General features: G+C 43.3%; 3 protein-coding genes across 3 annotated transcripts in view; 2 read left to right on the top strand and 1 right to left on the bottom strand.

The window, feature by feature from the left end:
* Positions 1-14,677: 14,677 nt before the first annotated feature.
* Positions 14,678-32,469, bottom strand: URB2 (URB2 ribosome biogenesis homolog; the record flags this gene model as incomplete). The annotated part of the gene is made up of 9 exons (XM_079532481.1): positions 14,678-14,875; positions 18,266-18,405; positions 19,776-19,866; positions 20,505-20,747; positions 21,674-21,784; positions 24,836-24,996; positions 26,068-29,443; positions 31,331-31,507; positions 32,344-32,469. 9 exons carry the CDS (start codon positions 32,467-32,469, stop codon positions 14,678-14,680), a joined length of 4,623 nt encoding a protein of 1,540 aa, XP_079388607.1.
* Positions 32,470-36,202: 3,733 nt separating this feature from the next.
* On the top strand, positions 36,203-49,789 carry TAF5L (TATA-box binding protein associated factor 5 like; the record flags this gene model as incomplete). The annotated part of the gene is made up of 4 exons (XM_079532429.1): positions 36,203-36,344; positions 40,982-41,086; positions 42,749-43,473; positions 48,992-49,789. The coding sequence occupies 4 exons, from the start codon at positions 36,203-36,205 to the stop codon at positions 49,787-49,789; spliced, it is 1,770 nt and encodes a 589-aa protein (XP_079388555.1).
* Positions 49,790-57,262: 7,473 nt separating this feature from the next.
* The window catches only part of ABCB10 (ATP binding cassette subfamily B member 10), a gene marked incomplete at both ends in the record, with an annotated part of 26,055 nt that continues 11,603 nt past the window's right edge, over positions 57,263-71,714 (top strand). Inside the window, 4 exons of the mRNA XM_079532489.1 lie at positions 57,263-57,605; positions 67,941-68,141; positions 68,480-68,682; positions 70,441-70,575. Coding sequence (XP_079388615.1) covers positions 57,263-57,605; positions 67,941-68,141; positions 68,480-68,682; positions 70,441-70,575 — 882 coding nt within the window. The remainder of the gene's footprint in view (positions 57,606-67,940; positions 68,142-68,479; positions 68,683-70,440; positions 70,576-71,714) is intronic.

The following is a 71,714-nucleotide window of genomic DNA, read 5'->3' as shown; positions in this document are numbered from 1 at the left end:
TCTCCCATTGGGCTGGGTACCTCTGGATACACTGTCATTCAGTGCACGCTTAAGTGACATTCATCTGGGCCTATGGTCCCTGCGTCAAATTCCTGCTGGCTTTCTGTGGATCACCACTTCTATTTTCCACCAGTCACCAAGTGGACAAGCAGCTGGCAGCGCAGTCAGACTGCTCACATCACTCCCATCTGAGCAAGCACCCCAGCAGGGAAAGGCCGTGCCACCCAGCCCTGCACCGACAGTTGTCACAGCAGAGCAAGCAGATAAGACTCTTAGTCAACTGCAAGCTGACAATCTGACTGAAAATCCTCTCCGGTCAGGTTCTCTGGCTTCAGCAATGCCACTGCTATTCAGAAGTTGTAAGGCCCTGCTCCAACACAGAGACAGAGCTCAGTCTGAATGCTGAGTGACATCTGGGCATTTGCTCCTCCAGCCCTCTCTGCCCACAAACAGCCAGGTCAGCACACACGGGGACATGGGAACTCCTCAGTGATGGGAGCCAACAGCTCCTTCTTCAGTTTTTCCCACCTCTACCCTTGACTTCCTCGATATCACACCTCTGCTGGCTTTTTGCCATTTGCCACGGCTGTGTTTCCCCAAGCCTACTGTGTCATATTTGTTTTTTCACTCTGGGCTCGATTGAATCAGAAATCCGAAAATGGAGGGGGTGGTAGTGGCAAACATGAGCACCCTGACTGGGGGGTGACATTTCCTCACAGCAGAGCAAAAATCGCATGGCACTCCTGGCCCACCCCTTGTTTGCGTGAGCTTTTTGCTGAAAGACTTCCAAGCCTGCCATTGCTGAAATCTTTTTGGCAGCCAAGTCTTAAATATAGACTCTAATCATAACTGCACATGTTGTACAATCAGCCCAAAAACTGATTAACTTTTACGTAAGCTTATGCTCAAGGGGCAACTCAAGATGTGGGAGCTGGCAGCAGTTCAGGGCCTGAGCTGGTGTCTCTGTGCTGAAGGTACCATAAAAACAGTGCGTGGCATACTTAATCGAGAACCAAATTGTACATAATAGGAAATTAAGATGGAATAGCCTTCATAAATTAGGTGGACCATCAGGCCATATTACATATACAGAATGTGGTAGAATGAACTGCTGTGAAAATGCTTATTTTACTGAACATGGACTTCATGTGTTTTATTATTCAGTAGTCCTATTTCATCAATGAAGGATTTTTCATTTCAATTTGAGAAAAATGCAGGAGGGAATAATAAACTACTTCAGCCCATGTTGTTTCTGTAGAAGAAAATGGATGAGATGGGATAAAGAGGTATTTGTCAGGGGATGTATCCAAACCCATTGCCAGGATACTCAGCCCTGTGAGTACAGCTCAAACACACTGTAGCAGGCATCCGTGACAGCGTTAACGTCGTATCTTAGAATATAAGCTCATATACAGCAAGGTCTATAGCCAAGATCCAGTAAAAAACTGCCTCTGAAATCAAACCACAAGGAAGTCTGCACCTTTGCTTGAAATGTTCAGCACTAACCTTGCTAGGGGACAAAGACCTCAACTCAGTGGCCCTTCGTTCTCTTCGGGTACTTTAATTGTGCACTGCAAGTTTCTGGTTTTCCTGAGAAAAATGAACATTATTTTCCATGCAATCTCCCATACAAAAAAATAATCTCTTTATTGGTCTGTAATCCCCAGTGGTCATATTTCACATCCCAAGCCCCCAGTGCACCTGGTGCACTGAAAGTGAACTGTAAAGCAGTCGGTGTTTGAACAGCTGCCAGGAAGTGCTCCTACTCTGGCTTTCTTTCCCAGGCAGTGGGTGCTTCATCTTTAAAATCAATCTGATGCATTGGCATCAGCCCAGCAATCGTGAGTCCATCTGCCGCCTCACTCCCTGTCTGTTTGCAGAGGCTTGCCATCAGCTGTGCAAATCCCTCTTTTCTCCCCTCCAAGGAATTTCCTTTTTTTCTTTTTTTTTTTTTTTGCCCCCCACTAGCCCACCAGGATCCCTCAAATCCCCACTTTACTTTCTGTTTCATAATCAGCTTCCAGAAAGCCACAGAAAGAAGCTTAGGAGCACAGAGAGCAATTAACACTACTTCTAATGTGGCTGGCAGGGTAAGCACAGTACAACAGGATAAGCAAGGCAGAAGGAGCTCACCTTTCCCTAAGGGGCAAGAGAGCAGATCTGACCCAATATCGGGCTCAGCACTGAGCCTGCCCCAGCCAAACTTCCAGAGAGGAACATGAGCCACCAAGTAACCCCTGGCTGAGTTCAAGTGCCTTCCTTTCATGGGGCTCTGCACCAATCCTTCCCACTCCTCCTCCCTCCCTCCCACCCCTCTTTACTGCCTCATGAATGCCTCATGAAGGGAACAGACCTCATGTATAATAGCTCAGGCTGCTCAACCTGTTAAATAGAGTCCCAGCTAGATGCAAAACTTGCCTCTCACCAGGCTGGCTCACTCTGCCTGACCGTCTCCACAATTTCCTCTGAGCAGTAGCCAGCTTCTTCCCTTCACATCACAGAGCACAGGCGACTCCCATCATGGTGGGCACTGACTGTAGGCCCCAGCAGAGTCACTCAAGGATGGTGAGGCTCCCCAGAGTCACCATGCACATCCCCTGGGTTGGAGGAGACATAAAGAGGCCTTACAGCATGCATTTTCCCCCCCCATGCTTGTGGCAAAGCTGTATTGCAGCGCTGGGGTGCTACCCTGCAGTGTTGCTGCAACCCAGAACAAAGAAGCCATTCAGCCCTGGCCACACAGCAGTTTCATGCTGCAGATGAACATCCACCACTGTTACCAGTACTGCAGCCCAGAGAAATTAAATGCAAATTGTCTCTGTTTCCAAACACAGATCCACATTTCTTCAGCCCCAGGAGCCTAACAAACACCCCCTGTGCTCCCCATTTGTTCTCTGCCTATCACCTGCTTGTCAGCTAACGCCCTGCTATGCCAGGGGATTTAGCCACAGCACAGCCTGGTGATGTGCAACAGCACACAGATAAACTTTTTAGGGGTGTAGCTACACAGATATCACATGCAACAGGAACATTTCAAAACCAGGGATCAGTCAGTTGGTCAGCAGGCAACACAGCTACACACAGGAGGCTTTCAGTTCTCAGGGGAAAGGCAATGCTGCTTCAAAGCCTAGCCATCCACAACCACCCCAAGCTGGGCAGTAGTGATATTGTTCCTCCAAATCTTGATGCAAGAAACCCTACATCTCCTGCCACAGTCCTGGGAATAAGAAGATAGAGTTGATCCAATGAAAGGCAGGCTGGAGATCAAAGAAAATTTTCCATGACATTAATCTTCAAAGGTAGGAAATAACTTCCTGAGGACACTGAGAATGCTCCATTGTTTGATACACCTAATCCTACAACAGAGGAAAACAAACAGAACAGAGAAAGAAAAATCTTTTGGACAGCACAGTTGGGTCACTAGTCATTGTGCAAAAACACTTTGACACACCGGAGGCACTCATCCCACAAGGACCTTAAACACACCCATCCCTGCACCCATGCAGAGCTCTACTACGGCCGGCAAGGGGCTAGAACTAGATGGTCTTTGAGGCCCTTTCCAACCCAAGCCATTCTATGAGTCCACGATTCTTTATGATCAGCTTGGTTTCCTGCACACAACCTGCTGACACCCTATGTAACACTCACTCTGTGGCTGGATCATAAATAGCATGGAGACAGTTTTGCAGTAATGAGGATGGGCCCCTCAGCTTTCAGTTCAGACACTTGAGTTGCTATAGCTCAAAAGACACTGTGTATCTCCTGAACTGCAGTGGCTGACTGTACACACGCTTAGCCTATCACAGAAGCGAGATCTAACATATTTGCTTAAACCATTTTCACTGAGGCTTAAGCAAATACACTTTACCTTGTATTTGGTCACAACGCACTTGCCTGTCTGAGCCCCCAGTTTGTGCCTTTAGATTCACAAATCCCAGGTTCAAGCCTAGGCATGACATTGTTGAAGGTTATGATGTTTCACCAACACCCATGATCTGCAGAGACCTGATAGTTAGTCCACAGCATGTATTACTATATTGAGGTTATCACTGTGGTATCTGGTCAGTCCTATCCACTACCAGCCACCAGGCAACTCTGAAGCACCAGCATCCAGGTCACCGGCTATGCAATTTGTGAGCAATGAGACAGATAAATATCTGATTTAGGATAGATGAACCTGCATTAAGTGAGCTTCATTTAAAGTAGCCACATGTGTGTTTTCCCTACAGTTAGGATCTTCATCATCTGTACATTAGCTAATAAGCTTGCTTACACACAGAGATGTGCTCTCCCAGCACACTGGGGGAAAACTCCATTTGCACAAGTCAGTTCCTGTAGGGAGAGCACACAGAGCTGGATAGTCCCTTGCCAAAAGAAAATGATTAAAGACACAAATCAGACAAAACCATATGGCATCAAACCATTGGGGTCCATTATTCTTCCCCTTAAGGATTGGGCAGGGTTCTTGCAGATGCTGAAAATCTTTCCATGGCCTCCAAAACATGAATTAGCACATTTGTTCACTTCTTAGCAGGAAAACCCAACCCAAGGCAGGAGGAGCAACGTGGCTTCAGACAGCTGGTACATGACAGAAAAGCAGCCAGCAGACTGAAAGCAGCAAGGCTTCAGCTTTCCACGCTGTTGCTGGAGACCCCTAGAAACTGTTAGAGGAATCAGAGAATGTGAAGGCATGTATTGGAAATGCAGTTGAAAAAGATAGTGCATTTAGAGAAGGTTGAGCTGCTGAGCAGTCATTTATACAGCCTGCCTTCCCCTCAAGCGGTGTGACGTGCCCCATTAACCACTTGGTTTAACATCTCAGAAGCCTGAAAGTTAACAACACAGTTACCAAGCCTGACCAGGGAATATCTCACACTAAGTGCTGAGCTGTAGCTTTGCTTTAGCAAATAAAGTAGCCTGCATTTCTGGAGCCCAAGGAATGCCGTACTGCAGGCAAAAAATTATTTCCATAATCACTATGCAAACAGAAGAAATGCATAAAAGGTGAAATACTGCAGACACTAGGAAACAGTGTTCAGCATATAAGATAGCCAGCCTGTCAGAGATGGTCAAGCCCAGCACTGAAAAAGAGAAGCAAGACAAGATGAAGGCTCACAAACCAAGACATCCACAAAAGCTGAGCACAAAACCATCTCATACTTCAACTGAAGAGCAGTAGAAGGCATTACCTTATGTACTGGTACAGTACATGGAGCCCACACTCAACATATCCCAGCTTGTACTGCTGTTACTAACAGCCTGCAGTTGAGTACAGCTCATGTCCAGTGCTAAATATCTTGATGGTGAAGAGCAATATGTTTCAAGGGAATTCAAGGCAAGGGGAATGGAACCACCCACTCTGTAATGCATGTTATGTAGTTTTCAAGACCCACTTTTCAAGGCTCTGGAAGCCACAACCCTAGCTAACATCTAACAGCTGCAAGGAATTAGTCTCTGTGATACTGTTCACCTGTGTTCTACATTGGCTCTAAGAGAAAAAGCAAGAAGGGGCTACTACTGAAACGCTCATTTGTTTTAATCTGTCCCATTCCTCAGTGCAACTCCCATTCCAGCCATCTCATAATAACAAAATAAACACATTCTTCAAGTCGTATAAATAGAAAATCAGGGCAGACCTTGCTTTGAACCAAGCTGCCTCGGGAATATCTACTCCTGCTGTCTCTCTGTATGCTTTCCACTTGAGCACTTTCTACTGGCTTTGAAGCAACTCTCGAAACATACCTGCATTTGGATCTCTGTATGTTCCATTTTAAGATGGTCTTGAAAGGACAGCTTCTCACCCTACTTGGATCCCAAAAAGCACAGCATTACATAAGGAGGCCTCAGTGGCTCATCTCCTTCTCATTCACTGAGCTGAAAGCTCAGTTCTTGTTACAGAGAGAAAACTACATAACAAGCTATACAACCATAAACTTAATCCTCCCATGGCACTGCTGCAAGAGAATCCATTCTTATTCCAAGGCAAGGTATTAAAGCCAACGTAAACCTGCTCTGCCACCAGAGGTGTGACTGCAGTGCTTCTAGCTGCTCTTGGGCCAGCTCTAATCAAGGGAACTGTGATGGCTGCACCTGGTGATGGAGCTACAGTAATAAAGGCCAAAGGGAAGAGTACAGCCCCAGCCAAAGCAACAATGCGACCAGGATTAAGGGCTGATTTTGGAGCTCTTGCACCTGTTGGAAGGCATCTGAGAGCTGCTGGTGCTGAATGCCTCCACCTGCAGCACAGCCATGCCAGTGAGCAGAGCAGAAGGTTCCACACAGGGCTGAGCCACACCTGGAGCAGCATCCTGGGGCTTCAGAGGAAAAAGTGCTCCTGTGAAAGCAATTGATGCTCCTCTATCAGAGGGCTGTAAGAAGCTGCTGCCAGCAGCATCAGCGGGGGCTGCTCCTATTGTAGCAGATAAACTCAGGTCACTTCTCCGTGTACTAGCTTTGTCTTCTCAATTCCTTTCACTGGCAAACTACACAGCCAGAAGTGCATAAGGGAAGAGATGAGCTCCTGTTACAACCAGGCAGGTGGTAAAGAAAGATCCTTCCATTCCCATCCTGACACAAGTACTTCTATTTTAAGCCAGTATTTTCTTTCTTCAAGATTTCAGACTAGTTTACCAAAAGAGAACAATGACAAACAGCTTCTTGGTCTGATGAAGTTCAGGTAAAGCTCTCAAAGTGTCAAATTCACATTAGTTGAATGAATTCTTAAAAAAAAAAAAAAAAAAAAAAAAAAAAAAAAAAAAACCACAATTGCTCTATTTGGCAAGCCACTTTCTGTCAGAGAAGCACAGGCGGTCTACTTGACCTTAAATTAGGAATTAAAATATATAAAGCTGTGTAGATCATCTGTGTAGTTTAATAAAATCTACATTTCAGACTGATGGCATTTATCCTGGATGACACCTGCTGTAGCATTTCATTCCTTTATTGCCTTATGGAGCTCGATAGATATTTGCACCTTACTTAAATTTGCATTTGGTGGAATATAGCTCCTAGCTATGTTTGTGTGTGTTGGTTTGGGGTTTTTTTTGGTTGCTTTTTCTTTTTCCCCCCAGTCTCCTTTACTAAGCAATTCAGTTTATAATTCCAAGACTACAGCTCATACGTATAGTAGCTGGATTCACAGTTTAAAAGTCTCTGTGAACTCAACCAATAAAATATTAATAGAATCCTTAATTAACATTATTGTTATCAGCCTTGTTGCTGTTCTGGGTGCTGATGTTTAATAGCACCCCTGAGAAGCTCCACTCAAAAAACAGAACGCATCTCCCGACTTGAAGACCTTAATGTCAAAAATTTGGCTTTGTGGAAGATATGCTGCAGGCACCCACAGGTTATTGGGCTTCCTCCAGCAGCAACTATATTAAGCTCAATATCTGTAATGTGATACAAAGGAGGTCTGGTTCAATGATCTACTAGTCCTTCCTGTTTCCAAAGTCATGAATCTAAATAAACAGGACAGGAAGAAGATAGAGGTGAAATCATTTAGCAAGCAGCAGAGAACTGCCCCATATGCAGATTGGTGAACTGAGAGCGTAGCACTCAACCCACTAAATCAGCAGGTTACATCCATACACTGTGTACTTGTGTGCACTTTGAGGGCACAACAGACAGCGTTTGGGAGATAAAGATGAAAGAGGGAAGCGGGAGTACATTTGGTTTAGATTATTTTAAAGTTTTTAACACCCGAGCCTTCCTGCCAGAATCTTTCATGACTTTTCTCCACCTCCTGAGTCCTGCAACGCATCCACTGTGAAATGATGTGCTGGATTACACCGGTTCCCATAAAAACACCTAAGACATTGTAAGTGTATGTAAATTCAAGCTTTCAAATAGGCTTTTCTTCACCTTGCAATTGCAAGCTATTTTTACGTTCCCCTTTCCTGCTGCAGGTCTCAGCCAACCACGACCTCCTTTTTTGCAATTGCCTGTGCTAGCATAAACGTAGGGTTGAGATGCAGTGACATGTAGGTTAGGGGACACAGAAGCAACAAAGGTTGCACAGATGCCAGGTGGGAGTTGCAGGGGTAGGTGGAACTGCACCTAGAATGAAATTGCTCCTCTTTTCATACTGCAGCTTTATTTACCTCTGTACCTTGTTCTTCTCATCATCCCTATTCCCTTTCAAGTCTTTGCTATTAAGACTATTAGGAAAATTATTCATTCAATTGCTTGCAGAAGCTGCGCAAAGATAAATACATTCAGCTTAATAAACCTTGTTAGCAGGAAGGAAGCGGAGAATGCCTAATTAATGTATTAATGATTATAATGCACTTTGAAGATGAGAAGTGCCATGAGCTCTAAGGGCATACTTCTGCCCTCAGAAGTCCCTAGAAATTGTGTGCAGAAGTTAATTCTAAACATTACCACTACACTACCACAGTGTGGCAGGAAAAAAGACGCACAACTGCTTCTCAGCGCCTGGGCCTACATCTTCCAGGAACTGCTTCTGTGTTGAGACAACATCACTACATATTCTTCTCTAAAAACAGGAACAGAAGAATGCTAAGAGGTACCACTTAATGCAAGTTGTCCACACTGTGTGTATATATGGCCTAGCTGTGATACCACTGTACCTACCTTGAAAGAACAGATTGAAACTTCAAGGCGTTGGAAGAAAGTTTAGCACCACCATCTCATGCCATTCACACTAACAGATTTTCCCCAGCTCTTAGTATGCTTCGTCTCCCTTCAAACAGGAGCCCTTGCTAATAAAGGAGATGTGAAAGATCTAGTGATGTTCTTACAGTAGTAGCAGTTTAGGGCAAAAGTGAAGGCAATAGAATAGCAGATGATAATCCCAGGCTATTGCACAAAAAGAACTCTTGGGTCAAAGATTTCCAGCTGGTGAAGTTTCCATGGTTCAGGAATGAAGGTATCTCTCCTCCCCAGTTTTCTCCTCACCCAGACAATGCAGCACATCTTGAGATCTGAAGAACACATGCACCCCTTGCAGCAGTACAAAGTCTGTCTTTACAGCAAGGGAAAATAAGTAGCTTAGAAAGTCTCCTAGATGTCACTGCACAACAAAATATGAGGTGCTAATAACAGGTTTCTTAGACACACATTTCCTTTGGATGCGCTACCAGGAGGCACACACTCTCAGCTCTCCCTGTTATGGACTTGGGTTATGAAAACATTAATGAGCATAATTTAAATTGTCAGTTTGAAGAAATCAGGTACTAGAAGCACACATTTGCATAGCTGTCTCCTGAAAATACTGAGCAGTCTTGACAAGTCTTAGAAAAGAAAGTAACATGCACATTAAAATGCACATTAAAAGAACAGCAAGTCTCATGCACGTCTAGTGGGAGGACAAAAGGGACGGGAATTATGCTGTCAGTCTACATGTTTTCCAACAATCACTTAGGATTCTGTGAATAAATGCAATGATGCTCTATTACTTACCTCTCTAGCTCTGAAAACCAAAACCCTTAGTTTAGCCAGCTACCCACAGAGCACCACACATCCTGCGAACCTCACAAGTCCTTCCAGGGGAAAACTTGTAGCCGTGCAAGGGCCAAAGAAATCATGGCCTAGGCACCAAGGTGACCTGCAGCAGATCCAAGAGTAAATCCAGATGAAAGCCCTGAGCAGTGAGTGCTGGGAATCCATTGCATCAATGTGAACCGTTGACAGGAACAACCAGCAGTCACTTGTGTTTGGACAGACAGCCTGTGTTCAACTTTACAAGGTTAACATCAGTAGCCGTTTGCTCAAGTGTCTTTTCTCAAGTGATAAGCATGGATGGTTACTTCCCCTGTGGGGATTATGAACTGACAGTTACTGAGTGGATGAAGAATAATAAATCATCCTCCTCCCCCCTCCCCCCTGGAGTTAATGCGCAATCTGATAAAGCTGAGGCCTTGTTTGTGCAGGCCATGTAATTCACCACAAGCATAATTGATCAAATTTGTTTTTATGGATTTGTCTGTTTGTATCACAACATGAAAATCTGATTGCTTTGTACTGTGGGCATTTACTCTTCACTTTGTTTCTTGGGGAATTAACAAAAGCTAAACCCAGCAATACTGTTCCCTGGGGTTACTGAAGGGAACTCCCACATGCTTCTGTAAAACTGGCATGAAAAACTAAACATAAACTAGTCACTTCTCGCTGCAGTACTGTTTCTTCTCCCACCCACTGTCTCTCACACCTGGTCGTGTGTAAGGACAGCGAGTGCCCACTCACAGTTCACACTGCAGCACACAACAAGGTGCCTGCAATCAAAAGAGGATTCTAGGCAAAAGCAGAGGAAATTTAAGATGCACTGACAACCAGAAGCAGCCTGGTTTTCTAAGCTGCTCTGCTTTCAGCTACCAGGAGCTTCTTTCATTCTTCTGAACTGCTGATTTCTACCCCAAATCAGATTATTTAAAAGGTTATCTCAACAACAAAGAACCTTGGAATAATGTAACTGCACTCCAAGTCTCCACTTCTTTCTTCCCTTCTTCTCCACAAAAGCAGCCGTCCAATGACCCTCAATCCTCAGGACAGTGATACTCAGTTATGTCCCTCTTTCTGCAAAGTTGCAACATAGCTCTGTGAAAGCCTGAAGAACCAACTCCACAAGAGGGCTACAGGAATAAAGCAAGGGGTTCCTGAACCTGACAGAAAACTCAGTTGCTTAATGAACTAACAAGGGACACATCCTTGACTTCTCCCTTCTTTTATTCATTGCTTGCTTTCCAAATCTACTCCACAGCTATCAGTTGAAAGATTCCTGTCCTCTGGCAGTGGGAAAGAGTTGAAAAGGCATTACAAAGATTTCTCTGCTGGCCCAGACTCTGGCATCTGCCATGAAACATCCAGCTGCAGGCAAGAGATTCACGAAATATTCCCTCTTGGAAGCAGTTGTGAGCCTAACTTCAACAGGAAGCAATCAAACCAACACCAACTGCTTTGGGGCAGAAGTTTATCTCCACCAAACTTAAAAATGCCAGACTTATGTGTCAGAATAAGGCTTTTCTGACATAAAAGCTATACCAAACAAGGATGAGGCAGCCACTGCTGACAAACTGTTGCAAGCTTGTACCCCTTGCCTTCACCCTTGGATTAGAAGTTACCTACAAAAGACAATGTGTATTTTGACATCTTCTCTCCTTACTATCTTTAGAAATAGGTAGACAAAGTCACCATCCTTCTTCAAGAATAAAGGGATGGAAGTTTAAGCACCTGGGGTGCTTAATTTATTCTTCCAAATTCTCATGAAGAACTGTTGAAGGGTTTGCTTGAGGGCTCTCCTAGACTAAAAGCTCTGAAACAGTCACAAGGACATGCTCTCTTTCACAAATTTTCCAGGCCTTAAAACTGCCAGCACTCCTCATCCTCCGTACTTTAAAAAAGTGAATATAAAATCAGTGTTACTCCTTAGCAAGTCAGGTTTCACTTCCATTCACAGCTGATGAATCTTACAGTGTAGATACATTAACACAAGCATCTTCCTTTTCAGAAGTGTTAACCATTTGCAGAACAAATCACTAATTATCCTGCAGTGGTAAAACAGGCAATAAGCAATACAATGGCACACTTATGTTTATTACTGAAAAAAGAAAATCAAGCAGTTGTTTTGCTGAAAATAATTTTTTTTAAAAATGCCATGGTTGCAAATACTGCTTAACACAAAAATGCAGTTCTCCATCTGAATGGTTAGAATCTATTTCAAGCAAAAAAGCAATTACTGTACCTCAAGGCAAGAGCCCTTATAAGTCAGTCCAACACAAAAGACTGTACAGCCCCAGTATAGCAATTATCACTGCAGGCATCCAGTGGTTCAATAATAATGACGTGAGAATTGCTCAAAGTAGTCCTTTACTTGCACTATTACGTTTTAGCCAAAAAGGAAGCTTTGGGAGGAGCCCTCTGTTTGCCAAACCACAGAGTCATGTTAAGAAGATAAATAAATCAAAGTTACTGATCCATTTCAAACTCAAAGGAAAAGTGCTCAGGACATTGTCTCCTCTCGAAAGGTAAGAAAGAAGTCATTTTTTTCTGAACCAGCAGAATAATTTCTGCCCTCCTGCACCATTTTTTGTCATTTCTATCCTATATAGCAAGATAAATTAAGCATCAAGCATTACCCTCTGATAAGCAGAAAAATCTGCTGATTTTCACAGCAGCTACATAAAAATATGGGATATATAAAACCAGCATAATCTTTGACAGTCATAGCTGTTTTTCTTGTCCGTTGTGTCTCTTATTTCACATTTGAGTTAGTTTTGGCATAGCAGAGCCATGCTCAAGTACAAATGACAAACCCGGGCCAAAATGACCGCCACCACAACCAAGGCACACACCGTGCATGTGGCACAGCCACTGGGACCTGATGTACCAGCCTGCCTACAGGAAGGATTCCTGTTAGCAAAGCAGCACTGAGAGAAGCCCTCGGAAAAGATGCACTGCATCAACAGTTAGAAATCTGTCCATGGTAACTGCAAAGACCATGCAATTAATGCTTGGCTGGAAGGAAGGATGATATCCAGTCCTTTAGTTTGCTTCTTGCAAGTCCTCCAGCTGCCTGGTGCTCAGAGCTAGCAGTCTAGGAGAAAGATGACTTTGAAACTATAGGATTTCCTGTGGTATCTTTGTATCTCTGCAGGATGGCTCCATCGTGTGACAAAAGAGGAACACTGCACCCCAACGGGAGCGTACTGTGCAACAAAGCCTGCTTTCTCAGCACGTGGTCCTATGCCAATTATTTAATTTATGCCAGCTAAAAAACCCAGAGCAGCTCTTGGACAAAGAGATGGGATTGGCAAATGAAATACTGTCTTATTTTTAACCCCTTTGTAACTCCTACACTGCAATACTGCTTTGTGTTTGAGAATTTTGATGGTCAGGCTGGAGACGGAAGAAGACTGTGGGATAAGCTGTGATCACATAGCACACTTGAAATAAAGGTTTAATTGTGGCAGGGTTTTCATTTTGCATTCATTCAAGCCCTGTGTCCTATTGATAGCAAGACTGCTATTTTCGTCACCAGTGCCCACATAAGGCAGCTACACATTTTCATTTCCAAGCCAAGATAGAATTTAGAATAATTGAAGAGTTAATATTGCTGAAATAAAACTGATACCAAGTAGTTTACCTCCTGTACAGTGATGAGTAAGATGTTATTTACTCTGTGGTCTGCACACAGGAGCTTTTAAGTTGCATGCGTGGCTTGCAACCATATGGCTACATCAAGGGAGCCCTGACACTTGCAAACCAGAGCTGCTACCTCACTTCCTTCCTCCCCCGCTTGAAACATAGTTCTCCTTTTTTTCACCGCTCTTTCCAGATCCTCTCCCACTGTCCATAACCACCCCCTTTTTACTAGCAGCCCTCCTCCCTCAGAGCCCGTTTAGCTCAGCCCAGCTCAAACACATTTCCCTTCTGAAACCACTTTACTGTCCCACAGCCCCAGGAGTTTAATGCAGCAGTAACTGCCCTTCCAACTCCTTCATCTGTCCCTCAGCCCTGCTCACGTTCTCCATTTTTGCCACACAGACCCTCCTGTGCCAGCTAAATGTCATCCTCTGGACCAGAGATAGTGCTCCTTGCATTCCCAGTAAGAAGCCTGGAGAGAAAGCCTTCAATGCTTGCAAGCACCATTCAGTAACATCCAAAATAGCAGCACGTTACCAACACTTCTAAACAAAAATGGGAAGCCCAACACCAGAGGAGCTGCTATGAAGAACATTACCAGCCTAGCCAAGTACATTCCATTCCTCCCCTGTCCACCCTATAATCTAAGGGAGATTATCATTTCTGAGTAATGAGTTCTTGTTGTATACATATGTGAAGCCTGTTTTACGAAAAAGTTCAGATTTTAGTCTGCACCATTTTCAACGTAATAAAATTCTGTAGTTTGGCTAATGAAATTTATTTGATAAATCTTCCTACAAGCTCAATTATGATTAATTTACCACAGCTTATTAGTGTCAGCTGAGTTGCAATAAGGGCTTGCTTTTATCATTGAGTGAAAGCAAAGCAACAGGGCTCAGCTTAGACCAAAGAGGTCTCAGATAGGTCTTGATATGTAGAGTTTGTCACAAGCTAATAATGCACAGTGAGGGCCACCACAGCTCAGATAACTGTTAACTGCTTTATGATAGTAAATTGACCAAAGCCCTAAGTTGTCAGTCTTTCTGATTATCAAGAGGATCACAAGGTGATTCTGATGGGAAGGAATCTCAGTAGGTCAGACAAGGCTGCTCAGGGCTGGACTCAACGCAAAACCAACCAAGTAAGAAGATACAGTAAAGAATTTTGAAAACATGTATTTCCACAGTATTTCAACAGCTATATAGCATTCACAAAGTTCTTCAGTACAAAAATGTAAAGTTACAGCATATAAAAATACGTATTCTAACTGCTTTAATTCTGCTTACCGTATTTGTGAATTATAGCCCTCGCGGGCTTTTACACCAAACTATTGCTTCCACAGAGAAGTCACATGATGTGTCAAAGCCTGAAACCTGAGATCTGCAGCCAGTCTGCAGCATTCTCCCAGCAGGTTCACATGGGGCATGCACAGGTGCAGCAGTTCTGCCACTCGTGCACAGAGTGGGGCTATTTTCCCTCCCCATGCCCCCTTACAAAGGTTGGTCACAAAAAACAGGATTTTCTGCACATTGCAAGATCACTTCATAACTGATTATGTGGCACAGGACAGAATTTATCATGCAGTGAACTTTTCCTCCCCCTGTTTTTTTGCTTTGTGGTAGTGGTTGTAATCATTGTACAGATCCTTAAAGACCTCCCTTACACCTGCTGGCAGCGATGCATTTAAGAATTTGATGTCCTGATCAATGCAAAGGTCAAGGATGTGATATATCCCCTCTGTGAGATGTTTCTTCACAGCCGGGTGCAAAGTTACCTACAAGAGGAAAAAAATGCATTAGACTTAAGGACAAAAAGGCAAGAAAACACCCTTCCCATTGTGGGTGTACATTAAGTGCTGACAACATCTTATTCAATGCATCTGACCATCTGGAATAGTCCATTAAATACAATCTGAAGGGTCATCTTATTCAATATTTTCCTGATTTTTGCAAATATGTTTTGCAGAACAAGCATGCCCTTTGCAGTAAAATGCATACGACTGCTACTATATGCACTGCTGCAGCGGCAAAGACACTGATCATCTCTGGAATCATATGAAAACTCCTCAGCAGAAAAAGTGTAATGAGAAAACCCTAAAATATTTGCTCTGGATTACATATTTCAATAGGTTCTGTACATCTTATTGGCTGTATGCTACTATATTCCAGTATCAAACAAGCACCAACTTTAGGCTACTCTATGATTCATGTTGGGTAGCCATAACTTACCAACTGGATATACTCTAGCAATTTGTATCTGAGGATTTCAAGATATAAGCTTTAATAAAAGAAGTCCTCCAAAAGCTCGCGACACATGAATTTCCTTGATCTAATATTGGAAATCAAGTACCTCATCATGCAGGAAGCTGAAGGGAGAACTGGAAATACTAGCAAGGATTCAGTGCCCTGCTTTTGACATTCCTTCTGCTTAACGCCACAGCCAGCAGAACAACGCACTACAAAGAGGACAACTCCAAAGCCCTCTGGTGCTTCAGGCAAACTGGAATTTGTCCTGTGCTCACAAATCACTTGCTAAATGCCTCGCTGCCTTCTGCAGTGCTGGCCTCTGGCATAACCACATTATTTTTGCCACAGAATTGTATCTTATCTTTGCTGAATCCTAAAATTAGCTTTATGCCTCCAGACCTAAGCCTCTGCACTCCAGGCCTAATGAAAATTACATAAAGGCTGTCATTAAAATTCAGACTTCTTTCTTCCTGAGGCAACTAATAAACTTTCCACTAATGAAGTGCACTCCTAATCACTGTGACAGGATCCTGCTCTTTCTGCCCTAAACACAAAACAGCTAATACATTTTATTAGAGCTGCCAACATAGCTGGGAAAAAAACATACAGTGGGCATTAAAGCACATATGTCTTTCTTTTGATCTATGACCCTGAAGAGTCTGCACATCCAAAATTTTGACAGCTGATCTACTAGGAGGTTTGTAAAGGATGTTACTTCAGTGTGTGATAAAGAGAAATAACAGAACAGTTGTGCACTGCAGCTCCCAGTGAATGCATTGGATTTATCTTTTCCTTCCTAGAGCTGAGGAGGACAGGGAAACCCACAGATACTGGCACTGTAGATGAGACGTGCCACTTGGGACAAGCAGGTACCCCAGAGTTTACATCCTTCACATCATTAGGCTGTACCCATGGCTTATTTGGACCATTCTTGCTTTGCAGTGCAGTTTCCTATAAACACCCTCCAATGATGCTGTGGGAAGCAGAAGCAAAGATTTAAACAGATGCCACTACTAACTGGCAGTTAATTACGCTTGTAAGTGTTTTATGGTCTATATAGTTAGCACAAGCAATTTGTCAAGCATTACAGAGCACCTGATGTGAGACATTAAGAGCATGAAGAGGCTTTTCCCTGTTGCTGACTCAAGCAAGAGTTCATACACAAAAAGGGAAAAGCATGGTCAACAGTGTGTAAGTGGCTATTGATGCCAACCACTCTAGCAAGGAAACATTTTAGGTTATAGCAAAACAATTCACTAGGGTATTTATTTCCTGGTATAAAGGAAGCACTGAGGGAACTACTACACAACTACATTGGGAAAAAGTGTTTGGGCCAGTAGCTATTGTAAGTTTTAGCTTGCACATTTTTAAAAGGGTTCAAGTCAGTGTGCAGATACCCACATAAGAACTTAAATTTAATATGTTTTTCTCATTTACCTTTCATAGACCACTCAAGGTCTTCAGACATAGGCTAAAAGCCACTCAAATAGACTTTGATGAGATAAACAGTTAAAGTATTTTTTTCCCTCCCTCTGCAGAGCAACATAAAATATATCTATGCATTTCTTCAAGACTAGCATGCTGAGTCCGCCCTTTCCTCTGATATCCATCAATTCTCACCAGTTTAATGGTGAAACAAATCATCACCTACTTGTTCTGTCAGAGACTGAAAAGACTCCTTTGTCACAGCTTCCTGTAGTTCACTACACAAATTCACTTTTCCACATCCATAGGTTCCATGCATATATTCCAATCTGCAGCTTCAACTATCATCCACCACTTCTCATTCATCAGCGAAAGGATTTACACAAAACTTTCCTAGAAGTCTCACAAGACTGTACTCAAGCTTCTAACTTGAAAGGTCATTTGATAGTTCAAGCCAGGCTTCACTCTGAGTAAAGGCTCTACATCCAGCGGTGAACAAAATTCAGTGAAGCTCAGAGCTAGTTCAATAGAACAGAACTAGTCTTAATTCATCCCTAGTTTTTTCACAGAGTGGCTTAGGTTGGAAGGGAATTTAAAGATCATCTGGTTCCAGTCCCCAGAAATCTTCTAATAGATCAGGCTGTCCAGGACCCAATACAATCTAACCTTGAATGCCTCCAGGAATGGGGCATCCACAGCTTCTCTGGGCAGCCTGTGCCCGTGCCTCAGCACCCTATAAGTGAAAAATTTACCCCAACATCTAATCTAAACCTCCCCTTTTATTTAAAGCCATTCTCCCTTCTCCTACGACTACCCGCCCACATAAAAAGTTGGTTGCCCTCCTGTTTATAAGCTCCCCGTTGAGGGACTGTGCACAAAAATGGCATCTCTCGTGCAGGTCCTCTGACCATAAATTTTTTTATGGCAAAACTGGCTTTCAAAAGAATGTGAGGTTCAGATGAGGTATCAGGTTTTAGTGGAGGTTCAGATCAGCTACTAGGAAAAAGTTCTTTATCATGGTAGGTGGAGGGGGGTAAAACACTGGAACAGCTTTCCTAACGAAATGGTTGATGCCCCATGCCTGTCAGTGTTCAAATGGCATTTGGATAATGCCCTTAGTAATATGCTTTGTTTTTTTTTATGAGTCCTGAAGTGGTCATAGCATCAGATAGTCTTCTTACCACAGAAAAAAATGTAATAAAATTAATCTGTGTATTTTTCTCCATGTCCAGACTAGAGCCACAAATAATTAGCAGGTACTGACAATGCATGTAGCATTCAAATCCTGGTGAAATCTAAATTCATTACGTTGGAGAGAATAGCAATCTGAATGTAGGTCTTGTGAGAAGCTAGACCCCACCCTTTTATAAAGTTGTTAGGAGTTGGGTAAGAAAGATCCTCAGGAACTCTTGCTCAAAATAAGTCTGGATCAGAACTGTATCCATACAAGGCATATGCCAATACCATGGCACTTTCAAAACAGAACATGTTACCTTCTGCAATTCTGTCACATACTGAGCCACAATGAAAGCAGAAAACAAAGTGAATTCCTCTGTTTTTGCAGCAATGTGACTATACATCCGTTCCACAAGGTGTGCACATTTCAGTATAACTTCAAATTCATCTGTGTTGCCTAAAAAAGAAAGCAAGTTGCAATCTGTTATTCAAGTGTAAAAAATGCCTTAAAAAAAACAAACTCACGCACAAAGCCAACGCCAGCTTATTCATTTTATCTTTTTTTGAAAAGCCACAGCTCAGAGGTCCCCCCACACCCTCACAACACGCCACATACATCTCTTCCAATGGCAGATTTGTAAGAGCACACTAATTCTAACTCCACACACACTGCAATATAAGAGGTATCTGTCAGATATGCTGAAGAGTTGAAAGCAGCAGCTATCGTCCCTGCCATGATTCAAACCCAGCAAACACCAGGGAAAATAAGGAGATTAGGAAGCGATATTCTCTACCTGGTAGAAAATCAGAAGACATCTCTTAGAAATAGCACAGTAAGAAAGCTCTCTGATGACATTTATTAGGTGAAATATAAGAGCAGAAGCCACAGCACTAGAGATATTAAAGTGAGACTGGAGAGATCACCTGAGAGTTCACTCTTTCAGTAGGCAGTGAATGAGAAGAACCAATACAAACAAGGAAGAAGGGAAATCTACACATCATGCATATATATGAGTATTAACACACAGACACAAATAGTTGTGGGCAACACACATCAGCTGAGATAAAACCGAACATGGAACAACTTATAGGACATCAGTAGAGAGCTGTGACATGGTAAGTTGCCAGCCATCAAGTCAATTTGCTTCAAAGCATTACCATGATTAATGACAGGGTATTTGTGTTCTGGCCAGCACAAAAATACAGGACTGTGAACATCCTTCACTAAGTTACTTTGACACTCATGCTTTACGGTCAATGTGAATTCTTCAACAATTTCCAGTAAAGTGTCTATATTTTATTTAATTTTAAGATACTCAGCCCCAGTAACTTGAATGTCTTGGCTGCACGCTTAACTTAAACTGCTAAATATTCAGGTCCATAGTAAACAGTTTCAGCCTCAAGAAGCTACATTCAGCAGGACCAGTTCAGGACTCTTATTCAGGTGTGCTAGTATGTATCAGCTGAGTTCACAGCCCCCTTCCTATAAAGTGTTTGTATCACTTAATAGGAAGAGTAGAAATTGGGTAAAGCAAGTCTTACTGCACGCTGATCACCTGCCAGACAGCGAGGAACACCTTATTCCCCCAAAAGTACTGCCTGGATGCAGCTTCACAGGAGCTCCATTTATCTTTACATGTGCAGTACACTATAAAACTAATCCTCAAATTTACATAAAGGACAGACAGGGCTAATGGTTTCAATGCCATGAGTAGGTTTAGAGGACTTTTCATCTGTTGCCAGACTGCCCTGTCCTGCATCTCCTCTCGCAGCATATACACAATTATAGTGTACATATACAGTATGAAAGAAGAAGAGATATGACACCTCTGTCCCCTCTCTGACGTCCTTCAACCATGACAGAAGCAACCAGACGATGAAAACTGTTCAGAAACGATGGTGCAGCTTTCAACATCACCTGCAAAGACATGAAGTAAAAACACCTGAGATTATGTGGTAAAGTGTGTGGCAAGGACAGATGTGTATAACATTCCATAGTAAGAGGGAAATTAATTCCTGAGAAGGAAACTATGTGGCTTATACAGATATCAGGAGCAAAGACTATCTTCACATTCTTCATCAGTAGACTCCAGCAGATGAGAATCCTAGAGCAGGTCTACACTCATGAGCATATTCAAATATAAATAATGAGCAAACATCACATTAGAGTTACTCCATCTCTCGTAAAGCAACATTTGAATTTGTACTCCCATATGTAGGGAATTTGCACTTGCTGGTGGAGAAGCTGTGTAGTCATACTCAGAGAATGCAGGGTTCAGGAACACTGAAAAGAGTCTGGATAGGCAGCTTTTACCACAGGCTTTTAGCAAAGGCACATTACCTTGCTGGAAAAGCAATCTGCTGCTGACAGCTCACAAAGCAAGCATAAGACAGCAGAGTAGTAATTGAAGTGATGTGATTTTGAGGTTCTTACATGAAAAGTGGTACAAAGCACTTTCACTCAAGCAGGACAAATAATATCAAGACAACTCTTAAAAGTTTCTCATCATCAGCTTCTGCTTTTTCCTTCCTTCTCCCACCACCTCAGAGATATACCTTTGGGTGACACTGCACAATAGAAAACAGCACTTCATGGACTCCCAGAAAGACATTCTCATAGTCCTCTATCTTCAGATGATCCAGAGGGACTGTTAGGAGGATGCTGAATGCCAACGCCACATGGTGCGGATTCAAGAGAACCCTTTCTCCTTGCCTTAGTAGAGCTGCTGCAGTCTTTAGAATAGGTACAACTATGTTGGAAGTCAATGACTGGTCCTGACAGGCCTCTTTGGTTTGCAGCTACACAAGAAACAGAGAAAGAATGTGTCAGCCACCTTTCATAAGCATTCAAAAAGCAGAGAACCACAGTACTTTGACTTGAGTCATTAGAACTAGACTGGTGCAAGCTAGATTGCAGAGAGACTCCTTCATTTTCAGCGATTTTGCTGTAACTGCATCCTGAACAGAGGATGCATGTGATGTTTTTCAGGTGAGCACTGCTATAATGTGGAATTGTAACTATTTCCCAGCCTCCTGATAAAGTGGACTACTCTACACTACAGTAGCCAGCATTTCTTTACACTTCCTCACATGAGTGCATTGATCCAGTTCTCTCTTCCGCAAGCATGCAGAGGAAGAGCAGAAATTGCACATTCTGTTTCCCAGCACTGTAGAGCCAGCATCTGACAAATAGTGGTCCAGATAGAGACACATAATCACCATAGAAGAAAAAATACCTATATAACTAGGTTTGGATGCTGCACAGTCAAGGACATAAAGCCTGAATTTTATTACTGTCAGTTAAGTTTCCTATTCTAAAATCAGTGAATTTTTTAATATAAGCATATTCATTCTTTTGTCTGTTTGTTTTGCTGCTGTTAGCTTTTTCTGTGACATACAGCTGATGGTTTCCTCCTCCTTTATACAGGAAGGAGAAGGACAGGAGATCCAGAGTCTCTCTCTGCAGCCTAACAAGCATCTTCCAAGCTCCAGATTACACACTGCAGTCCCAGGAAAATTATTAAAAATAAGAAGTGGATGACTTACACACAGGAGGAGGTTTACCAGACAGCAGTGAGAAAAGATTTACACAAGACAGTACCAGCGAATGTGGTATGAATACCTTTTTGTTCCAGTATTCCTTTGTGCATGTTACAGATTCAATTACTACGGACTCCAACAAATAAAAGGGATAGGTAATGAAGTTACAATAAATAGATACTTACGGCTAAAGCTGTGATTATCTGTGGGCTGGCAAACCAGAAAGCTTTCTCTTTGTCTCCACTTAATGGGCAGCTCAGCAACAATTTGATTAGTGTAATAGCTGACAATACTTCCTGCAGAAAGCAGATTGACAATCAGTCATGGTACAAGGTGCACTGGTTCCTTTCAAGCACAAAAGAGCTCTTTCAAGGGCTGTGACAGTTTTGAGCATCACCAGAGCCTTGACACATGAAAGTCCTTCCACGAGCACAGCCCTCTGGAAATAGCAAAATAATTACCAGCTCAATGAAATTCAGTGTGCTGAGCAGCACAAGCCCAAATGTACAGCCTACTACATTTAGAATCAACTTACTGTATGAAAAGGTTGAAGTGATTTTTAAGAAAGGAAAGTCTTTCTTAGCAGCCACTACATAGCAGAAGGAAGCCAGAGGAGTATAGGGACACTGGTATACTAAGATATACTAAGAATGCTGCATTTCACAGCAAGACTTTTGTTTGTGTAAAAAAAAGAAATCTGGTTTTGACAAACCAAATAAAGAAACACACTACAAACCAAAATGGTCTTATCACTGTATATCAACCTTGGAGCACTTACATATGTATTCCAGTGCTTATATGCACTCAGGTGGGTAGACTCACATGCATATACAGGAATTCCAGATGTACTTTCAAACAGCCATCAAGAATTGAAGTGGCATATTCATGTCTACTTCTGAGAAAAAAGACAATCAGATAACTCCTAAGTTTAATTCAAGTCTTCATCTCAAATCACTGAGCTTTCTATGGAGGGTGCAGCTGGCTTTTTAGCCTGAAGTATTCCATGTGTTACCACTGCTGCTTAAGCTTTTGTGGAGAAAGGCACAGTAAAAAGCTACTGAGTAGTATTTTTTGAGTAGTAATATTACTATTACAAAGCAAAAGTCATTTTAGAGACAAATACCAAAGGCATGAGTGCAGCCTCTGTTTTATTCAAAACTACTATCATTTTAAAAAATAATGTATTTAAACCTGTTAAGGAGAGTCACAGACAAGCAGTAGTTAACCTCACGGACTGCTAAATGCCTGTTCTAGAAGACCTCTAATCAGCAAGTAAAAGAAAAGATTCAGCATGGCAGAAATCTTCAGCATCACAGATGTGATTTCTGTTGACAATACATGGAATTAAGGCTACTGAGTCTTTAAAGTGGAACCACACTTAGCAAGGAAAAAAATAACAAGTAGGGATTCTACAAGTATACTGATCAGAAGAGTCAGTCCAAGGAGAGCATACCCTCTCTGATAAATGACAAGGGAGAATTTGTTACAACAGACATGGAGAAGGCTGAGGGACTCAACGAGTTCTTTGCCTCAGTCACTCCTGGCAGTCAGGCTACCCAAATTTCTTGTGTCCCTGAACTTCTAGGCAGCAGCTGGAGGAGAAAAATCCTTCCTAATGTAAGCAAAGAGCAAGTTCAAGACCACCTGTTGAGGCTGAACGTGAACAAGTCCATATGAGTCTGGATGACATGCATCCCAAAGTCCTGAAGGAGTTGGCTGATATGGACACCAAGTCACTCTCCGTCATATTTGGGAGTCATGGTTGCCAGGTGAAGTCCCCAGTGACTGGACAAAAGGAAATATCATTCCCATTTTTAAGAAAGGGAGAAAAGAAGACCCAGGAAACTACTGGCTGGTGAACCTCATGTCTGTGTCTGGGAAAATCATGGAGCAGATCCTCCTAGAAGAGAGATAATGGCATACACAAGATGAAGAGGTGATCCAAGACAGCCAGCATAGCTTCACAAAGGGAGATCATACCTGATCAATCTAGTAGTCTCCTTTAATGAAATTATGGTAGTAGCAGACAAAGGAAGGGCACCTGATATCATCTGGCTTTGACGTCATCCTGCACCTTCTCTCTAAATTGTAGAGATATAGATTTGAAGGCTGTACTACTCAATGGATAAAGATTGGATTGTTGCAGCCAGAATCTTGTGGTCAACAGCTCTATGTCTAGCTGGAGGCCAGTCACAAGTGGTGCCCTCCATGAGTCCATCTTGGGACAAGTGTTCTTCAACACACAAGTGTTCTTTATCAATGATAGAGACAGTGGGATTGAGTGTACTCTCGACACCAAGCTGAGTGGTGCAGTTGACACAACAGAACTAAGGGATGCCATCCAGAGGGACCTGGACAAACCTGAGAAGCGGGCCTATGTGAATCTAATGAGATTCAACAGGGTGAAGTGCAAGGTATTGCACTTGGGTTGAAGCAATCCCAGATACGTGTACAGACTGGGAGAAGAATTCATAGACAGCAGCCCTGCAGAGAAGAACTTGGTGGATGGAAAGTTTGTCATAAGCCAACAGTGTGCAGCCCAGACAGTATCCTGGGCTGCATCCAGAGTGGCCAGAAGAGAGAGGGAGGGGATTATCCCCTTCTACTCTGCCCTCATGAGGCCCCATCAAGAGTACAGGGCCCCGGATACAAGAAAGATATGAGCTGTAGGAAGGTCCAGAGAAGGGCCATGAAGATTATCAGAGGGCTGGAACACCCCTCCTATGTAGAAAGGTTGAGAAAACTGAGCTTGTTCAGTTTAGAGAAAAGAAGGCTCTGGGGAGACCACATTGCAATCTTCCAGTACTTCAGGGGAGCTTATAAACAGGAGAAACATCAACTTTTTACATGGACGGATAATGACAGGACAAGGGAATGGTTTTAAACTAAAAGAGGAGAGATTTAGGTAAGATGATAGGGGGGAAATGTGAAGTACTAGAACAGGATGCCCAGAGAAGCTGTGGATGCCCCATCCCTAGAGGCATTCAAGGCCAGGTTGGATGGGGCTTTGGGCAGCCTGAGCTGGTGGGTGGCAGCCCTGCCCATGAAGTGGGTTGGAACTAGAAGATCTTTAAAGACCCTTCCAATCCAAAGTATTCTATAGTTCTATGAAAATGGTCAGAAAGTTTTTCCAGTAAGTTTCCATGAACACTCCATCTCTCTCAGTTCACGTCCATAACATACCTCAACACAGTTACCAAACTCTTTAACCACACAAATTAATTTGACCAAACCATAAAGCAGAAAGAGGAAAAAATATTTAAGCAGACGCCATTCAGTTAACACATTTTTTCAAGTTATAGAAAACTGAAGAAAGAACTTGACAATAAACTGAGCTCATTCCTTACTTTAGCCTTCTGTTGCCAAGTGTTCCTCATTTCAAGTCCCTGCAGCAAAAGCCTCATTATGGCATAAAATTCTTCAGCAGAGCAGTTTCCCAGTAGCTGTACAACCACCTCTGTCAGCTCCACCTCTATACTTTGAATCACCTGAATTGTGATCGCAGGACCTGCACATTGAACAAGCAAGTTTCAGTTTCTAAGACAGAGACTTCCACAGGTAGAAACAAGGTGAATCAAAACTTCAAACAGCAATGTGGGTACTTTTTCAACCCATTTATAACGGGCCCCAAGTATTCCCTTTATCCCCACCACCACCACTATTGCAATGAATTGCTGTTCTCAAGTATTCACTACCGTAGAGTTTACAGAGCAGTCACCATACTGATAAAAAGCTCTCAGAAACATGGAAATGCTACAATAAAGCTTGTGCAGAAGCCAAGAAAATGGGCTACACAAGCTGTCAGGCTGTACTACAAGCGTTGGGCAAAAAGCCATCATAAGTCAAGGGCGTTAAGCTGAGAAAGTTCAGATCTCTACTGATCACCAGTCATACTCTTCACTTGCTCAATTATTACTACATAGACAGTCCTGAGTTTACATCTTAGACTACTGTGAAGGCTTGCTTCTCAGTTCTATAAGTATCCACTGGATTTGTGTCAATGACAAAAAAGTCTTCCTTAACAGGAATCTATATTTCAATTTATGTAATACCTTATCTATTCATTAAAAAAATGAGAGAAAAAAAAGCTTTTTACAGTGATTAATCATCTCCTCAGGTTAAAGCACTTCAGCAATCTAACACTAGGAAAGCTAGGCACAGATTGAGGAGAAGTCAGCAGAAAAGTTATAATGATAGACATCTCCTGATAGTTCCTAGTCCTAACATGAAATCCCCGCCCTCACAGTGCCCTGCACTCAACTCCACAACATTTTCAAATAAGCTATACTCCCTTTCGGTGCAATATGCAATAAAGAACTAAAAGATGAATAAGCCATAGGTGTTTACAATTTCTAGAAGATCCTTATCAGATCAGACGGCTGTTGTGGTCCAGGTACTACAACATGGCCTTCCTGATAATTTTTCTATTAAGCATTTTTAAAAAAGGATAGCCTACTGCTTTAACTCACGTAAACAGGTACAGAATTTTTTAACAGCTGTATATTTTACATAAGCAGCTTTAAACTTGCTTCTGTCATGCAAAATTAGTGATGGAAGCGAAGAAAGGGAGATTTCATACCAGTGAGAAGCTTTTGGATAGCAAAAACAACAGTGACTGCATTTTCTTTTCCAGGATACAGCTCTGGCACTGAGCAGAAGACTGCTAAAAACCGCAAGGCAGACTGAAGGAACTGCAGATGACCTCCTGCAGAGGGCAGCTCTCTCAGTATCTGAGAGTAAAACTTTTGGTACAGTTTAACACGAGATTGCTCCAAAAATGCACAGGACTCCTCAGGATTCTTTTGCCAGCCCTTTCTGACAGCATGGCTCAAATCTGCCTTGAGAAGAGTCATGACAGATGGCATAAACGCTACAGGCAAATGGTGGTTTGGGGTGTTACTCTGAAGACCATGCTCAATAGCTTTTCCCATCTGCTGAACTACTGGCTCCAACAAAGCAGACAGTATGTCTGTAGATTGCAGCTTCTTTTCTGGTTGCTGCTGAAGACAGAGCGTGAGGACGTGACACAGTGTGGTGAATGACAAGAGCAGTAATTGCTCAGCTGCGGGATTCCAGTTTTTCCTGCATTTGCTTTTCACTGCACCAACATCTGGCTTGCAGCTTGAGAGGAAAGAGACAAACTTTTCCAAGTTAAGCCTCACACTTTGCCTTCTTTCAACAATCATCTGAAGAAAGTGTTCCAAAGAGGCTTGGACTTCCTGGAGATATTCTGTCCAAACAGGAACAGTCAAAGTATCAGTAAAGGATTTACTAGCTGTAAGCTGGGACGTTAAGATGACCTCAAGAATATCACTGGCATGAAAAACTTTAAAAACAGAGCTGGCATTCTTGCCAGCTTGCAGACATCTGAGGAGATGGAAGCAGGTACTTAAAAACTTCAGCGATAACAGCTTGCTGCAGGAGGCACTAGTCCTGGTATTGGCTATCAGGGACAGCAACAATAAAAAACACCGGATACAGTCAGAGGGAAGAAGACTGTCTAATTTCAGAAGAGAAGTAATTTCCAGCAAAGTCAGACAGCTTTCTACTTGACTTTCCTTCAGGATGACAGGGGAACTATTTTTTGCTAACAGTAATATACACTGGGCAACCTTCTCCAGAGTTTTCCAAGATAAACTGGGCTCATCTTTTGGTTGTTTGTTTTCTGACTGTGCGTCAGTCGTTTTGCAAGGACCCAGGATTTCTTCATGCCAAGAGATATCATTTGCAGACAGCTGCAGAAGTGGCAGATCTACCGAATCCTGAGCAGCAGAGGGCAGCACCTTCGCGAACTGATGAAGAAGGCTGGTCAGAAAAGCACAATGTAGAACCTTCATCTCAGGGAGAAAGGAACTGCGCATCAAACTGAGGCAGATCTTTCCAATGCTGATGGAAGGCTCCTGGTCTGTGGCAGTTTCCTGTGATCTGGTCAATACTAACGTCTCCAAAAGCACATCTGCAATGTCCTGTACATTTTTCAGGGAAATATATGGCAACAGGATAGTCAGGTTGGAGATGACGAGGTGACAGTGTGCCGTGGGGTAGGTGAGATCATTTATTGCGCAGATATCTCCATCCCATGGTTCAGATTCTCCTCTGCTCATGCTAGCTCTCCCAGACTCTATGATGAAAGCTGCAGCTTGCTGAAGGGCCTGTACGTCAGCTTGAGTCTGCATTAGAATCATCTTCATTTTCTGAAGTGCAAGCAGTTCTAAGCAGTATTTACTAGTGGAGGTAAAACTACTTGCAAGTTCCATGACTCTCTCCCAACACTGCTCCTCCACACCAGGAATGAAAGTCGAAATGTCCCAGGGCTTTGCAGCAGAGGCAGTAGTAGCACCACCAGTTTCAGCTGATGGAGACACATATTTACAGCAGCTAATACTAAACAAAGTGTCTACCTCAACCCAAGTGTAAACAAGGAGAAGAGCAGAGTCACTGGCCTTTCTTAGCCAAAGGTCTGACTTCTCTTCCTCTCTCCTAGGAGCCTTCAGCAGCTCTATCAGCGGACAAATTACTTCTTGTTGCATCTTGACCAGCAGATTCTGCATACGAAGAACCACAGGGGAAGGAGTGACATCATCTAAACTCCTCATGTTGAACAGAAAAGCGTGCAGCACTGAGCTCAATGACATCAGTTTCAAGGCCATGTCAACAGATCTTTCAACTGCAGGAATAAGGAGCTGGCATTTCTCCACTAAGAGACACACAATGTCCAGAATCTGGTTGGGTGGCAGCTCAAGGAGGCACTCGCGAAGTTTCACTGTCAATCCAGCAGACAAGACAGGCAGCCTCAGCTCATCGACAGCTGGCCAGCAAATGACTGTCAGAACCTCCTCAAAAAGCCGTGGGAACTGCCGCAGCTTGGAGTATGTCTGAAACATGGTGTTGATCAGAGCCTCCTGGGGCTTCTTTGCACGTTGCTCAGACACCTTTGCATCAACCCAAGCAGAGGCCACTAAATCAAGCAGGTCGGGCTCTATTATAAGGTGGTTTAATGACAGTAAAACTTTGAGGCACCTGAACCAAGCTGGGATGGAAGCCTGGGAGTGACTCAACAACATCTGCGCCAGCTTGCAGTAAAACCCAAACTGTACCTCCTTGTGCCGTATGCGGTCACTGGCAATGTTATAGATATCATTGTTAAGCACCAAGTTCAGAAGCTGTTCCAAAGCAAGGAGCTCTGTGCTCCAGTCTGCAGGGGAAAGCGTGACCTGTCCCACACTCTGCTGTAGGCCAGAGAGCCTGAGACAGTCAAAAAGCCTGGTAAGCATGTGGAAGCACACAAGGTGGTTTTCTGCCTTGCAGTATGAGTCCAGAAAGAGTTTATACAGCAGGGACACTGCACTAGCCACAACTGGTCCATGAATGGCAGGTTCACAAAAGCCACTCCTCAACTTGGTCTGCACAGTGTTTACTGGAAGCAAGAGATTTTTCAAAGCTCCTTTCTTCTTCTCCTGAGGTTCCCGTTCTGGCAGCAACTCCTCTTTGTAGGAGGAGAAGAGCTCAGGCTGGAATAATCCAGCCTGCAACAATGTCTCTACTTGATTTCGGATTTCCCTGCTCAAATACTGACGCACGTGGTTGTCATCTGACTGTGTCCAGCTCCGTGTGGTCAGCAAGTGCCTCAGTAGCAGACAGGGCTGGAACAAGTGGCTTGTCACCTGCCCAAACACACGGTTTGGGTTGGTTTGCTGCCTCTGGATCAGGAGGTACTGTACAAAGGTAAGGTGGAGGATGCTGAACAACTGGGAGCCCACAGCATCTTCTGAAGCCAGCTGCTGACATGCCAGCTCAGAGAGCTTGCTGAGGAGGTCAACTAAGAGCTCACTCTTTGCTGTGTAAATGATGGAGAGTGAAGGAGTAGAAAGGATGCCACTGGAGCAACTCAGCACCGAGCCAAGGTTTTGCTGGTTTTTTTGAGAGCAGGCCTCCGATAATCTTTCATTTATGACCTGAATGTTCAAAGAAAAAGAAAAAAAAAAACAATCAATTTTGTACACAAAGACAAAGCTCATCATAACGAACCAACAACTTCTTCCGTGAGCTCTGGAAGCAAGAAAAAAGGAACAGGGACTTGCCAACAGCTGCTACTGGGCCTCTCATAGAGGTCTCAGACTAGAAGCTCATCTAGCCAGAACTGTGAGCTTTGTTTGCAACACAGGAACCCCTCATTTAGTACAGATGTTACCAGAAACAGCATACACTATGCTATACACTATTTCATCCTAATAGTAATCCTGCAGAAAGAGAGGGGAGAGAAAATTTCCTCTCTTCTTGCTAAGTCCCCCAAATTATGTTCCAAACAAACAAACAAAAAAGCATAAATAACACACTTTCTTTGGTTCAAGAAGTCTACCACAAGCAAAAATGTCTATGACTAAATATCATCATTGCATTGCAATAGAAGCCAAAACTTCCAGTGCTAATACCTGGAAACTAAAGCAGTGTCTTCTCTTTTCTTTAAGAGATACGCAATTCCAAATAACTTTACTTAAGTTTACTTACACAAGTTTAACTTGAACTTCCATTTCCCTTTCTTTTCTTAAACTTTGTGTTGATCTCCCCATTTTCTCCTTTGTTCCCCTTTATATCTGCTCGCTTTTGTGACCTCCAAATAGTTTTAATAGCATCCTGGCCTACAGTTCTTAACCAATCTTCAGTCAGACATCTTCACATTCGGTACATGGTTAAATCAGTACACTTTCTCCACTCCCCCTCTCATTCAAACAATTTTCTGTACTTCACAACTCAATTCCAGCAGGTAACGACTGCTTTCCCATGCTTCCTTCCAACTAGTGTACAACTGAAGAGGTCATTTTTTCAGCCACTTTGACTGTCTCCAACAGCCATCCACGAGTTCTATCATTTTTGTAACCAGGATGCTGAAATAATAAGTTAGACTTTCTGGTTCAATTCTGAACTTAGTTAAATTGTAACTGAAGTCTCCTCCATAGATTTTCATCTGAGGCTAAAATAACAAAGTGATTAAGTTCAATAGTGATTTGATGCCACCACTAAATCGGTTTAATGCAATTCACAGTGAGCAAACTAAAAATTAATTTGGGAAAACTGTGAGACAAACAGCACGGCATAATAATTTGCATCCAGATTCACGTATCTAGCAGGCAAGGTTCCTCCAGTGAAGAGAAACTGGGGAGAACTGGGCCAGAAACACAACACAGGTGAGACAGACACCAAAGAATGCTGGTTAAAGCTCCTGCAGGCATACATAGATCTCCCAGAGATGCACCAACAGGGACATGACAGCACTGCAAGCTGGTCTATTGGGGTGAGAGAGGGCCCTAAGCTCCCAGTGGAAGGGGAAATCATAAGGACAACTCATTCAGATTCATCATGAAAAGCTGCAAGATCTGAGACTGGGTCCGCTGAACAGCACAGAGCAGTGCATAAGTACTCATGCCAATTGCACAGAGGAGCCCCTCATTTAGGGGAAAATCACTCTTAAGACTCCTAGGCAAAATGGTAATATAAACATTAAATAACATACAAGAAAACCATACAGAAACAAACCTTTACTTACCTGAATTAAATACTTAATTCAGTTCCCACTCAGACAGTTTGAAGACGTGAAAGACAGAGGAGCAGATTAACTTGGAGGTTATTATTAGAATCCCCTGCCTTTTTCAGTCTTAGTTCCACACAAATACAAACCATATTGCAGAACAGAAATAGAAGAGTTTTTAATAGAGGTCCTAAAAAACATCAGGTTAATTATTATTTATTTCATGTAACACTCTATCCCGTGAGGAAAGGTCACATATTGTAGGAGACACGCATTGCTATTCAGTACATTACAAAATACCCATCATTTTCATTACCTGTGCAATTGAAAAGCTGAGAGTGATCGTCTTCCCACTCTTCAAAAGATTCTGTAGCCTTCTACTACGGATAACATTGTCTAGATATGCCCAAAGCTTCTCAACAACTTCATCCTCCAATTCAAGTTTCTTATTGTAGTATGAAACCAATGTATGGCTTACCCAATCAAGTAATACCTGTTTACAAATGGAGAAAAAAAAAAATCACAAATATGAAAATATGACAAAACTAGTATCTAATCACAATTACAGCATTCAGTCCCTGAGAAGAGCTCTATGTCCAAGCAGAAAGAGTTCGAATGGGCAGAAAAGTCTATTTTTGAAGGTTTCAGACACCACCTAAATCCTAGGACATTTAATTCTAAATCCAGTGCTGGCCCTGTGCTCATGGGACAGTTAACACTCTGAAGTCCTTTCATCGGCTTCTTCAACTGAGACAACAATGCTAATGGGTGACACTAAGGAACAAAGGTAATCTTTTAAATCACAGACTTGCAAACACAGATAATACATGGGGTAACTTTAATATCCTCTTCATGGCCGGTTTAAATTTACTACATCAAAACTGAAGCCTAGGAATTTGGATCTACAAATTGGAAGAGGCTGAAGACTACTGATTTAAAATGCTGATTTCAAAATGTGGTGTAGGGCTACACCATAATTTATAAGGAATCAAAATAAAAAGAATTCAAGCTGCTCTCAGGCGGTGCAAAGCGCAGTTCCCACCGAGCTTCTGCCCTGGAAGGGCAGCACGAGGCAGCCCTCACACAAGGGAAACCAGAACTTCAGGCCAAGGGGAAAAAAAATTAAGGAGAGGGCAAGTCTCTGCACATGGGACACGTAGAGCTAGGCCCGCACCACCACTCAGGAGCACTCTAAGCAGCGAGCTCTGGGTTTAGTGACTCATACAACCACAGAATCACCGAAGTTGTAAAGACCTTCAAGATCAGCTCCGTCCCCATCACCGCTGGGGACGCTGGTTCTGCCCGCGTTTGCTACCAAACCACGCTTACTTGCTCCTTGTTGGGGAGAAAGCACTGGTGGGAAACCCACGCGAAGCGAGCGAGCTTCAGTTTGTCCTCCCATGGGGTCCTAGCGCTCTTCAGCTTCAGGTGAACCCCGGAGTAGATGGCCGCCATGAGGACACCTCACGGGCCCCGAGGCTGAACGGAGAAGAAACGCGGCCGGGCGAAACGTCCGGCGGAGATAAGAGCGGCGACCTCGCAACCCCAGTCCCCCAACCCCCGCCCGGCACTCGCCACACCGCACGCCGCCGGCCGGCCGACCCACACCGCTTCCGGCCCTCCAGGCCCCGCTAGCCGAGCGCCGAGCGCGGGGAGGCGGCACGGGGCGGTTGGCTCCCATTGGCGGCCGGAGGGCGCCTGCGCGCGGGCCTCCCCGGCCCCGCTCGCCCCCGCCCCGCCGCGGCGTGTGTCAGGCAGCCATGGAGAGGCCGCCGCCGGCCGCCGGCCCGCAGGCAACCCCGGCCGCTGCGCCCGCGGCGCACAGCGGAGGCGGCAGCGGCGGCGCCCCCGCCCAGTGCGGCTGGGCGCACTGACAGCGCTCCCGGCCCCGCCGGCCGGCTCCCGCCTCCCGCCGCCTCCGCCTGCGATGCTCAGTGAGTGGCGGCCCGCGCCGCGCCGGGGGGAGGGGGGGGGAGCGAGCGAGCGAGCGGGCGGGCGGGCGGGCCGGGAGCGGAGCGGAGCGGCGCCGCCCGGCGGCGGGAGCGAGCGTGGGGAGGCCGCCTCGTGGCGGAGGCCCCGCAGGCCCCGGGGAGGCCGCGGGGTGACCCTCGGGCGCGGACGGGGCTGCGGCGGGAGAGCGCTGGGGGCCGGCACAAGAGGAGGGGCGGGCGCCGGGGGTGAATGTGGGGACTGGGGATCGTGCCGTGGGGGCGGGGAGGGGAGTGAAAGCAGCTCTGTGGGGCTGGCGGTGTGAGCCCGCGGGCAGGGAGGGAGCCGGACCTGCACCCCGCGCGGGGGGCGCGCTTCGCATCCCGGCTGTCTGCTTTCTGCCCGCAGCGCCCTGCCCACGGCCACCTGTGGGGCCGCGGTTTTCCTACCTCAAGTGGGCCTTTATCTTGTTTCTTTTGAAACTTTTGTGAATCTTGGATGAGTTGAATACTTCAGAGTTTGTGGGAGGTGTTTTGGATCCTTGGTGCCTCATCCCCGGGCAGGACGGAGGGCAGAGCAGCAGTAGTCCTCCAGCTTCTCTCCATCCATGCTGTGATACTAAAGGGCTGCGGAATCTGCCTAAACCTGCACCTGGGTGGGAGGAAGTGAATTCTCCCGACCCAGTGCTCAACGCACAGCCAACTTCCAGCTCTTCTAAGAAAGAGGAACCTACGATGTATTCTCTGGGTTCTGTGTTCTGATTCCTCAAAGAGCAGCAGCTCAGTGTCTCTTTTGTGTGCTCGCACTGGTGACTGTGCAAAAGAGGCTGCACTGTAGCTGTGTAGGCTCCTGAGGTGATCGTTCTCTTTCCTTGTGTATTTTGTTTATCAGTCAAAATAATTAATGGCACTAGTATTTATCGTTCTTGGGGTGTTTGGGTGTAGCAAGGCAGCTGAGACTAATGAAAGAGTGCTCCAGGTTTCCTGCAAGCACGGAAGCAACATAGGGTTGATGTGTGCACGTCCTGAAGATCCTCTTCAGCTCTGAGAGCCAGGCGAGGACATGATGCGAAGGTCCAGGGGGGACAAATGTGTCCTTTTTGCCCTTCAGTTCTGCATCATTGACCTGTTGTGAATGTGCTCAATTTGAGCCCAGCTCAAGGCATTTTGGCAGCCCTTTCTTACGTTTGTTTTATGATAAACCCTGTTTTTTAGGGCTTGGAGAAGAATATTTATAGGAATGTTGTTTTTCTTTTCTTGCATTGTCAATCCGTTTTTCATTATGAAGCTTTCCCTGCTTGTGGCATTGCTTTTTCTGGTGCTAAGGGTGAGGGATGATGGCAAAGTAAGAGGCCTGAGATTGGTGCCAAAAGGGGTTTCCTGGGGAAGACTTCTGTCCTGCTGCACTGTCACCTGAAAGTAAGAAAGACCCAGTCTTTCTTGAACTGAGGAGCCTCACCCGGCAGAGCAGTGGGGGAGGATCATCTCCCTCAACCTGCTGACCACACTCTTTATAATGCATCCCAGGATCCCATTGGCCTTCTTGGCCATAAGGGCTCTCTGGTGGCTCATGGCCAACCTGCTGTCCACCGGCAGATCCTTCCCTGCAGAGCAGATCTCCAGCAGCTCAGCCCCTAACTATACTGATGAGTGTGATTATTCCTCTTGAGGTGCAAGACCCTGCACTTGCCCTTCTTTAACCTCATCAGGTTCTTCCCTTCCCATATCTCCAGCCTGTCTGGATCTCATTGAATGGCAGTACAGCATTCTGGTGCGTCAGCCACTCCTCCCAGCTTCATATCATCAGTGGACTTGCTGAGGGTGCATTTGTAGCAATGTAAATCAAGGTGATTTATTTAATTGAAGGTTAAAAGGAAATTTGTTTTTGGCATGGAATAAGTTGTAGTTGATTTTAATAGATCTATCTGAGAATGCTTTCAAAACTTACAGGTGTCAGTGCCCCTTCCCCACCATCAGCTGTTACTTCACCTTTGAGAGCAAATGGAAATCCCTTTAAAGTTTTCTCCCTAGCATTAGGGCTTGCAGTTCCACTATGCAGTTCCACTATGCAGTTCCACTATGCAGTTCCACTATGCAGTTCCACTATGCAGTTCCACTATGCAGTTCCACTATGTAGTTCCACTATGTGTTTGAAGTGACTTATGATAAAACCTTGCATCTCTGTCTACTTGGGACTTCTCAGGTAGCTCATTGCTCTGACAGCTGGGATAAGCACAGACGTGTGTGGATACTGAGAAGGCTGGGCTATGGCCTGCTTTTTGAGTTGGCATTTTGTTAGGAACACAGTTCTTGGAACAGGGAAGAAAGGTCGTATGTGCCTGACTCTCTGCAAAGCTGCGTTTCATCAGATTTAGCTGCTCCGTGGCTATTGTCTAAAGGTTGGTGGCAGCTGGTAACCACTCAGATAGAAGTGAGCTGTTCCATTCCCCTTCTTGAGGCTTTTGTTAAAAGCCGGAGGTTGAAAGTGAGCATCAGTCTCCTTTTGGGTTTGAGATACAACCAGGTAGTGCTTGTGAGGATGGCTTTCAAAATTTACTTAGGGGAAACTTCGGAGGATCTCTTTTTAATTTGTCTAATGTAATAAGTCTACGTGGATGGGAGCAGGTGTAAAAGGCTTTGGCTTTTTCTTTTTTTCTTTATTTTTTTTTCTGGAAATGTACCTGATTGAGGCACCAGAACGCTGGCCCTGACCTGTAAATTCAGGCTATAAGCTGTTGCTTCTTTGATTTCCCCAAATAAGTGAAACAGGTAGGCTATTTAAAGCATGACTATTCTGAAATTCCCACCTTTTTTATATTAATTTCTTATTCCCCTGGCTCTTCTGGTGTCATTTTGTTGGTTGTTTAAGCAGAAGAATCAGCACACAACTGAAGTTACTGTAAAAAGCAAGGAGGAGAAACCTTTCCTTTTTGTGAGTTACTTTAACAAAATCAAATACTTTGACTGATCACTGCAGCTTCAGTGTGCACTCCTCAATGGTATTGTGGATTTCCTAGTGAAATCAGTAGAATTAAGCAGCAAAATGTCTTCAGGGAGCTGATTCAAAGCATGAAGGTTATGCCTTGGTACTGTGACAGGTGCCCACAAGCTTTATTCCATGCTTCAGTAATGGAGCTGTTTAACTTCAGCAATGAAAATGCCATTTGTTCCCTATCACTTGCAGTACAGCTATGGTGCGTGTTGGTCTCAGCAGATGCCTCCACAGTAACAGTCCATCATCTTTCTTTTCTTTCCAGGTCATGAAACGCGTACGCACAGAACAGATTCAGATGGCAGTGTCCTGCTACCTCAAGCGCCGTCAGTATGTGGACTCAGAAGGTCCCCTAAAACAAGGGCTGAGGCTGTGTCAGACTGCTGAAGAGATGGCAGCTAATCTCACAGGTAATCCTGCTATTTTCCGTGAGTGCTTCTTGCCAGCACGCATGATCGTGCATCTTGGTAAAGCTAAATGAATTCACCTGTATGTATGGAGAGCTTCCCTTTCAAAGGAAATTTGCCAGTATGAAGCTGGAGTGAGTTAAGTGATTTCAGAGAATGAAACTATAGTTAGAAGCGTAAAAAATTGAGATGCGTGGGCCGTGGAGCATTGGGCTTGGATAGTAAATACATGCCTTGGATTACCTTGGATAGGTAAATACATGCACTGTATCTTAGAAAACATGAAGTGTGGTGAGTAGTGGTACTTTGATACCAAACTTAGAAGAGCCTGCAGGAGGGATTAAGTAGGAGTAGGAAAATCTATTGTACCTTTGTGCTCCAGGAGGGCTATGTCATGTAAAATGGAAGTGATACAGGCTGGTTTTTTCTCTCTGGCCTTGTCGTATTTCAAATTGTGAAAGCTCCTATATGTGTCACTTGGGGGGGGGGGGGGGGGGGGTGGTGGAGAGGGGAAAGAAACCCTTCAGTTGATGAGGCACAGAAATAAACTGTCTCCTTTTTCTTAAAGGCTTTTGGATTCTGTTATGCTATTTGCTGTTCCCAGTCTTTTCTGTGACCAGGCAGACTATTTATATTTTTATCTTTTTTAAATGTTATTTTTTTTATGTTAAAATAAACTGGCTAGTATTTGTGTGGCTACAAATGTTAAAAAGATGCAGGTTGTAAACACTTTATTTACATTTAAAAGTAATGAAAGATACAAGGTTGAACTTGGGGTGAAAGCACAAGTAGAAGAGTGGGTCTTTTTTAGTTGATCTGTTTAGGATGTAATGGTATTCCCAGCTGAGAGTGGCAAGGATATGATTTACTTGTGATACAGCTTAATATGACAAAACATTGGTTGTTGTATAAGTCTGTGCTTGTACCTGGGTAAAGATGGATGTCAAAATGGCTCTTTCCACCTCTTGACTATTTTGCTGTATTTATTTTAGTCCTAAGATGAGCGATGTATGGGTAAATGTGTAGGCTGACTCTTGTAGGAGCCTGAAGGAAATCGGGTAATGCTTTGTTATTAAAATGGACTTGCACCTTCTCAGTATTTTTCATTTCCTTGCTGTTTTTAAAGTTGGCAGATGCTTGCTGCAACTCTCTGAAGTAATGCTGGAAGGATGGGGAAGAAATGAAACCAAAGTGAAATGCAAATTGGTTTTGGTTGGTTTTGATGAGATGTTTTAGGGAAAAGAAGAGTAGAAAGGTCGGTTGGAATGGGATTAGAAGTTGGAACTAATTGATACTGGGAGGGTGCAGAGTATCTGAAGGACAAACAGAGCTGAATTGGACTGCAAGTCCTTGCATTCCCACATGGCATCATGCAAAAAGACCTCAGTAAAGCATGACTGTTTGTGATTGATTTTTTTTGTCTCTTTACTAATCTTTCACCAAATATTATTACTAAGTTTCTTATTAGTTTGTATCTTCTTGCCAGTGCAAGGGTTTTGTGGCTAATGATTCAGAACTTAGTCATCAATTTTCGTTAGAACTGAAAATGGTCTGCTATCGTGTATTCTGCTGCTTACTATTTCTCCATGTCAAACATGCTGGTAGTAAGCTATCAGTGAATATGCTGCAGTTCTGCAAATGACTGTGTTGAAAGAGAAAATCCTAGCATGTATTTATCCTGACAAAACAAGCTCAAAATACTTCTGCTACAGTCATTTTAGTTTTGTAAGCTGAGTAAAAGCTGGCCAGGTTCTGATGCTAGCACAGCTTTATTTCAGAGAAAGCAATAAAATATTTTTTTCTGGAGATGATTTTGTTTTGTCCTTAACAAAACTCACCTTACTTTTTCTGTTCAGCTCCTCCCTTTGTTTGCATTGTAAATTAGCTGGTCTCTAGAAATGGGAGAGTTGCCTACTGCTGTCTTCAATTCTGATTTCTCCTTTCAGAGTGAAGTGTCCACTGGTTTTGGTTTTAAATAGTTTTGTTTCTCTGTTTTGCCTTGATGATTCTTTTTGTCATCCTCCAGAGCCTCTTCAGCCTTTCTCCATACTTGCTATAGTTACACAGTTCTGGTTTTTGCACTAAAATACAGCTCAGAGCTTCCTTTTGACTGTTTCGTATTTCTTAATGAACTAGAAGAGTGTTTGAGGGATAGAAAAAGCAACTGATGAACAGGTTTCTCCAATATTGTCCACAGTATCCTATCAATACTTAAGACTGTCAGAATTAATGTAAAATTGTACTTAATTGCACTTTCATCGAAGGAGAACCAGTTGCTATGAAACGGCCCTGCATTTGTTCCTTCTTAGCAGAAACAGGAGGCCAGAAGGGTGCTGTTGGTGTCCCTGAAACAGGAATGGGTTCCTTGGAATTTGCTGGCGGGTTGCTTAACTGGCTGCAATTACAGGAAGTGAAGGCAGGGAGCAGATGTTTCCAATAGCTGCACTTAAGGCCACTAGGGAAAGTGGAGAAGAAAATAGCGTAGATCTCTTAATGTGTTTTTCTTCCACCGGGAGAAAAAAATACCTGAATATCTGCTTTTTTGGGAGCTGTTGAGCTCTTGATCCCTTTCAGCAGTGTTAACTGGGCAAGAGTTTGGAGAAGGAAAAAGATTAGAACTTGCTGTCACTGGCTGCTAGGTTAGGGCTTGTTTGCTGTGTGCTTGGTAGGATCAAGCTCTAGCATCTTTATTGAGTGAAGTGCAGAGCCTGATGGTCATCCAGTCAGCCTGCTCTAGAATAGGCAGCTGAAGATCAGTTTCTCCTTTCTAAAGCAGGAAGGGCATCTTAATTTTGGAATTATGTTACTTACAGAAAGAAAGTTAAGTAGGTGATGTGGAGGGAGCGCTTCATTAAGCTGAGGACAGACACTGTGCTTTGTGGCACAAGCTGGATGGAAAGTCATGCCCCTTCCTGCTGAAACAAGGCCACTGAAGCTCTGCAGAGCTGACTCTTATGCAGTGCCACAGATTTACATTTGAAAGAAAGACCCTATTTCTATTTTTCTGGTGTCCTTTGCTTTTGCCACAAGTGGCATGGGTGACACTGAAAACTGTTGCTGATTGTTTCTGAATTGTTGTGTGAGTTTATTTCCTCATGATTAATATTGATTATATTAAATTATGAGCCCAAATAGAGGATATTTTTTAATTTAGGCTTTAATACCAATAAGTAGCGTTACATAAATGTTTTGCTTTGTTTTTGAAGTTGTTTTCTTTATAAACTGATGCTCTGAGTTTTGATGCAAAGCTCTAAGCCTGGAATTCTTATCAACATGGAGCCTGTGAAGCAACCAGGCTGTAGAAAGTACAGTGTATGTGTATCTTTTAACAGCTTGTATTTGTTTGTTTTGAGACTGACTTGCTAGAAGATAGGCTATTGGTACTGGAGTCTTTAGTTGTGTTTCCCCTGGGAAGAAGACAAGCACTGCTTAACTCTCTGTTGCTGAAGATGAATTCAGCTTTCCCTGCAGTAAATGCATCTTCTGTATTTCTCTAAGAGCCAGGGATACAGAGTGGGGGGAGGAATAGTGACAGGCTGTGTGCATACCATGAGCTGATCTCTTTCTAATTAGACGCATTGAGATGAGCTGCAGGCTGGCCTCTCTCTCGAGCACGTGAAAATTTGATGATGTTGTTTATAGACTTCCAAGGCTATCTGTGCCTCTGCGTGAGCCAAATGCTTGAGCAAAAAAAGTGATCGATCAAGGACAGGAAGGAAAAGAGACAGGAATGAAAGGGACTGGGAGGCGGAAAGGCCAAAAGAAGTTGAAGTTGAAAGGGAAAATAATGAGAATAAATATTATGGAGGGCAAAACAGTTATGAATGTTTATTTAAAAAAAAAAATAAAGAGGAAAACAAAGCTCTTGGACTTGTCCTGCTCTTGCAAGAACAGAAGAATTAAATACATCAGTTAAAATTTAGGAATGCAGATTTTGTTTCTAATTACCAGTATTTTTATTTGCCTAGGTTATATAGGCGAATGTCTATAAAACTGCACAAAGCCTCAAGGCAGGTTCTAGGGTATTAGCAGAAGAGGAAGGGTTTTCTGCCAGAGAAATAAGTCATTTCCTTTCTAGATGGAAGAGAACCACATTTACAAGAGCTGATGCTGATTCCAAAATCAGTTTAATACCCTCTGAGATGACCTTGATGCCCTGTGGTAGGGTTACTGCAGGCCTCGTGTCTTGATGGGTGCTGGCTTTAGCAGATGGAGAGACTTTGTTTTGGAGAAAGTTAGAAATTGCTTTCCTCTTTCTGAGTGCAAAGTTGTAAAACCATCCAGTGTCTTGTAAACCTCTAAAGGGATCTGTGACAACATTACACTGTTTCTTCTGAACTCAACGTATCTGAAAGCTTAAAAATGTATTTGGGGTGAGGGAGAGCAAGCAGAAGAGTTGCTAAGCTTTTTTTAAATTAAAAAAAAATCAGTTTAGTTTTTCATTCATGATCTGTCTCAGTTGTGTAACTCTTTAGATTAAATTTAATAAATGCCTTGTTTTGGTGCTTAAGACAGTGTCCTCCCTGGACAGTATGAAGCAAAAATGTCACCCCGGTGGCTGGATTACCTTGGATCTTATGAGAAGTTTTATTTCCAGGCACAACTCCTTAAATCCTAATTTTATTTATTTTACTTCACAGTCCAATCTGAATCTGGTTGTGCCAACGTTGTGTCTGCAGCTCCCTGCCTGCCGGAGCCACAGCAATATGAAGTACAATTTGGACGACTACGCAATTTTCTCACAGGTAAATATCAGGAAGCGAGGAAGAGGAAGCCAGCTGGATCTGTGCCATTTCAACAAATAAATAACAGTATAACAAAATTCAAGATCATGACATACAGTGTGGTTAATTAGTACAGGAATGGGAGAGGCATGGTGTGGACTAGAGAAAGTCTTAGGACTTCAAGTCATGTTTCTGTCTGAATCTTTTGATTCCAAGCTATGAGATTTCAGTTACTACAACTGTATATATATATACATATATATATATATATATATATTTTTTTTTTTTAACCTGATGGCTGAGTAGCTTTGTCTGCTAGCTGTCTGTTGAACTTATCTTGTTAATATAGATTTGACCTCTGTATCTGTAGATCTTCTGAAAAGCATTGTATGTATACAAGGCAAAAAGGAAGATGGCAATGCTTTATATGAATGGCAGATTACTGCACTAGTTTCTGTCCCCTAGCCTAGGAATTTTGAATTTTGTTCATAATTGATTTCTTTTTCAATTGTCAAGGCTACTAAAAGATAATTTATATCCTTTCATTTACCTGTACGGACTTAAAAACTGCAAATACATGATGGGAAAAATATGCTATAGTGGGGTGCATAGGGCATCCATAATTCCAGGTTCATATTTCTCCTAGAGTCCCAAAGGTGGGGAGATTTAAAAGAAAAAAAAACAACAACAACAAAAAGCCAAAAAACGGATAAGGTCTTTTATAACAGTGCCTTGAAGATGGAGGTTGCCACGCTTCCCACTTTGTGACATATCTACGTTTCTCCAGTGAGCCTTGATCCCATTGTGCAGTGTTGGTTGATATTACTGGTAGTGATTGAAGGGGAAGTTAGAAAGGGTGGTACACAGTGGGAGATGCATTTGGGCCTCCAGTAAGTCACTGTTGTGCCCTGTGTGGGATTATGATACCCGGTGGCAGTGCTCTGCTCCTCACAGCTCCCTGCAGCTGGTGGGAGGGGCACAGCTCCACGAAGCTGCTGCACAGATCAGTCTCTGCAAGGTACAGCATAGCCTAATCGGGAGCTGTTTGCACAGTGCACTAGGAATTACTGCTGAGATTTGCCTTGTCAGGGTGAGAGACAGAAAGCATGCACACGAGCTGGCACAGAAATGGAACGAGCCCAGAATATTGCAGTACATTCTGACAACTGTAGCTTGGGATAAATCAAATCAGTTCCACCCAAAGCATCATGTACAAGTTTTATTGAAGCCTAGGGGGAAATAAAAAAAAGCCATCTAAGTTCAGGCCAACACAAACTACATAAATATTTTTGATTGAAACTGTATTAAATGTTATTTTAAATGTAACAAGTAAATTTTAGAGTTTATCTCAATGGACAATGTATGTATTTTCTGAAATACAGAGTGAAAAAATCTGACTGTCATGTAGCTAGGTAATATTTTAGTAACTGACCACTCCTAAAAGGAGTTTTGAAATCTGCCCTTTTTTTATGATAATATACTTCATCAACTTTAAATCTCTACTTAAGTCTTCAGTAGATGCTCTGTATCCCCTTTAAGTGGCTAAAAAGATCCACTTAAATGCCAAAAACTAACAGAGTCCTATTCTTGAGGCTTTTTGCAGTAATTGTCCTTGCTCTGCTTTGTTCCGATTAGAAAGTGGATTGAGAAATTGTTCAAAGTTTGTTGCTCTTTTCTCTGTAGATTCAGATTCTCAGCACAGCCATGAAGTGATGCCTCTTCTGTATCCCCTCTTTGTCTACCTCCATCTGAACATGGTCCAGAATGGCCTCAAAAGCACAGTGGACAGTTTTTACAGCCGCTTCCATGGCATGTTCTTGCAGAATGCCAGCCAGAAGGATATCATTGAGCAGTTACAGACTACCATGACTATCCAAGATATCCTGTCCAACTTGAAGCTCCGGGCTTTTCTGGACAACAAGTACGTCATCCGCCTTCAAGAGGACAGCTACAACTACCTTCTTCGCTACCTCCAAAGTGACAACAACAACGCCCTGTGCAAAGTCCTGACCTTGCACATCCACCTGGATGTGCAGCCCTCCAAGAGGACCGACTACCAGCTCTACGCCAGTGGGAGCTCCTCACGTAATGAGAGCAACGGGCTGGAGCCCAGCGAGGTACCAGCTTCCATCTTGCAGAATGAGGCAGCGCTGGAATTACTGCAGGACAGCATTAAACGCGTCAAGGATGGGCCCCCTTCCTTAACAACCATCTGCTTCTATGCCTTCTATAACACAGAGCAATTGCTGAACACGGCAGAGATTTCACCAAATAGCAAGCTGCTTGCTGCTGGGTTTGATAATTCATGCGTTAAGCTGTGGAGCCTGCGTTCCAAGAAGTTAAAATCTGAGCCCCATCTTGTTGATGTGTCCCGCATCCGCCTGGCTTGTGATATCCTGGATGAGGAGGTTTGAATACCTCTTTTTTTTTTTTTTTTTTTTTTTTTTTTTTCCTTCCTCAATACCCTTTCTATTGAGGTATATTCGGGCTTTATGTTGAGTATCTAATAGTGTTATAGGAAACTGTGAGTCTCTTTGCCTCCTGTCTGCCTTGACTCACTTCCTCTTACAGCCTCCTCTTATCCCTGTTCTTTCCTGCCTTGCTTGTAAAATGCTGCACTGAGGTGTAATGACAGTGTGCTCAGGTCACAGTTCATGAGTCCTAGGTGCAGATCTCCCTCTTCTTATTGTCCTTGAAGAGATCACAGTACAGAGGCAGCCCGGTACAGACAGGTCACTGGAGAACGCTCTCTGCTGTGTAGCACGGAGCCTTCTTCCATGGGTGGGAAGATGAGGAAATATGGAAAGTAAAAACACACTGTAGTGAAAACTAGAAGTGGTTCAAAATGCAATCAGAGAAGTGGTGAAAGGGAGGCAGAATTGGGAAGGATAAAGTAAAAAAAGAACCAGAGAAAGTTGGTCTGAGGCCTCAGATGTGAAAAGTATGTTTAAGTGAAAAACTTAAAAAGTAAAGAGTCACTCCAGCAAGAGGTGAGGACTTGAAAAATTATACAGCGAGTCTGCATTAAAGAATCAGTAGTGTAGGAGCTTCAGATAATTCTCACATGTGCTGGAGTGCTAAAGATGAGGACTGGGATATCTGTGCCTTTGCATGCCAGGCTAGATAACATCTTCCAGTTTTTTTTCTTTTTCTTTTAACTTCTAGTCACACCCTCCCTCCCCTCTCACCACAACTGCCCATGTAGCATCCTATATCTGGTTAGAGATCAGTTTGTAACTCCTTTGTTTAATCACTCCTCTTGAAGGGGGGGCAGGGAGGGGGAAGCATTCAATTGTTCTTCTGTTGTGCATTTAGCAGAAGCATCCTTTTTTCTATTCCCCCGCTGTTTTATTTTCTACTCATAAAAAAATACCTGGTGGCAAGGTTCTGTTTATTTTTAAAGAGTGCATAGTTTGGTATATGATGAGGTGTATGAGTCAAGATTGCTTTGTTAGTTAGCTTGAGATCTAGAGGCAGGTGTCCAGGTGAAACAGCACAGCAGTGTGTTCACCACTTCTCTGGTTAAGCCCTTCTGCTGAGTGAGCAGGTCACACTAACCCAGGGTGGAGCTGTGGGTTTGTTGTCATGATAAGCTGCAGAAGTTCCTAGGACATTTGGCTATGGATTGCCTTTCAGGAAAAATAAATGAAAATAACCTGTGACGAGGAAAATTTATCTGGTAAATTAGCAGATCACCTTCTTTGACTCCAGGCTTTAGACAAGTGGGATATTGCCAAGCTGTCAGGAGTATATGTTAGCTTTTTGTTGGCATGTATTTGCTTTTTTTTACATATATTATGAAACGGCCACAGAAGCTTAATTACGAACAAATGGCATTGTTTGTTTTAAGATCTTGTGTATCCTGCAGTATTTATGCACAGGTCTAAAAAACTGGTCAAAGACCAGCACAAATTAAAGTCATCATTGCCCTGAATCATTTCATCACTGACAAAACAAATAGTGACCTGGTCTGGAGTTCAGAGTTGAGGGCAAACATCAGCCTGAGCAGATCGTTGGTTCCATATCTTTGAATGCCAATGAAAGCCTAAGGACTGCAAAGGAAACAAATGCCTGTATCAGAGAGCAGCAAGTGCATGCCCACAGAAGTACTCACAGGATCAAAGGTAGAAACAGACCACTATCCACATGTGTGCCACTGAGGTGGAAGGCACAGATATCAAGCCAACTTGAATGAGACTACCCTTGCTGGGCTGCAGTCACCAGCATGTAGCTCAGTGAGTGGAAGCTGTGTTTCAGACCGTCATGGCAGTCTGATCGGCAACAGTTCATAGCAATAAATCTGATGGAAACTTTGGCAACAGAAAAGGCTGAAGTGCACTGACATTACTGCATCGAGTTCTGTAACCTGTATAGGATGTGACACTTGGCTGGTTTTTGTAGGGTTTCTTCATTTTGTTCTGTTTGATTTCTGTATAGAGTAATTGGACTGGGATGCACTGCTGTATTTAAGTAGTGCTCAAAATAATCAGCCTTCAGCTTGGTTTCTGATCTGCTGCAAGCACATTAGTCATGCAGTTTAAGAAGTTATAGAGGTCTGGGGCTGTGATAGCTTCAGTGTGATAGCTTCATCTCTTTCAGGATGGCACTGAAGTGACACTACTGGTTTATTAACTCCTTTTGCGTGTGTATATGTGTGAAGTTGCCATTTGGCAGAAGAAGTCTCTTACTGACACAAAGGCTTTAAAGTCAGTTTTCTATTAGCTGTAGTTTTAGTGAATTTTGCTCAGTGTGATGCCCGAATACACTTTGCCAGTGTCAGCTTGGTTCTTGGAAACAGGGGAGGCTCAGCATTTAGGGATAAAGAAATTCCATTTTATTTATAGTGTTGTTTCACAGATGCCACTCTGTAGTCCCTGTACAAAATGCAATTTTGCAGCAGTGCGAATGGCCTTACTGTTTGCCATGCTCATCACTGGTGCTACTTAATCATCAGCAGAAAATTATGCTCTTTATCCCAAATAGCCATAAGAGTGACAAGCCTTTAAATTCTGTGAAGGCTAAGACTTGACTCTGTTTGACTCTACTTTTAAGACAGTGAGTGGCAGCGGTCCTTGAGATGGCAGTGAGCAGGGATGGCACTGACAGCTTGATGGGTGGCAGGCAGAGGAGGCAGTGCAGGAAGAAGCAGTAAAAATGTCCTGCAAGGAGAGCCTTGGTGTCTACCTCCTTGAGTTCCCCTGCTAGAGATCCCTACTGTAGTCAGATGAGAGATCTTCCATCCTGACAGGATGAGAGAGAAGAATGATACTCAGAGAAACTTGTTAGTGCTTAGAGTAAAAGGAAGTCTTTCTGGGGTGGCGGAGGATGGCTTTTTGTTCTGTTTGGTTTTTTGAGGGTCAGATGTTCCCTTGATGCTTATGCTGCACAGAAGGCTAGGTAAGGTTTGCTGCTCACAAGGTTAAATGCAGTGAAACATTTGCATTTTCTGAATTCAGGTGACTGTCCTGTCAAACTCATTTATTGATTTAAGCAATAACTGAAATGTTGGGCAGTCTTATCTACAAGTGTCTCATTTGAAAGGTGTGCAATATAATAAAACATGCCAACACATTAACAAACTGAAAAGAACAAAACAGTTTTGGGGTGTCTTGTACTAGCTCAGGATGATTTCTTACTCCCTATTGATGAGCAGTTTTTTTTTAATGTTCAGTAGTGTCAGTTTTCCAGTTCTGTCCCGTTACTGTAAATATTTTGATAGTTATTCTTTTGAAAATGGAGAGTGCAAATAATAAAAGGTAGCTTTTACTGTATCTGTAGGGTATTGTTTAAATTAGATGTAAATAGCTTGTAAATTTAGCCCGCTCTGGCTAGCAGGCTAACTTACAGGGAGGAAAAGGAAGAATGTAGTGACTCAGAAGCATTACAGGTATCCCATTTTCAGTGAACTGTAACAGAAATGTGCAGTTGTTTCACTGAGTATCAAACAGAAGAGAAAGATAATAATTGCTACCTGTGCTCATACAGAAGTGTGGTTTTTGAATTCTTAGGCAGGCATTTTCAAATCAGCTGCTGCTTTAGTATAAGAGAAGAAGAGCATGTGCTTGTAATAGCAAAAGCGTACGCTCTTGCAGGTAGCTGAAGTAGCTCTGTATGAATTTGAAAGCGTAGAATTAAGTACCTGGACTTGCAGAATTTACCAAAACTGTAATGCAGTATAGGGCACTTGAGCAGACTTCTGTTGGAAATTTGTTAGGGATCTTTTGGTCATAATTAAATAGGATAAAACAGTGTAGGTATCAGCATTCTAGGCCGTTAAAGAGATGCTGTGGATTCCAGCAAGCAGTGCTCTGTCTGAAGTAGAAAAAGCAATTTGAATAAGAACAGAGCTTTGCCTGCTAGAGCCTGTAATTTCTTTGTGCCTCACCTTCCATGAGAGATGGGGTTGGCTCCGAGCCACATCATAAAACTCCCATGGGCGCCCGACTACTCTGAAGAGAATTAGCATTATTAAACATTGCTTGCCACCTACCACTGAGCACAAAGCCGGGATGGAGGAAAACAGCAAGCCAGCAGAGTTACAGCGCGCTCACTTTTGTGAGTGGGATTTGAAACTGTTGGATGAGAAGGGCTTTGAGGGCTGTAGGTAAATGCTGCCAAACTGTGGTTCCTGAGGTCCTGCAGCCCTGAGAGGTGACTTTGAGAGCTGAGAGCCGCTTGCTGTGCACTGGCTTCTGCTGGTCAGCAACAGCCCTGGGGAGCTGAGTTTCCTCTCAGGGCAGGAAGTGCTTGTTCTGCAGGAAGCAGAAACTGGTGTGCAGTGATAAAAGTACGTGAGGCTGCTCACAAACAAAAGGGCATCGTGTTGAATTGCACATGCAGACTTGTCCATAGGCAAGCGTTTCTGATTCACTAGTGATCGAAAGCATCTGCAAGAGTATCCCAAGGAAGGATGGTCTCAAGCAGATGAATCCCAAGCCGTGGTTCTCTTCTTGTGCTCTCACTGAGGTGAGAGTGCAACTTGCTGGACGAGGACACTGTTTGGAGTTGAAATTTGTTGCAGCCTGTGCAGTCTGTAGCCTTTGGTTATCGAGGCGCTGCTTGAGCAGACTCCCATAGATGGCCTCCGTTGAGAAGGAGTAAAATGCTCAAATTCCTTTAGCACAGCTCATTGAGGTTTTTAAAATGTAAAAGCCTTTAATTGTTGATGATCTGCTGTGGTGCTTGAATTGGAGAACTGCAGGATAAAAAGGTTTCCACTACAATCCTTTTTGTGATTGCTTATCTTCTCCTACCCCAAAATAGATTATTTGGCCTAAATAAGATGCATTTGCTGGTCTTGAAAGGTGGGGGTGTAAAGCATCCTGATGGTGCTGGCACAGGGAAATAGATACTATGATCTCTGCTGGATCTCTGCTAAAGTGTGGGGCTGAGAAGGAATGTCCAGTACACAGCTTGTCACATTGGCCTTGTCCTTCTGCCTCCTGCCTTTTGTTTAAGACATCTGGGCTTCTTTTTCTCTACTGAGAGTTTTACTTCCAAGAATGACCACACCAAAAGAGCAGATGCCAAGATCTGTTTTAACATCTAGCCAAAATTTTAGCAGGGAGCGGAGAGGGAATTAGCAGATGTTTTTAACAAGTATTTTAAAGCAACAGGCATTTGGAAAGCTTTCCTAAAATGCTTATTTTTTCTTCATTTTTCATATGATTCTGGGTTAACTGCCTTCTAGAGCAGGCGTGAGGCTATGCAAAGTAGGGGTGAAACCTCTTACATAAGTCTGATCTCAGCAGCTCTTTTAGCACTGATACCAAATGCACTAGCAGCATTTGTGTCTTGGGGTTGCGCAGAATGTGCCACATCTGAAATAAATTCTTCTGTGTCAATGCCAGCTTATTTTCCTGTATGTGCTGAACAGATAAACATGCTTTTCTCTGTTTGTTGGTTTTTTTTCCTCTTCCTGACCAGGAGGAAGAGGATGACAGCGCAGGCACAGAAATGAAAATCCTGAGAGGACACTGTGGGCCTGTGTATAGCACCAGGTTCCTTTCAGACAGCTCAGGACTTTTGTCTTGTTCTGAGGACATGTCCATCAGATACTGGGACCTCGGAAGTTTCACAAACACTGTGTTGTACCAAGGACATGCCTACCCTGTCTGGGATTTGGACATCAGTCCCTGCAGCCTGTACTTTGCCAGCGCCTCCCATGATCGCACCGCAAGACTCTGGTCGTTTGATCGGACGTACCCTCTGCGAATATATGCAGGCCATTTACTGGATGTAGACTGTGTCAAGTTCCACCCCAATTCCAACTACTTAGCGACAGGCTCCACAGACAAGACTGTGCGCTTATGGAGCACTCAGCAAGGCAACTCGGTGCGCCTGTTCACCGGGCATCGTGGCCCCGTGCTGGCACTTGCATTTTCTCCCAATGGTAAGTACCTGGCCTCGGCGGGTGAAGACCAGCGGCTAAAGCTGTGGGACTTGGCTTCAGGAACTCTCTACAAAGAACTGAGGGGGCACACGGACAACATAACCAGCCTTACTTTTAGCCCTGACAGTAGTTTAATTGCTTCAGCCTCGATGGACAATTCTGTCCGGGTCTGGGACATCCGTAACACGTACTGCAATGCCCCTGCCGATGGGTCTTCCAGTGAACTGGTTGGTGTATATACCGGACAAATGAATAATGTACTGAGCGTACAGTTTATGGCCTGTAATCTTCTTCTAGTGACTGGAATTGCACAAGAAAATCAGGAACATTAATTTTTTTCTTTTCCTTAGGGAAGTGGGTGGGGGTGTTGAATGCCAGAGTCCATTACAAGCTGAGATTACTGACTGTGAAACACTTTTCTGCCTCTGTCCCCTTGAAAGGCGCGTTCAGAGCGATGCAAATGCTTTAAAATTTCATGCCCATAAAAAGGCCTGTGCTGTTAAATGGAGTAAAGAAAAAGGAGGAGTGATGAAAATACACGTGTGTTCTAATCCTGTATTTGTAGGAGAGGAAAAGGGGAAACCAAAAGTGTGATCCAGACAAGTGAAACTGCCAGCCAGATAAGCTGCTGACCTGCACTTAAATGTCCTGCGTTGATTGATGGGCACATCTTATCTACTGCTAACTGAGGCTTGAGCGTGTGGAGAACTACTGGCCCAGTGTGTTTTGTTTTCTTTTCTTGGTATTGCAGAGTACCAGCATTTTAAGACCCTTGTATTAAAAGAACATTATGTATTTTCTACACTCATTGCGGTCCTAAATATTACAGCTCCTTATTGCACTTCTGCAATATTTTGGACTAGCTACGCAGAAAATACCTTCTTTCTTTTTAATAAGAGGATGGAAGTCTGGCCTTAGTAGAGGCCTGTCTCTGCATTGTTGTTTGAGTTTGATTCCTGGTACTAGCTGTGATATTTGTATTTATGTTCCATGATGAGGGATCTTTCTGAATCTGGTTGCACTGTGTTTTGAGGATGGGAGAACAGTGAGGGCGGTGGCTTAAAGGGTAATACAAGACTTGCTTTGGCTGGAGGAGGGCACGATGGAACTGAAGAGGCTATGTTTGGACTCCTAATTGAAGCAAGACATGTCAGTCTACCACTGCACCTCACAGAAATATTTCCGTAAAAGGAAGTTGGCAATCTAGGAAGAAGGGGACGGGGAGAGAGACATACACACAAAGTGACGTGAGGAAAAAATAGTATTACTAAATTATTGTGCATACGCAGAGGCAGCTTTGCCAGTGTTGGATTTTTCTCCAAATGTTGCAATATCAGTTTCATGAACACTTTGTGAAATAAATCATCAGCATTTAAAACAAGGATCTGCAGAAAAAGCACGTTCTAATTTGTCACTTAGAGAGATTAAATATTTCTGCTTTCTGGAAAGAGTTATTTTGTATTTTGTTTTCTATTAAAAGCATTTAGTTTAAAAAAAAAAAAAAAAAAAATTGGTTTGGTCCCTTTCTGGGAAACTTGCTCTAACTTGCATGGGAAGGAGATGGCAGGAGCATGCTTCTACATTGCTTGAGCCAGGGTCTGCTTGGCACTTGGGGTTTGAATATGGTGGCTTGGAGTTCACTGTATTGGTACCTTACTGTTTGCTTTCCACAGAGGTGACCCAGTAGGTCATGGCACAACATACTGATTTTGTAGGCCGGCTGAAGTGTGAGCGAAGGACTGAGGTACTGCTTAAGGTGCACACAGTGCACTGGAAGGTCTCACTGTATAGGACTGCATTTTTGGTTCTTGGCTTAACGTTCTGAAATTCCTCTTTAGAGCAGAGGCACATTCCTAATGTCTTCCAGACAGATTGTCAGAATTAAATGATAATTCCCTTTTGGCTTCCCTCAGGCTTTTCTGGACCTGTGTGAGAGAATTCTTTCAAGAACGTCAAAGCAGAGTAAGAGTTGAGATGACAGGACAGCTCGCAACTGCTTTCTTTTCTCCATACCTACTTAGATTGGTAAATGACCATAACCTTCTATCAGAAATATGTTTGACCTTTCTGAGATGAGTAACTGTGTGCTGCAGCTCTGCTCGAAGAGGACCAGAAACAGTTGTGTGTACCACAAGTTGAATGGCATTGCTAATCTTCTAGTTGTGAATCAAGTATGAAGTAGCTCGAGGATCCCAGTCCAGGATCAGGCATTTTGAAAATACAGCGTGGGAGACAGGTAAATTGCTCATGTGCTGCGCAATGCAGGTCTTTTAGAAGGGTGTCTTTCAGATTTACTGAGCTGCTCACCAGATGAAATGCATTCTATTCTTGAACCTGCAGAAATCTCAGTAGTGGTTTTGAGCGTTTTTGATAGATTCTGTAGATTCCAGTCCAAACGTCTCATTATTAAATGTGTCTTAGGGAAGTGTCAAAGTGCTTGCTGCAATGCTTGTGTGCGTACCTAAAAAGCATGAGGCTCATCGGTCTTTACTGGAATTCATTTGCTGTTTGTTGCCGTGTATCCTGAGTTGAGTTTTAAAGCAGTTGGACTGGAGTCCTGAAGTAGGTTGAACAGCAACCGGGGAAGAAAAAAAAAAAAAAAAAAAAAAAAAAAAAAAAAAAAAAAAGCAGGTGAGATGGGTAGTGACCAAAACAAAGCTTCATTTTAACATCTTCTCTAATGGAATTGGGCTTTTGATTAGTTATTCTAAGTATTTTCCCTACAAAAGAGATATGTAGGTAAAGATGCTTAGAAAGACAATCATTGTATATGCAAAAAAAGCAAAACTGTCTTTCTAAAGTGTTAATAAAATGATACCACTAACAAGGTGCTTCAAAACCATCAACTTTGGGGTACTATGTGGACAGTGTTTGTTTTGGTGCTCACAAAATGCAAATCTTTGAGGCTAGAAAGCCAGGAAAAAATCTAGACTGTAAGAAATGTTTGCAACTGATTGACAGCATGAATTTCAGGGCAGAACTGGAAGGAAAGTATGAGTGGAAGGAAGAAATACTGGTTAAGTCTGGCAGAATTTGGATAGTAATTTGTTAGCTGTGTATCTCAAGTGCATTTGCAGAGACCCCTTCCTTATTCCGTTTTAAATATACGGTAGAACACATTAAGACACTTAAGCTAGCACAGTTAAGTGCTCAAATGTTAAATAGCAGGGACTGCTGCTGCTTGTGAGCCTGTGTAAGTTTTGTGCCACTCCATTTGTGGCCTGGATGGTGCATGAGGCGCTGTGCAGTATCAGATGGTGGCTCAATTTATTTCCCTGTTTGTTTTTTTTACATCTTTTGATTGATGTTCTCATTCTATTCACTAGCCCTTTGAACTAATAAAGGCTATTGACAGTGCTGTCAGGTAGTCCAGGCCACAATAAATATAGACAAAGCTGAGGTACAAGTCCATGCTTAGTCACTGCTGATGAAGGAAAAGGGTATTTGCTCTGGTAAACGAAGTGCTGTGCCCATTCACAGCTCTGTTAGAGTTGCCCTTCCCATTTTTAACAGTTGCATCTCCTGATTAGCATGCTGGAACACCGTTCCGAAGTTTTTGCCTCCCTAACAGAGAAATTCATTGCATTTCTCCCCATTCAGCTTCCTTTGTTAATAAGCTGTCTGATAAATGCCTTTTGAGTCTAAGAACATTTTGCCAAAATGATATTTCTATTAACAGATCCTCTGGGTTTGCCAAGAAAAATGAGAGAGGGCTTCAAGCGATTCTGCTAACCTTGTTTTAACTGCTTCTGACTTAGTCCTCCAGGCTCGCTATGTTCTACAGCTAAATCCTGAAATGGCTTTCCTTGTGAGTGGTGTCGAGTTGTTTGCAGTGAGCCAGCCTTTAAAACTGTACTATTACAGGACACTGATGTGACAGTTAAATTAACAGCCTGAATGTCCCTAGCCAAAGACTATCCCATCATGCTGCATGTTAGCTATGATTTATATTAATTTTTTTTTAAGTACTGGGTAGGAGCCAAGACTGACTGAAATAACTCAACAATGCGCACCACGCTGCATTTAAGCTGAGAGTTAGACAAGGAAGACTTTCGTTTTCAGCAGCCCTGCTTTCTTGTCTGGTTTAGATCTTCACGGTTCAGTTTGAAGTAAAATTGTCTTATCTTTCTGTGGGTTTGTAATATTCTGTGAAGTCATTGAGCCTCCATTTATAAAAAGTCTGGTGACAAAGCTCCTTTTAGCATGTACAGCTGGGACATCAACTAAGAACAGGGCTTTATGATGCTTGGTGCTGCATAAGCATATTGGTTACAACAGTTCCCAAGAGCAGAACTCAGCGGGGTGAATGTAATAGCTCACATCGTCAGTGTGCTTCAGGATTAAATTGGAGAGAAAACAACAAGAAGAAAACAAGAATGGGCTAATTCACACTATCTTTCAAATAGGCAATACTGCCTCACTTTTTCACAGTACTGTGATGTTTTTGGAATTACTATCAAGGTTTTGCATGTATGAGCGGGGAGACCCAGGCTGTCTTTTCCCTGTGCCCTTTACCTGCTGTAGATCTCAAATTTTATGGGAAGCTGGTCTCTGAGAAACTGCTTTGTGGAGGAGAGCCCAGCATGCCACTACCGACCTCAGCTGGCCTCTTCTCCAGGACTCAACAAGGCCATGGGCAGCACTTTTCTGATGGAAGGGAGGAACCCTGAATTCCTCTATCCCTGTCAAAGGAGAGGAGAGTATACAAGTGTCACTACAGCTCTCGAGAATGGGAAGGAAGGTTCAAGCTATATGAGTAGCAGGGAACAAAACTCGCACCATCATGGTGTCCATTCCTGTTTCTTTACCATCGCTTCTTGTCCCCACCTAGCAGTGGTGCTTCTGTGCCCACTGCACATCATGCAGTGCCAACTCCAGCAGCTTTGGTGTGTAGCAGGGCTGGTCAGGCAGCTTGCTGAAATAATCAAGCCTTGTTCTTTCTTATACATTTGATTAAAGCAATACAGTGTATTTTGTTTTCTTCCAGTGGCTTAAAATTGTTTAACACGGATGGGCTGTAACGTGCCTGGTTTACAGCTGAGAGAAGCCTTTGATTTGTGGCATTCTTTGGGGTATTCAGGGGATATCCTGAGCCCTCCAAACTTAATTTGGAAAGCTTTGCTTCAGACTCTTCCTTTTTTTCTTTCTCACTTAAGCAAGTTGCCTAGACAAGAGCCATAGTGCTTGCTATTTCTGCTCAGTGGCACAGCACTGCTCTCACTAGTGCATCCAGAGGTTGAACATGTGTCCCAGCAAATTCCTGTAAGTGATGGGTAGAGGGGAAGTAGATAAAAGGCAGCTGATCTTTTAAGCTTCTGAGGTACCAGAGACCAAAGGTTGTTCTTCCTCCTACTGCTCCACCACCACTGTGTGCAGAGGGTGGGTTGTTCACCCAAACATTCACCATATCCACAGTCACAGCCTCTGATATCTGCCTTGGGCCAGCCCCAGACCTAGCTTTGGAATAGTCAGTGTTGCTCTGTAGTTAATGGAGAGGGAGCCATGGTACAAGTAAGTGCAGAAACTGAAACTGGAGTCACACCGTAAGAAACTCAGTCAAAAACTGGTGCTGACTGCATGCGGAGAGTGGCCATTTGTCTAGCATCCAGGAAAGCACAGCTGAAGCCACATGATGGTAATTTGTTCCTTAGAACTTACACAAATCCTTCCTGAGCTGCACGTAGTTCAGAAATAGAAATCAACCATCTCAAACTATTAGCTTGGACATCTTGAGATATTTTTGAGAGATATAATAATTGAGAGATATAATAATTGAGATCTGGAGTTGTGAGTGCACCCAACTTTGTGGTACTTAGGGTTTAAACATCATAACTTCAGTTCCTTGCTGGCATTGAACCAAGGCATATTTGCACAGCTTTTGCTTTTTTTTTTTTGCTTTTTTTTTTTTTTTTTTTTTTTTGTATTGATGAGTAGCTTAGCTGGAGATTTATGTGCTGGACTGCTGTTGCTTTTGCCACTCTTGCTGAAGGTAATAGCAGGGCAATCTGTATGTGATAAACTGGAAAAGAATAACCAAGATTTTAGGCTCTCTTTCCCTCTGTCAATTCCACTCTGCTAGCAAAAATACTTTGTGACTGCTTAGGATAACTGAGTAACCATCTGTGAGCTTGGGGTTTGTTGTGCTGGTTTTGTTTTGTTTTGTTTTAAACACTGTTTCTAGAACTGAAGCCTAAGAAGACTCAAACATAGATGCAGTATAGCTTTAAACTTCCTGTCACCTTTGCCCATCAGCTCTACTTGCTGTGGGTGGCAGAGGGTGCTTTTTTTCAGTTTGGTGCTCACTTAGCTGTAACTGATAATTACTTTTCCAAAGTCTCTTGAGAAAGCATCCCAAGTGCTCCAACAGCCTTCATGCTGCAGCTAGCACACAGAGGAAGAGAATCCACATACTTGAAGCACTGCTTCTGTCTATATTGGGAGCAAGCACATGGTGTTTACCTGCAACAGTATAACAAGAGATCACCTCCTGGTCACCACTGTCTCCTATTTCCCCACCCTAGAGCCCTATGGGGCTGTAAGAAAAGCCCTGGCCCCGTATTTCCCCTCTGGCCTGCAGTCCTTTGGGCTGGTGGCCACAGCCTGCCACACACTTTGCTGGTCGGGTGGCTGTGGTGGGTTCCATCATGCTAACAAGAGCGTTCAGAGCCTCTCCCCCCCGCTATAAGGTGATGTACATTGTTCCTGTACTCAGGAAGCCGAGTTTTCACCTCAAGACAAGGGCGTCAGCATGTGCCTTCTCATCACCTAAGGCAATGTGCACAGGGGAGAAGAATTAGAAAGGCCTGGTTCCACTCCAAACTGGTGATTAGGGGAGTTAGGTCATTATTTCCTGCTCATGGAAGGCAGCGGGGTTCTGTACAGCAGTAGAATCACAGAATTGCTCAGGTTGTTAAAGATGTTCATGAAACATGAAAGATCGTCACTACATAGGCCCCAGGCCGCCCCGGGGGCAGGCAGCAGAGCACGGGACTGGGGAGCAGGGCAGAATTGCGGCCCGCCTCGGAGAGGTCGGCCGCTGCCCCGCCCCGTCCCGTCCCGCCCGCCTCTCCTCTCCTCGGGATCGATTAGTCGTGCCTTTCTGTGCGAGGGGACCGCGAGCGCCAGAAACGTCACCCGGGCGCCTGTTGAGAAAAAGCGGCGTGAAAAAGCGCCTCGCTCTCCGCGCCGCGCAGGCTCCGGGCCGGGCCCGGACGGGAGCTCTCCTGGGGTCCGTCTCCCCGGAGCGGTGCGTGCTGATCGGCGGTACCACGCGGTGCGGCGGCCATAAGCAAAAACAGTAATAAAATAACGATATTGAAGGCTTCGTTGTATGGATCCCGTAGCTTCTAGTACGGGCATGGGACGCCTGTCCATAGGGATGTTCTAGCGAAGAGGGGCAGCCCTCCTGCCCCGGGCCGCCGTGCCCGAGGTGGGTCCTGGGCGAGCAGAGCAGAACCACTTTCCTTCTTATCCTCTGGCCGCTCTCTCAGGCGGGACCCCGCCGCAGGGCAAGGCAAGGCAAGGCAAGGCAAGGCAAGGCAGGCTCGGCCGCCATTTCACCCGGCCCCAGCTCCCTCCCAGAGCCGGGCGGCGGCAGAAGCTGCTGGCGAAAGGAGGACGCGCCCGCAGCCTTATCGGTGCGCGGCACGCCGTCCGCTGCCCGGGCGGCCGCGGGGCCCCGGGTGTCGGTTCATGGGCGGCGGCAGCGGCAGCTCTGAGGCGCCTCCTCCTGCCGCACAGCCGCGCGGCGCGGACCGGCCGCAGCCGCAGCTCCGCTGCCGCTTGGGCTTCGCCGCGCCGGCCGCATGGCGGGCTACGCGCCGCGCCTGCCCTGGCTGTTGCCGCTGCTGCACCGTGCGGTGCCGCCCCCCTGGGCGCGGGCCGCCTGCGGGCCCGCCGGGCTCCGCTCCTCGCCGCGTTCTTCGGCCGGCAGGTGCGGTGCGCTGCCCCGACCGCCGCCGCCGCCGCCGCGCTGCCGCCTCCTCCTCCCGCCCGGGGCGGCGGGCAGCGCCCCGCGCGCCTTGAGCGTCGCCGCCGGCCCCGAGCCGACACCGCCGCCGGCGCCACGGGGAGCCGCCGCCGGGCCGCCGCGCTTCGAGGCCAGGAGGCTGCTGGCCCTGGCGCGTCCCGAGCGCTGGAGACTGACAGGTACCGGCCGCGGCCCTCCCGCCCCGCGCCACGGGGCTTCGGCGGAGCGGGGAGGGGGCGGCGGGGCGCGTTGCTGAGCGCAGTCCGGAGCGGGGGCAGCTCCGTGTCCGCGAGCAGCCCGAGATCGGGTGCAGCGACCCGCCCGGAGCGCCGTGGGGAGGCCTTGCTGGGAGCGCCGGGTGCGTGTGAAAAGCTACGGACGGGCTGCCACCCCGTCCTGAGCTTCTGCCTTGTTCTGGAGGGAGGGAAGGCAGAAGTTGGGGAAGTTAGGGAACTCGGCTGGTGCTGGTTCCCGCCTTTGTGCGTGTGCTGGGCTGGCTACTAAAGCGGCTTGCAGTAAACTCGGGTCTGAGACTGCACGGAATTAGACAGAAAATGGGAGTCATGAGGGTCGTGTTTGTGTTTGTTTGTTTATTCAATCTCGTACATCAGAGTTGTGCCAACCGAGAATTTGTTGCCAAAAACTTTAAAGAAAAAAAAAAGCTTCTTAAACAATTTGTTTATTTATGTTTAGTTTCCTTAGGATGAAGTAAAGCACCGTGGTCTCTCATACACGCCACTGACAGAGGGCTAGCTGATACAAAGTAGTCTTGATATCGCTTCTCCTGAGGGTAATAGGATTAGTTGCTGCTTAGAAAGGAACATGTCAAATCGTTGTTTGTTTGCCTGCTTTTTCTAAAACCACCTGAATTGGCAGGCAGCAGGTGTGCTCCTGTCAGCCTCGGGCCTGTAGGACTTGGCACAAACTTCATTTGTGGGTAGATCCTGTCCCTGACTGCAACCCTCCTTGGGGTGAGGGAGAGGAGGAGGTGGTGTTGAGAAATGTAAAATACTTCTGTGCAAGTTCTTATTTACAGTTGGATGATCGCAGGACTTTATGCATTATCATCACGTGACCAAAATAGTTTGGATCCAAATTAAGTTCTGTTTAAAAAGTATTTCTGTGCCATGAACTCCTGCTTTATGCAGCTGTTTGGTGCTTGCAGAGTAAAAGCAGGGGAAGATGAATGGGAAAGGCAGAGGAGAGGGGATAAAGTTGTTGTAACGTTGAATAGAGCTTCAGTCTTACTTGGATTGCTTTCTGCACGGTGTTGTGGGTTAAATTTGAAAGCCCCTTGGCTTCCAAGTTTCTATTGAAATTCCTGAAATTGCAGTTGTTTTAAAGAAGGATTTGGTGATCTGGAGGCTGCTATCTAACTGAGATCTTAATTTACATTTAAGTATGGTAGTTTGCAATTATATTATAAAATAGTCCTAAGTACCCTTCACCTTCTGATGTTTTTAAGTAAATTGACTACACAGTCACTAAAAATCAGCTATGTGCAATTTTCTCTTTAAAGATAACAAACTGGTATGTTTGTTTGTGTTTGGTTTTTGTTCTTTTTTTTTTTTTTTAATTAACTTGATTGCAAATCATGAGAATGGAGAAAAAGCATGCAAATGTAATGATTACTTCTTAACATAGGTCTTAGTTCTGGGAGACAAGTGAATTTATGCAAAATTTTTCATCCTCACTGACGCTCTGCTTAAGGCAAAACTTATATTAAGTTGTAATTAAATGAGAGGATGGAAAAGCTAATAAGGAAGAGACCTTCGGTTATTATAGAGTGCAGGAATAAAAAATACAGGTAGACATGCCCTTGTAGGTGATTGTAAGGAAATCACCCTGACCTTGTATCTGAATATGTTTAAATGCTTTCTGTTGTTTCTTTTGCATCTGAAAATCTAGCCCTTACAAACTCAGCATCTGTATGACCTCCGTTCTGGAGGAAAGAGGAAGGTTCAAAGTATCACTGAATGAAGCAATGAACTTAGAGGGAACCATTTGATTTCATCTTCAAGCACACTTAACCAGTAAACACAGTGGGTTCTCTGAAGAGGCTTACTGGTGAGGTTTTGTTCTGCAAGCTAGCTTAGCTTTCCCAGATCTTTGGGGTTTAATATGGGTTTTATAGCTGGCAACATGGGTGTATGGCAGTACCCTATGGAGTGATGTACCTTTTTTGTTATGCCATGTAGCGGGGGTTGTGATGTTTTGAGAATTGTAATTGTGTACTGAAATTCATAATCACTGATGATGGAGTAGTTGATGTCAGGGGAGGCTGAAGAAGCTGAGGATAGATAATGATCTGTGGGTTTGAATGGCTTGTGCAAGTCATCGTTCATAGAACAGAATATCCCGAGCTGGAAGAAGCCCACAAGGAACATGGAGCCCAGCTCCTGGCTGCTCACAGCACCACCCCAAATCCAAACCCTATGTCTGAGAGCAATGTCCAAACACAGCTTGTGTAATGTGCTCTTTCATCTTCAGTTACTCCTAGAGCCAGGTAAGGCTTCAACAGGACGTGTGTTTCGTAGTACTTAGTGCTAAAAAGATGAGTAAATGTTACAATGGGAATTCACTCTGGTAGTAACCACGTTCTTGTGCAGTGGAACTGTGAGGATTTAAATTCTGTAATACCTCTGAGATTTTAACAAAGTGGGAGAGAATCATTTTAGGAATTCTTTGACTGAAGTTGTACAGCCAAGTCAGGTAAACTGGAGTCTTCAATTAAATGCAATTCCCAAGGAATAGGATATAGCCACCATTGAAGTTATTAGATCCCACTATGTGTGGGAGGCCGCAAAAATGCCTTTTCAAAATGATCCTTTTTATTTCTTCCCGCTTCCTTGTTTCTCTCTGTGAGAATCTGTCCATTGCGCTTCATCCAAACCACACTCCAAGTAAACAATGGTTCTATTCAATTGCAGGGTAAGCAAAAGCAGCTTTGAAACGTTTAATCCGACAGCAAAGTGTGTCCTTTTCCTGTACAACTCTTACTGCAGGCTGAGTAGAGTAGAGAAAGAAATATTGGTTTGTACTCAGGTCTTCTCTAAGGATGTGCAAGAAATGTTATTCCATCAGTTTTAGTTCAGAACTTTGGGCAACCTTTGCAACAGCATTTTTCCTGTGTTTAGGATTGCCATGAAATTAGAAGAATGCTGCCTTGTTCGTCATGCCGTTTTTCTGTACTTTGAAGTCGTGCCAGGTGATGCACTTTCTTGAATCAGAAATCTTTGGGTTGCTGAAGATTTTTCTTTTATAATTTTTAATAAGGAATAATTCTCTATAAAAAACAATTCTTATAGAAAGCCAATTTAAGGAAGAAAATCAGGATCAAGGTATTATACCCAAGACTAACTGAAGTTTTTGGGTGTGTTCATTGTAAAGCAGTTCAGAAACCATCTTAATAATTTACTAGTTCCTTTGGTTGGAGTAGTAAAGAACTTTTTTCTTTGTCCTTTTTTTTTTTTTAATGTATAGGGTACACACAGAAATGTAGAATGCATCAGTTTTAAGCATTACTACTGGAAGATCATGCTTTTGGTTCTTTATACTTGTACAAGCTGACATTTTTTATGTCAGGTACTTGAATGGGAGTGAGTATTTTTGATAACATCAGTTATTCTAGGAGATGAAACCAGGCAAATAATGTTTATTTAGCTTGTAGTAATGCTTACCTGGCTTAATTTTGAAACCTGCTCTTCCAGGCTTTGCTGTTTGAATTGTAACACCAGTAGGCAATCCACATGGTTTTAAATAAAGTTTTCCCTCTCCATTTAAAAATTAATTAAAAGGCAGATGTGGCTGAAAAAGATCAGTTTTCATACACTCACTAAAACCTTGACACTGAGTCAAATTAATTCTAAAATGTGCATAATGGGAGGGAAGCTGATGGAAGCCAAGGACTGCAGGCACCAGGATGCCCTTCTCTTCAGAACTTGGATTGAGCCCCACTCTCATAAATCGTGTTGTTTCTGTGCTGTCGCTCAGTAGCTGGGGTTTTCTGAGCAACATTTACGTGGACTTGAGAAGTGAACCTGTGTCCACTCTTTTCTGTTAGTGCAACTCAGCTGTCACCTTAACTTGATCTTTCTGAAGACAATGCTGGTGGTTTTAAAACTGTATCTACTGTGTGTATGACATGTACATGGTTAATTTGGTGGTTGTTTTTCCATGTGCATTGAGCCTGCTGTTGAAAGAAATCAAACAGGTAAAATACCCTCCTCTCACAGAATCACAGGGATGGAAGGGACCTGAAGAGATCATCGAGTCTAACCCTCCTGCTAAAGCAGGCTGAACAGACCCAGTTCACTCAGCCTTTCCTCATAGGGGAGATGCTCCAGGCCCTTCACCATCTTTGTGGCCCTCCACTGGGCTCCTTCTAGGAGATCCCTGTCTTTTTTGAACTGGGGAGCCCAGAACTGGACACAGTGCTCTGGATGTGGCCTTAGGAGGGCAGAGCAGAGGGGGAGGATCACCTCCCTTGACCTGCTGTCCGTGCTCTTCATAATGCACCCCAAAATCCCATTGGCCTTCTGGGCCACCAGCATGCACTGCTGGCTCATGGCCAATCTGTTGTCCAACCTGTTGTCTCCAACCAACTTTTCTTCTAATTTTGTTGTTAAGCAGCCTTGTAGCTTTATCACTAAGTAAATAAATGGTTGGGGGCTGGTTGGTTGCACTTCATATTTTAAACTGGTGGTGAACTGTCAGAGAAGTTATTTTGTGAAGATGTTGCAGTAACGGCAACTGTTGACCACTGTGATCACCAGGTGGCCTAGAATTTGATTTCCCTGGAGAATGTTTTCACTGCCACATCTGTTTAAGTAAATAATGACTATCGAAGGAAAATTGCTATAGTGGTCTGACATAAAGACTGAGTCGGTGATTAGGAGCAAGTTGAATGCTTGCATTTTATGTGTTGGGGGAAAAAAAAGAAAGGTACTGTACTTCTGCAGCAAACCTGATTATTTTTCAACATTTGATGTTTGGTGTTGGCTGATTTTTATGTCTGAGGGAAATCAATATCATGAGAAGATATAGTGGAAACTTGAAATACTTTGTCATTGGAAGGAAGTCTGGTTTTCAAAAATTGATGAAACACTCTGAGTCCGTGATTGGTGGTTTATGCTATTTATTTACCATGCAGTGGTAAATGCACAGAATTTAGTAATGCTTTCTGCCTCTTTGGTATAAGGTCTGTATCTCTGCTTATCCATAACTGCAGACTGGTCGACTGTCCTGAATAATCCAGGGAAAAAATTTTGAGGATTCAGGCCTGGGCATCCTTTCATAGTGAGTCTGGATAGAAGAACAAACTTTTCCTATCCCCACCCCACCCCCAGGCAAACTGCAATTTATGTTTGGTTGGTGAGTTCCAAAGGTTTTCCCACAGTGGCAGAAAAATGTGAAAGAGAATGTTTTCTATGAGTTCTTAAACAGGCCGGCTTGTGATAGGCTCTTTTTGAGCTTCAGAAAAGGACCAGCATGCGGTCCTGTTTGTGTTGATAATAACCAACTGTGAAACAGAGATTCTGTAATTCTTGAGAGAAAGCAAATGTACCTCCTTGCAGTCAGATTGAGCCCAGCTTCCATTGTTGCTGCCAGGCAGATGTTTTGCACAGCCCTGCACAGGCGTTCAATCAGTCTGTGCGCCTTGCTGCCTCTTCCTCCTTTCCTCCCATGCAAAGCAGCGGTCTCCCTTGCTCCTCCTTTGTACAGACTTCCTCAAACCACTCTGTGTGGAAGGTCGCTTCCCTCTGTAAATATCTCCTCTGGAAAACCTTCTGCAGCCCACCCTGCAGTGACTTCTTGTCCTGGTTGCTGCATAGCGAAGGACTCCTGGTAGGTCAGTCTTTGGTCACAGGAGCCTCAGTGAGGAGCTACTGAGGATAACTTCTGTGAATCCTGAACACCTCGTAGTTCAAAAAGCAGCCATTCTTCAAGACTGTAAACTTCCCTAAGTTACATCATGGAAATGTTCTGAGCACGAGGGATGCCACCAGCTGATGCCCTGCGGTTCAATCTGGTGCTGCTGTCTCACCGTGCCTCCAGATCTTGGATTCCCATCTTGTTCTTGAGATGCTACCTCAAAGGTTTCACCTGTCTCTTGTTTAATTCTGTCCCACTGCAATTTTCTCTGACGGCTTCTCCAAACTGTTGTATGACCCTGGTCAGTCAAATGAGTATGCCAGCTTTTTCATGAGCTGTCTTCGAGATATTTAAAGTTGTGCGATGCTATTGTTGTTGTACCAAAGAAAAAAAAAAAAACAGCTTTTTGTCATTTGGAAACCTGAGTTGCTCTTTTGTGCCTTGAAAATAAAAATACAAAAGAAACAAAAAGCCACACAGATGCAATAACAGCATGAAACTATCTATAGAATCTTCCTATTAAAAAAAAAAAAAAAAAAAAAAAAAAAAAGCAAACTCTAAAAGCCATGTTAATCACAAAGGGTAGTAATGTGTAAGATTCAGTATACTGATTGTCCCTGCAAGTTAACACACCTCCACAGGAAGAGCTAGCAGCTTTCCAGAATGCCCCAGGGATGCAGCTTGCAGCAGTGCTGTCAGGAACATGCTTGTTTTTGTGAGAATAGTATTACACTCCTAAAAATAATCTAAGGAGATGTCCTCTAAAAGTTGTTCTTGCACATGTAATGATGCATTGCATGATAATACATGATACGTGATGATAGACACAGCCCTGATGTCATGTATGAATTTAACATAAAAAGTAAAACGCTCCAGTCATAGCTAAATCTAGAACTAGGCACAAAATCTTTCAGTGCACACCAGAAGAAAATTCCATCTTGAAATAGTTCTTTGCAGAACAGCCTCTTGGTGGTGTTGATAACAGCCATTCAGCATTCCTGTATAATTCACAACAAATTCCTTGTGGGCCAGGACTTGCCAAACAGAAATGGACTTCACTTAAGCAACAAACATGGAATTTATCAGCATGCCTTTGTCCTATAAAATAATAATTGTGTGGCCTTATCCCCATGCATGTGCATCGCAGTAGACTGTCACTCCAAATGACCCTGTGGAAGTTTCTTAAAAAGTGAGTGTGTATTTTACTTAAGCTGCTCAGATAATTGATGAAGGACAAGTGTTCTCAGCTAGCGGTAGAAGGCTGCTTCTCACAAACCCAGAGCTCTGATCTGCTAGCCCCAGTGTTCAGATGAAAGCAGGAGGATGTGAGAAAGATCCTGGGAGGTAACATCTATAGCCTTTCTGAATGGGAAGTGCTAGGTACTGCGTTCAGTTGCTGTATGCTGCCAATCATCATCGTTACCTCATTTTTCTGTCCTTCATCTCTGATCAATTTGAATGGTCTTAATTCATCTGAGGTCAAATCTTCATGTATTTGCGCTGAAATTTCTTGTAAGCCTTGAGGGGGAAGGGCTAGTTTTTTATACACTTCTGCATAGTGCATGGGGAGAGCAAAATTAGAAATTTCCATAGTGCTCATGGTGGTGTTCTTGCCCATGCAAGAACTGTTATTATAACCCTTTAGAGTCACCTCATTCCTGTTCTCAAGAGAAGCCTCTGATAACTCTGCCTGGTTATTTCTTGTCAGCATGTCCTGTAGCACTTGCTAGCCAATCCTCTATGCCAAGAGTGAGTCTGCTATGAAATGTAGTTGCAGACCCACAGTTAGAAAGCAAGCCCACCCTAGCTTTACTAGAGAGCATGCTGATCTCTATAGCTATTGAAGCAGTGGTCTGGGCTTCTGTGTAGGCAGACAAGCAGAACATTTACTGAGGATTTCTAGCAGGGCTCTCTGCTGCTGCTGGAGCGGGGTTGCCTTGTCTTTGCTTATGTGGTCTGTCTGGTGTAGCCCTGGTTTTGTAACATCCATTGATTTGCTTTGTGTTTCGTTTTCATCTTACAGCCTGCAAAACTGGTTTACTCTAATATATATATATATATATATATTCCAAAATGCACTCTTTTATTTGACGTAATCTGGGTAACAGAGCAGGTTGTGTCAAATGAATACTATAAAGTTTACCCTGACCTTTTTTTTTGTCAGTGACAACACTCAGTGGCACCAGAGTGTTTTCCTATCTGCTTGCTGAGCACCTTGTGCTGCTCCTTTTAGCCACTTATCACAGTGACAGCTCTTCTTTGTGCATGGAGATAGGAGTGGTTGCTGAGTCCTCTTTCTTTAATTAATCAACAGCAGCTCAGCAGCTTGACATCTGTGCTATTTTGTAGTTGTTCTGCTGTTAGAATCAAAGTGAGAGTTTCAGTTGTGGAGCCTCCTTTTGCTTGTGATTTGTGATTAAATTACTGTAGGCGTGTATACTGCTTAAGGGGGAAAATTAGCAGTCTGATTGATATGAGCCTTTATTTTCAGAACTTCATTGTTTGTGTGTATTATTATCAACCCACTGACTAATATCTAAGTAGCTTAGTAGCCTGAAGTTTGCATTACATACTGGCATTGATTTTTAGTCCAGCTAAGGCTGTTGGAGGTAATTACGGTGAAATCTATACTAGTTTAAATGAGGAAGAGAGACTGGTAAATCCAGGACAGGAATGCTGTACCACTGGACAGAGGGACGGGACTTTTAGCTGTACACTCCCCTTACTTTGCTGAATGTTTGCATTATATAGTTGTCCAGTTCCATCCATAACTGAGAAGGAGACAGGACTAAAGGATGCCAAGCTGCAACACTGTGCTGTGCCCACAAAAGCAATGCTTTTGACTATCTCCTGCTGTCTCACAGACCAGCTTTTCCTGATAGGAGATGACCTAGATTTTCCCTGCTGCTTCACGGCCTGAATGCACCTCTGCAGCTAGCCTGTTAATGAGGTCACTTGCTTGTATGAAGTTCTAGCTACTAAATAATATGCTTATTAAATTTGGTTGTGCCATGGGTTACCTAGGTTTACAGTAGGAAATCTTGTGCTTTCTACTCTGTAAATTTTCTGTAGCTTCAAATGAAAGCGCTGAGTCCTTTAATGTTCTTGGTAGCCTGAGTGTAAAACAGCTGAATGACCACATGCAGCTCGTGAATAAGAACTCCGTATAGTGGGTTGGACATGGTGGCCAAGCTCATTTGGGCAGTGTGCAGAACCCTACCAGGATGTCAGTTAGCGTGTGGAGAAGCATTTGCTTCAGGTGGTGCTGGGTATGCATTTCTTCACACCTGGAATTCTTCACTATAAATGCACAGCTGTATTTTTGCTTAAAGTAAAACCGAAGCAAAGCTTTCCATATATGTGTGTGGAGGTGATAAAGGACATCGCATCATCTGTGGCAGATGTTGGGTGTACTGCTCTACAGCACTGCACAGCTGCTTTTACATTATAATAAAAGTGATACAAGAAGCTCAGGATAATTGAAGGAAAACTCAGATGACTCCAGGATTTGCAATAAAGTTCCTTCTTGCCTTGGAAGACATTATCTGCGAGTAGTTTTACGGTAACCGTATGAATGGTTGCTTTCAGTGTGGAGCTGTCTGCTTGAAAATTATTCTGTATAAATGGCATTGTTTGTTGTGGTTCAGCGGTTTTCATATCAGGTTTGTTCAGTTTTTGAACAAGAGGATATTTTTCGAGCTCTCAGCCCTTCAGGCTTGGCTTGCCTTCTCAGGATCAAGTTGCATCCTTGGCTCAGGAAATTTCTTTGCAGGGGAAAGTTCATAAGGCCTGGTCTTGGTCCAGTGCTGTGTGAAACAGCTTCAAACAGAGCTACCAAAGTGATCTTGCAACAGGAATCCAAGCATTGATGATAATCATTGCTCCTCAGCAAGCAGACTTCTATTTGTACTTATGCTATTTTACTTTCAGACCAGCAATAGTGAAGAGTTAAACAAAACTAACATATATAATTTTTGCCCATCAAGAGTAAATCATATATATATTATCTTTCTCTTGCAGGTAGAATTGCTTGTTTTAGATGGTTCTCAAATCAGATCTTTAATTCAGTCCATTACTATTTCAGAAACCGACAGTTTGAAGTGTTAGTATGGTAACAAGCATGAATAATGAAAAACAAACCAAACTAGAGTGAGGGATTGCCAAGCTCCATCCCCCATGCTACAGGCAGGGCTACCAATCTCCGTATCTAATACAAGACCAGGCTGCCCAGGGCCCCATCCAACCTGGGCATCCTTGAACACCTCCAGGGACGGGGCATTCCACAACCTCTTTGGGCAGCCTGTTCCAGCACCTCACCACTCTTTCTGTAAAGAACTTCCCCCTGACATCCAACTTAAATCTTCCCTCCTTCAATTTAAAACCATTTCCCCTTGTTCTGATATTATCTACCCTTTCAAAGAGTTGACTCCTCTCCTGTAATTTTAATGGATACCTTGCCTAAATTAATTTATACAGGGACTTAAAATATCTCATTCAGCACATGACATAAAAGAATGTTATTTAGTGCTCATGCTCCCAAGCTTAATGGAAATTTTAAGTGAAATATTATTTCATATATACTATTAATGATCTTGCAAATTCAGACTTTGTTTCCTTGCCTTCTCCTTGTTAATTTGCAGCTGCCGTTGGCTTTCTGACAGTTTCCAGCGTTATTACCATGTCAGCCCCTTTCTTTCTGGGGAAAGTGATTGATGTCATTTATACAAATCCCAGCAACGACTTCACTGACAGCCTATCCAGCCTGTGTGCCTTGCTGAGTGGAATCTTTCTATGCGGTGCTGCTGCTAATGCTACTCGTGTCTACCTCATGCAGACTGCAGGTAAAAACAAAAAAGTGGACCTGAGAGTCACCTTTTTTTTTTCACGGTCAGGATATCTAGTAATCTGAAATAAAGTCTTGGCATTGACTAAGAAAACCTCTAGGAATCAGTAGCTTTCCTTTCCAGATCAAGGGTAAATTAATAATGCAAAGATAAGCATGCTGAATAATTGTTCATTTTAATTTACTGTTGTGTGATCTTTCAGAGCTTATGTTCCTGTGACATAGTAAAACTCTGTAATGTGACTCGTTATGTGCTGTTGAGTGCCGTGATGTTTTGCACTGTAGATGTGTGTAAAGTATTGTAAGCCATGCTTGACTGCCTTCTGTTTCTGACAGGGCAAAGAATTGTGAAACGTTTGAGGACAACCATGTTCTCCTCTATTCTGAAGCAAGAAACTGCTTTCTTTGACAAGACCAGAACGGGAGAGCTGATAAACCGCTTATCTTCAGATACAGCACTCTTGGGCCGTTCCTTGACTGAAAACCTTTCTGATGGGCTCCGAGCAGGAGCTCAGGCATCTGTGGGGGTTGGAATGATGGTATGGCAGTCTGTTTCTTGCTTGTTGCTTCCTGTAGTTTCATATTTTTTTCATTTCAGAGAATGTAGTTCAGACCAGAAAGTATGTGTCCTTTTGGATTCAAGTGTATTTTACTGGTTATTAACAGCTACAATATCCTTTATGCTCTGGTTGCAAATAGATGATGTGTCTGTGGACACTTGATGTTTATTTATTATTTATCTTTATTTTTTATTTATTTATTTATTATATTTATTACAAGCCATAATAAGGAGAATTAAGATTTGAGAGAAACTGCTCTTGTTTCCCCGGTTTATCAAATGAAATATAGTAGGCAAATAATTTAATTCTATTCTTACTGAATGTAATAAAACTGGTGATAGTGTCCCATTGATTGTTGGTAGAATAAGATGTGGTGGGCCTGATGTAAAAGTCATTAAAGTTCTTTGACTCAGGACAAAGCCTAGGTGAGCAAAGACAGCAAACACTGAACTTTGAGTTGCTGCTCAAGATTTTTACAGGTGTTAGTATTTTTGTTCATAAAGACTACGGAAACACAGAATAGAGTCCTAGAACCATCTAGCTTGGAAAAGACCTTCAAGAGCACTAAGTCCAACCATCAACCTTGTAATTATTAAACCGTGCCACTTAGTGCTGTTTCGGGTAGGAATATGTGGGTGAAGGCTTTGGTGCAGTGCATCAGTTAATATTTCCCATTGGTGAGTTAATTTACAAAAAGTCTGACTTCCCTTGGTGGTTTTCATGAATTTTGTTACACTTATTGAAGAGAAGATTCACTGGTGGCAATTACCTTAAATGAAAGATAAAAGTATGGTAAATTCAAGGATTGGGGAAAAAAAAAGTCTTCCAAGACTGATTTTATTAGAAACTGGTAACAGTTCCCACTATGAAGCTTTCAAGTTTTAATACTTCGTCACTGATAACAATTACAGCTTTCTGTCTATAAGCCAAGAGCCTAAGGTTTATTCTGCAGCAGATTAATTGGAATAACCTTATATAAGACATCTTGCCCAAAAATGCTGCCATTATGCAGTTTTAAAAGGTGGACTATCAAAAGACTCTGTAGAGACTATTGCAGAATAATTATAAAATGTGTCAATTAAATCAGGTTTTAATTTTTTTTGAGATTTTTCTGTTTTAACTACAGAAATCAAAATGAAGTGAAAACATCTAAGATCTAATTTTAAGAAGTAGTATAATAATAATTACCTATGAGTATTAATGATGATGCTATTATGAGTGATACACTTTTCAACGCTATGTTGTTCTAGGCTGTGACCGTTCTTGAGTGCCAAAGAGTGCAGGTGATTCCATCTGCTCCTCAGATACCCAGAAATACCGTATGATATTTCTCTACTCAAAGTTTCTGTATCACACTATTTATTCAACAGCTGTGACATCACTTTAGATATTGTAATAGCATATGTCCTTCAGCATCCCCAGGTAGGCTTGTTGACTGCCAGCTTAAAACACATGGCTAAGTTCACGCAGCAAACCAGTGAGAAAGCTGGAAATGAAATGCAGACTTCTTGACTTATAGTCCTTCGTTGCAACCATGGAACACATTCCCCAAATACTGTCTAGAAGAAATAAGACATGAGAAATGAAAGCATGGCAGCCCTATCTTACTAATTTCAGAAAACTCTGGCAAGGGAAGTTACAATTCAGTATTGCAGGTTTTTTGCAATATTTGCAGTTGTTATTTGCAGTTATTTTTCATCTGAACATAAACCCCTGACACATCCCTTTTTCTTCTAGTTTTTTGTGTCTCCTGGCCTTGCTGCATTTGTTCTGAGCGTTGTGCCACCCTTGGCTATCGTGGCTGTGATTTATGGAAGATACTTGCGAAAACTTACTAAAATGACCCAAGATTCTCTTGCAGAAGCAACACAGGTAATCTTGCAGCAGACTCTTCTAATTAACTTCAAAGTTACTCTGATGTATTTAGATTACTATTTCTGAAGTTACAGATCTTCTGAAGATAACAGTACTGTTCATTGCCCTAAGCCATGCTATGCCTTTAGTGTCACACCTGGACACTACAAAAGATAAGCTTTGGTAACACTTATCCATACAATTCAAAAACAACAGTGCTTTGGAAAAGGTTGTCCATACAACGTGTCCTGGATGTACCAGGCCTTGAGAATTAGGAAATGTGCATTGTGGAAAGGATGATGGTAGGCTACAGCTATGAAAGAGTATTAAAGAAAAAAAAAATCCATGAAAAAAGCAATCTGTGTAATATAGTACCTGGGCTTGAAAAACACTTTTCTCAGACTGTGATTATGAATTTTAAGCCATTAGAAGATTAGAAGCACCTAGATATATCTTCTTTTTTTCTTTTTTTTTTTTTTAAGAAAACTTAGCGAGTTGACCTCTGAAAGGAATCATTGACTTGTTTTCATCTTAATGTTTGAGGCTAGACTTTTTTCTACATACATAAGTTTCTGGGCATCTCAGTATGTACTTAGATCTTTGAGAGGAAAATAGAAGTAATTTTTGTTTCCAAGGAGGATGTTGTAAAAAAGACTTAGTTGTGTTTGCTGAGTGCAATGAAATATTGAAAAGTGCTGGGAGATAAATAGTGATAAGACAATCATTTCCTCTCAGACTAAGGGAAATGTCATTAAAATGCATAGAAATATAATTAGGAAAGGTTAGCTAAGATAGGCATTGTTATCAGCTGTCATAAACTTGGGATATCCTATGTAGGAATTCAGTAAATTGTCCATGCCCAGGAAGGATTAGACATCTTCTATGTAACTCTCTCATCCTGTATCCAAAGGAAGCTCGTAGTGTGAAAACAAGGTGTGGGAGTTCACTCAGACAAGTAATTTTAGTGTTTCACTCATATTTCCAGATAGAATGCGGTATGGAAAAGACAATTATTGTGTTTTTATCTCCTACTTCTTCACCCAAAAGGAGTCTTGTTTTTTTATAAGGATATCACAATGTCTGCTAACAGCTTAGTCGATCTGATTAGAGTTTAGAGCATTTTACAATTTTTATTTTGCTCTTCAGAAGTTAAAATA

This window comes from Tetrao urogallus (assembly GCF_951394365.1).
Source record: "Tetrao urogallus genome assembly, chromosome: 2".
Lineage (NCBI taxonomy): Eukaryota > Metazoa > Chordata > Aves > Galliformes > Phasianidae > Tetrao > Tetrao urogallus.
This window is presented reverse-complemented; position numbering and strand designations above follow the sequence as displayed.